The sequence below is a fragment of the Talpa europaea genome (assembly GCF_964194135.1).
Source record: "Talpa europaea genome assembly, chromosome: 7".
Classification (NCBI taxonomy): Eukaryota; Metazoa; Chordata; class Mammalia; order Eulipotyphla; family Talpidae; genus Talpa; species Talpa europaea.
Window position 1 is genome coordinate 134,326,788 of NC_140074.1, and position 68,629 is coordinate 134,395,416.

The following is a 68,629-nucleotide window of genomic DNA, read 5'->3' on the forward strand; positions in this document are numbered from 1 at the left end:
ATAAAATGCTTGTCCAGCCAGGGGCTCGCTTGTGTGTTCTGGAATAATTTCACAACATGGCTCCATAGAGGCCTGTGTGGGGAAGAGCGTGGACAGGCCTGCTGTCCCACCAAGCTGGCCCTCTGCTCTGCCTGATGTACGGGTGCAGCAGGGGTACTCGTCGGCCAACAAATGGCACCACCAGTCCAGAGGACAGGGAAAAGGGCAATGCCAGGTGAGCAGATCTTGCAAAAACAATCGGGTTTTCTGTGCCCAAGGCAGGCGTCCCGTCACACCACACCAGCAGGGATAGTAACCAGCGCCGTCCTGTGTGAGTTCTGTCCCTGGGGTCCCGCGTGCTCTCTTCTGTGCGCGGCGCCCTGTGTCCCATGCTGTCCGATGGCTTTGCCTTTGGTGCTGCCGGCCCCCCAACTTCAGACTTACCCTTGCTGGCCTCGCTCCTCTTCCCCTGGTTCTCCCTCTGCTTCTCTGTGTCCGGCTCCCCCCAGCCTGCTTCCTGCCCACATCCGCACTCTCAGTCCTCAGAGTTCTTCAGAGTTCTGCCCTTGGTCTTGTTTCAGCGTGTCTGAGTTCACCACGAGTCTCCGTTTCTCATTCCCAGCATGCCCGCCCTGCCTGGATCCTCTCCTTTCAACTTTTCAAATACACCTTTATGCTGCATTTTTTAAAAAAGATGTATTTATTTACATATACAAGAACTGGCGTACAGGCCAGAGGTATGGGGGGCGGGTGGCAGTGAGAGGATTCATCAGAGACAGAGCGGGGAGCAGAACAGGCAGACTGACTGAAATCCACTGCTGAGGGGAGCAGCGGGGAGACAGGAGAGGTCTGCTGCGCCATGTGGGTAGCTCCCTGGCCAGGGATCGAGCTTGTGCTGCAGTGGCTGTGGATAGCTTCATAGTGCTGAGACTTAACCCCTGCGCCACCCAAGAGGCCCCTTGTGCTGCATTTTAATAGCTTGTTTATATCCCTGACCAGAGGCTTAATGGCCACCAATATCATCCTCTCATTCTTTCTTGGTGATAGAGCCCTTGTGATTTGCGGTGGGGGTGCGGCCCCACGGAACACAGACCCTCCCAGGCTTCCCTGCCAGTAGGTGTGACTAAGGTCTGGGTGACGGTGTGTGTGCATGTGTGTGTGCACGAGTGTGAGTGCACAAGAAAGGAGGATTTGCTCTCGCTTTCCTACTTGCTGAGGGAGGGGGACAAGACAGCCCGGTGACAGCCTGGTGACGCTGAGCAGTAGGACAGGAGGGACCCGAGTTCCTGGTGGGAAGGAGACACCTGCATGCCCAGAGCTGAAACACCAGGACTGAGATGGAGGACCTCCTGTGTCAACATGGTGTTCTGTTTACCTAGGAAGTTGTCTTTCAGCAAGATAAAAATGTAAACCAATAAATAGCTTCTCTGTTTGCTTCAGGAAGTTCACGTAGAATAATTTCTCCTAACAAAAGGCAGCTCATGTGGGCACACAGCCCCCATCTCGGAGGCTGGGTTTTGTTCACCTGGGCAAACAGCTCAGTTATCAAACAACTGTTTACTCAACAGGACTCAGTCTCGAAACCTCTTGCGAGTTGTGTCTGCCAGGCTTCTACCGCTGCATCGTCAACTTGGCCCCGTCCTTCTGAGACCCCAGCCTCAAGCATTTGAGCCGAGACCCCCGAGCCCTGAGATACCCACCACACCTCTCTGACACAGCGTAGTGTCTCCAGGCTGACTGGATCCAGGTGCGTGCATGTGCTTGCGTGCACACACACACACACACGTTCCCTGCTGCAGGTGGGTCAGTCACCGTAGCTTTCGTCCATCACGGGCACTCCTGCTGGTCTAGTGGGAGTTGGCAACTGAAGTGACCCTGGCACTCCTATTGGCATCGTAGCTCATTCACATGAGAGGGACATAAACTCTGCTTGTCACCACATTTTACTTTGGGGTCTTACTCACTGCAGCCAAACCCAATCCCAACATCCTTCCCTGCTCCAGGCTCCACTACGCTCTGCCCCGTGGGTGTCTGACACTCACCAGGCTTCCTGCATGCGGCTGCGTGGAGTTTCTTGTGGATGTTGGACACCTGCCCAATAAAACTGATTTTAAAACACTATATCCTAGTGTAACACTCATATCTACACATCTAAGCAAGCGTATTTCTCTCAGATCCTCTGGAGCCTGTTCATGCGTCTTACTCATCCTGTTTTAGACATTTTTGCTGATCTCTCTTGTCATTATGTCTTTCTCTGCCATCCTCGGTGGTGACAAGCCATGTTTTTGTGAAAAACATTTTATTATGGAAATTTTAAGCATATACACAAGTGGACAGAAGACCGTGATGAACAATTATCAACTTAGGTCCCATCTTAATTTCAGTTAGGGTCTTACTCCCCTGTTTCTCCATCTGGATGATTTTTGTTTGTTTTAAAAGATTTATTTATGCATACAAGAGCTGGGGTGCAGGCCGGAGGTGTGGGGGGTGAGAGGATTCACCAGAGACAGAGTGGGGAGCAGAACAGGCAGATCGACCGAAGTACACTGCTGAGGGGAGCAGCAGGCGAGTCAGGAGAGGTCTGCCGCGCCATGTGGGTAGCTCCCTGGCTGGGGATGAACTCGTCGCGCCGCAGAGGCCGCAGAGAGCTTCATAGTGGGGTGCTTGACCCCCGGCGCCACCAGGGAGGCCCCATCTGGATGATTTTGAAACTCATCTCAGACATCACCTCGCCTCACCCCAGCTTTCCCACGCAGTCCTCAAATGTTTTCCACGATTCCGCCCTTCCACCTAAAACCTCAGCTGTTTCTGAATATCATCATTTGTTCAAGCAGTGTCGACACTTGCCTTTTTCCTGTGTTTATTAGTTAAAATCAAGATGGAAACGAAGTTCCTACATAGCAGTGATTGATGTGTCACGTCTGTGAAAAGATTCAACTGAAATAAAATATTTAGAGAAAAAAAGCACGCAGACCCCGAGTCCACGGCTCCGCGCACTGGCAAATCTTTTAAACTCTGTGGATGGAGTTTTTTCCCGCCTTTTTCCCTCAGGAATTTCCCTGACCCAGAATGTTCCCTGTGTAGCCCCGGGCCCGCCTCACGCGCCCTTGGCCCGGGGTGCTTCGTGCCCCCAGGCGGGAGAGGCCGAGTCCGGGCAGAGGTGGCGCCCCGGCAGCGCCTCGTCCCGGGCGTCTCTCGGGCATCGAGGGCGGATCCTGAGGGAATCTCCTCAGCGGGGAGGCGGCAGCCGCGCGGCCCGGGGGGCAGCGACGGTCTGGGCTGAGGAACTGGGGTGCGGGCGGTGAGGGGCCCTCGAGGGCGGCGGGGAGACTCGTGCGGGAACCCCCCAGCGTCGCCCACGCCAGACTCGCCAGGGCGCGGCCGGGCCGCGGGGGGCTGCGGGGGGCCGCGGGGGGCTGCGGGGGGCCCTCTGGTCGTTCACCCTCGGGGGGCCCCCAGCTGGCCCCCTGTGGGTCACGTGTTTCGAGGCTGGAGCCGGCTCGCTGCTCTCCGTGCGGCACTGGGGGCCCCTCCGTCCCCCGAGCAGCCCCCCCCGCAGTGGGGGTCACCCGCGGGGTGCGCCCAGCCCCGGGGCCTCGGCGGCGGCGCCCCAGGCCCGGGCAGGCAGCACAAGGCGGGAAGCGCGAGGAAGTGGGGCGCCGGCCCGCGGGGCAGGGCCCCGGGGCTCGAGGGCGGGTCCGCGCCGCCGCCAGCCCGGGCCGACCCCGACCTCCCGGAGACGCCCGGCCCCGCGCAGCGCCCGCCGGGGGACCCCGCGCCCCGCCCCCACGCGGGGCCCGCCCGGCGTCCTCCAGACCCGCCCCCCGCGGCCGCCGGCCCGAGCTGCGCCTGCGTGGCGGGCCCCGCCCGGCGGCCCCTCCCCCTCCCTAGCAACCGTCGCCGCGCCCGCCCCCGCCCCGCGGCCGCTCCGCGCACGCGCGCCCCTTCCGGCCGCTCGGCCCCGCCCCCGCCGTCACCCGTAACAACCGCGCGAGCCTCGCGGGCCCCGCCCGCCCCGCCCCCGCCCCGCCCCCGCCCCGGAACCGGCGCCCGAGCCGCGGCCGCCGCCAGTGGAACGGCGCGGCCCGCGGAGCCGCCGGCATGAGCGCCCCGCGCCGCCCCGCGCCCGCGCCCGGCCCCTCCGACTAAGGTAGGCGCCCCGCGCCCCGCCCCGCCCCCAGCCCCGCGCCCCAGCCCCCCCCACCCCCCGGCCCCGCGCCCCAGCCCCCCCGACCCGCCGCCCCCGGCGCCCCCCCGCGCCCCCCCGCGCCCGCCGGGCCGGCCGCGTGTGGCCCCGATTGTCGTGCAACAGAGGCCGCCGGCCCGGCCCGCGCGACCCGCCCGCGCCCGAGGGGGTCGGCGTTCAGAGTCCCCCGCAGCGCCCCCGAGGGGAGACGGGGGTCCCCGCGCGCCGGGAGGGGCCGCCCGGCCGGGCCGCCTTCGGCGAGGGGAGCGGCCCCGCGGGGGGGACCGGGGCGCCCCCGATGTCGCCGCCCGGCCCGGCCCGGCAGCAGCGAGCTGCGGGGCCCCCCGCGCCCCCACACCCCGGCCGGGCCGCCCCCCCCCCCCGCGGCTGTGGAGACGCGCCTGCCGAAGCCAAACGTGCCGCCCCGTCTCCCCCCCCAGCTGGACGCTCCACCCGGGGCTCCGGCCCGCGCGCCCTCCGGGCAGGGACAGACAGACTCCTGGATGGTTCTCCGGCCGGACAGGACAGCGGGCGCTGCGGGCTGCGTGTCTCCCCCGCACCTTCAAATAGGGCAGTCGAGTCACCCAGAGGACCCCGAATAAAAGTGAGTTTTCGGGAAGACCCACCAGGCCGGGCCGGCTGGTGACTCTGCCTGTGCAGACCCCCGAGGGGACCCTGGCAGGGGCCACAGCCCTGCAGACCCCCCGGGCGTCCCCGCAGGCCTCGGGGTCCCCCCAGGCCTCGGAAGCGGGCATCGCCTGCTGCTCAGGCCAGCGTGAGGCCCGTTCCCCCGCCTGGGCCCTGCCGTCCTTTTCCCGCTGCTGTTTGTGTCCCCAGACTCAGTGTCTCGCAGGACCACCACCTTCGTTTGGCTTTTGGTAGAAGTTGTTGAAGACAAAATGATTCAGAACTAACCTTATGGGTCATCGCAGCGTTTTGGTGCTGATGCCGGCTCGGAGCCCCGGGCCCAGCACGGCCATGGGGCAGGCAGGGAGTGAGCCCAGCCTCCAGCCGCTGCCGCTCTGCCTGCCCCTTGGGCTCCCCTGTGCCTGCCCCGTTGCTGCCCCGTCAGTGTGCATGGGATTGGGGCCCTTGCAGGTGCCTTTTCCCCTTGGGGGAGCGGGAGGTGCGCACCAGGCCTGCTCTGCTCCGCGGTTACCACGCGTGTCTGTCGGCAGGTGTGAGAGGATCGCCGGCCTCGCGCAGCCATGGTGCAGAAGTACCAGTCCCCCGTGCGGGTGTACAAGCACCCCTTCGAGCTGATCATGGCCGTGAGTACTGACTGCGCTTTATCCCGCGGCCGCTTGTTTTTTTAAGGGTTCGAATTTGGTGATCTGTGCGCAGACGCTGCTTTGCTGCTTGTCCCCGCCGCGCCGCGCTCGCTCTCTCCGTGCCGACGAGCCGTAGCGCGAGTTTGTAAAATGTCTTTAAAATTCTAAGACTCTGAAAGTAAAAATCTGCATGTTTGTTTTCTAAAAATGCTCCTCGGGGTAATATTTGAGTTAATTTTCCCTGCGAGAACACAGAAGTGGGAGTCTGACTAATAGTTCTTCTCTGGATTTTGCTCTTTGTTAAGCAGAAAAGGGATGTGGAGAGCAGGCCCTTCCCTCCGCTGCTCGTCTGGCGGGTGAATTCCCGTCACACAGAACCGGCAGTGAGGACGGGGTGTAATTTACTCTCATGGCTCTGCTTCAGAGTCCCCCACGTCCAATTCGTGAGTCATGTTAAAAATTCACAAGAGGCTAATGACTAGAGGCTTACATCTCTTGGTTATTTACCCACGAGTTTGACTGAGAATGAGCACTGCACTAGATGCAAAGCAAACAAAGGCACCTTTGCCGCTCACGGGATCACCCCGGGGCGCGCCTTCCCCTTCCTGCCCGCCAAGGTGCGTGCAGGAAATGACCGCGTCCCGAGCAGCCACCTGAGGAAAACGTCCAGCTGAAGCAAGGTCGGGACCAGAGCTTAGCCCGAGAAGTCCCACTGCCACTGCCCGCCCTTCCTCTCTGTCCCCAAGCCTCTGCCCTGACTTCTGAAAATAGCCAGAATCACACCTCCTCCCCCGCCCCCGCCGGGTCCCTGTTTCTGTTCTGTACGTAAATAGACTCAGGTGTTTCGCCTCTGCTGCTCAGCGGCACGTGTGCGCGAGATGAATCCAGATCAATAACAGACTCACGTCCTCTCAAGGAAACATTTACGTTTAGGGAGCTTTTTTTAAAAAATTGAGGTGCAGTTTACGACAACAGCCACACACGTTCCATGTGCATTTGTTCCGTTTTGATGAGTGTCCCAACTTCTGTCAAGAGGCTGAGCCTTTCCCTCCATTGCTCGTATCCCCTTTCTGTCAGGTGTGAGGGTTTTTTTGGTTTTTTTTTTTGGGAGGGGGGGTGAGTCTTAGCATTTTCTATTAATGGCTTATCAGACAGACTTGTTTCCTGTTTGTGTGTTCTCAGTGCTGGTTTGGCTTTGGCCGCCTGGCGGAGACCACGCTGCTAGCGTGACAGGGGACATTGTCGTGGGGGCTGTCAGCTGCGCAGGGCCCGGGGAACACAGCTGGGACGGGCTGGGCCCCGGGAGTGGCCGAGAGCTGGCTCCTGGCGGCTCCTGCCTCAGCAGCTGGCATCCCTGGAACTCACCCTGGGGACTCTGCCCGCTCCATATGCCGGGCCTGTCCCCGCCGCCACTGACCGCTCTGCTCACTTCTCGTTTTCCTTCCCCTGAGGCTTCAGCTCATGTGCTTTTTCCGCAGGTCAGACCCGCTCTGGCCCCAGTTCAGTTCTGTGGTGTCTTGTGGCTGAGTGTTGTGAAGTGACCAATTCTTGGCATGTTTCCTGGTGCAGGTTCTGGAGAGAGACCTGGCTGGACCAGCGTGCCGCTCGCTGGCCGGCCTGTGGGTCCGTGGCGCCGAGGCTGCTGCCCACGCCTGTTCAGTGGGCTGCTGGTGGGGTGGGGAGAGGCAGTGGGGGGTGGGAGATGGTGCGGAAAGGCTGCCATTGTAAGCAGGGAAAGGCCCCACTGGGGGCGGGGGCGGGGCGGCCAGGTCTGGGGGCCTGGTGCCTTCTTTCCAAGGCAGTAAAGAAAAGTTGAAAGCTCAGATGCCCTCTGTTCCGAGCAGAGGCTGGTCTCTGCAAACGCTGGATTCGATAAAAGAGATACTTGATTGTTTAATGTTCCCCTTCCTCATTTTCCTGATTTTATTATCTTCAAAATGGCAGCTCGCCCCGCCGTTGAATGCGTGGATCTGCACAAGTACTTGAAATTCCGATTCTGAGCCACCGCCTCCCCCAGTCTTTTAAAATGGACTCGTTTTTAACTTGCTTTTGTCTTGAGGCTGGCAGTTGTCACTTTCTTTGGAGTTGCTAGGAAGTATTTTTTAATCTGGAAAGATGTTACCTTTTCCCTCCCAGAATTATATAGAAAATAGGGTGTTTTTGCGTCTCAGCAGTTCTCGTGGGGTGCAGGTTGCCGCTCTTCTCACAGTGATTGTATGACGTAAAATCTTCAGTGTTGACTCTGCTTTTTATTTTCTCGCTGAGGAAAAACAGGGTCAGGATAGAGCTACTCTGAGAATACTCTTGTCAGTGCACTCAGAGTGAGGGAGGAGGCGCACAGTGACAGCGAGCGCGGCTGCAGCTGACGTGTTTCCGAGAGCCTCGGCGGCCGGCCGGGGCCAGCGGTGACTGTGTGGGTGCGGCAGCTTGGCCTGTGGAGCCGACCCCGGGCCCGGCCCTGACCTGTGGGTCCCATGAGCAGAACGGGACACATCGCCGCTGAGCCGACGTGGTGCCTGGTTTCGGCCGCGAGTCTCGTAACTCGGCACTGGCAGGAACTGGCCGAGGCAGGAGGCGCCGGGGGCAGATCGTGGGGTGAATGTCCGAAGGGTCTTCGCGCTTGGGCTCAGTGAGATTCCCCATTGGGCTGGGGCAGGGGGCTGGCGGCATGGATGTCCTGTGGACTCTCTAAAAAGAGTAAGCGCCTGGAAGCTTCGCAGAAGGCATTTGTGGCATTTTAGGGTGTTCTGTTCTTAGCTGTTGGTCCCAAACCAGAATTTTACACCTTCTGTGAGTTGAGAAATGGCTCAGCTCAGCCCCCCTTTGAGGGTGTGGAAGGAAGTTAAAGCTGAACAGGCAGCAGCCGGGGCCGAGTGTGCCCCACGATGCGGTCCAGGCCTTCGGTGAAGGCTCTTCTTGGTGGGGATGTCTTTAACGGTTCCCGTCTCCCCCGAGACACTTCCTGGGGCCACTCCCCCTGACGCTTGAGGACAGTCTCCACGGGGGAGGGCCTGCCCGTGGGTGGCGTCTGAGAGGCCCCTTGCTCTGGGCCCAGACACGTGACCCCGCGAGAGGGGCCTGAGCAGGGGGTGCTTAGGCTAGTGCTTCATTTTGAAATCCTTGAGGTGGGACCCAAATTCTAAGACGTAACGTTTTTCAGGCACAGCTTTCCCCTTGCTGATGTTCGTGACCCTTGGCTGAGTGACGCAGAGGGCCAGCAGCGGGGCCCCAGCGGTGCAGGTGGGGGCCGGCTGGGGAGGCGTGTGGCTGCTGTGAGCGCCCCTGGCCCCAGGCGGCGTGGGCATGCAGGCCTCTGCCCTGTGCCAAGGGCCGCTGTTTGGGCGAGTTGGAACACGTGAGGGCAGAGGTGTCTGGGCCCCCGAAACCTGAGCCTGATCTGCCCCCCCCCCCCCCCCACCGTGCTCTCTGTGCCGGGATGTTGCCGTTCTCTTCACCCGCCCGCTCCCGCCACTCTCCCTCTGCTCACAGCCCTTCCGATGCTCCGGGACCCCTGCCGCCGAGGCACCCCCACGGCTCCAGCCTGGGGCCCAGCTCTGGAGGGAGAGGCTGGTCCGTGGAGTCCCTGCCCGTGGCTCTGTCCCGCTGGGGGTCCTGGGCTCCTGCCCACGCTGAGGGGCGTGTCCAGCGCTGAAGGGGCCCCAGCACTTGAATGATGGCTGCGAAATGTTCTTCTCTTCGTGACCCTTCATGTCCTACCCCCGCCATTTGGCCAATGGCCGCCGTCTTAAAGCGCGCAGACTCCCCACCGCCCCTCCTGCGCCCCAGCCTGAGCGTTTCCCCTTCCCTCTGCCGGCTCTGAGTCTCCCCACTCGCCCGCGTCCTTGAAGCCTCTGAGGAGCCCCCCATTTCCTCTGTCGTCAGTGTTAGGTGCGTGTTTTCACTTGTAATTAAATTCTTTCATTCTCCAATCTTCTGGGTCGCTCTCCTGTTTTGTGGGGTCCTCGGGGCGCCGACTCTGTGGCTTCTCTTGCTCCCTCGGGGCAGCAGATAGTGGACGCTCAGGAGTCCTGGGGTCCTGGGGTCCTGGGCTCCGGGGCTGGGGCTTGGGAAGGGCGTTGGCAGAAGCACGGCTGTTTTCGGGCAGGGGTTTACGTTGTCTTCGGCTGCCCAGCCGCTGGCCTCTTGTTCCCCTGGCCTTGTTCCCTTTTTGTTAACAGGACCGCAGTGGCGCCGAGCTGCGCCCACAGTCCGGGCGGCCGGGGCAGAGGCCCTTGGCGTGGACGCCCCAGCCCAGCGGCACGGCTTGCTCGCTCGCCTTCCCGTTTCCACTGCTTCTCCTCTTCGGAGCCTCGGGCCCACCAAGGCTGGGGTGAAAGGGAGAGGGAGAGCCCTGTGAGACGGGGCCCCTCGGGCCAGTCCCGCTCTGTGACTAGTGACGAGGCCGGTGGTGTGGACGTGGAGCGCCCAGCACGCCCAGCGCTCGCCCCCGCCCGAGCCAGGTGACAGGTGTCACGCGTGTGCAAGCACAGGGCTCTGCCGGGAGCGTGTTTGTCTCCCATCAAAGGGGCATTTGTAGCTGTATTTTACTCCCGTTCATCCGTTCACAGGGTGCGTCTTGTGTCTTGTGTCGTGGCCTGTGTCACTTTCTGCAGTCGGAGGGGGCCTCACAGTGCGTGAAGTAGAGGCTGGTCATTCCGGCTGAGGGTGGGGTGCGCAGAGGTCGAGCGGCAGAGTGCTTCTCGAGGGCCCCCTGGACACGGGCACGGACCGTGCCGCTGCCGCCCGTCTGGGGCGGGGAGCCAGGCTCTGCCGCTGTTGTCCTTGCTGGCGCGTCTGAGTCGCCGTCCCCTGTCCTCTGACCTTGTTTCCTCCTCGGACCACGTCCTGTCCGTGGTGGGCGTCCTGCATCATTTGAGTTACGAAAAACTTTCATCTTCCTTGAAGAGCAGCCTCGCTGTCACGTCCCAGATGTCATCCCAGTCCTTTCTGACAATGGTTTTCAAGTCTGTGAGCGCTGGTGTGATGCTGGAACCAGTGTTTTCCTAAGCCAAGGTACAGCTCCAGGAGCCTCGTAAGGGGTAGAAGCAGTTTTTACTCGAAGGCGCGCGCACTCTGCACTTGAGGTCGCCGATTCTAAACCCAGTTTATTTAGCACTTTCGTGGTCCACTTTCTGGATGATAGGAGAGGGGCTGAGTCAGTTTTTAGGGGGGGGACTGTGCTCCTCTCACTGGCCACAGTCTGTCCTGTCCCGCTGCAGGACCTGGGCGTCGTGAGTGGCGTTCTCGTCGTTAGAAAGTGCACACCGTGGCTGCTCCTGTGGCGCGCCCGGCTGCCCGCCGCTCCCCTCTCCTCACCGGCCCCACGTGCTTTGCACTCTGAACCACCCCCGTGTGCGCGGGCGAAGCACTTGTGCTTCAGTAGGAAATTTTTCAAGGAGAGACAGCAGGATCCGTTTCAGCTCCTTGCCTCTTTGATTTCCCTGTTTTTGTTTCAAAAAATGCCCAAACCGTGTAGAATGGAAAATTTCAAGCTTACACAGGTAGAGAGGACGGTCCATGCAGTTAGGTGCCCAGCTTGCCCGGCCCCCCGAGCCAAGAGCATCAGCATTTTGCTAGTACCCTTTCGTCTCCCCGCTTTCTCCCCCGGTGTGTTTAAAGAGGATTTCAGACATTCGTTCATTCGTTGGTAAACACGTGCGTGTGCATCTCCAGCCAGTGAGGACCTCTTTTTCTTCTCAAACCATAACCACGGGTCATACCACACCTGCTGCTGTGGACAGGGCCCCGGCTCGGGCCCGCTGGGGTCTCGGCAGTGCTCCCCGGGCTGTGTGCGCCGCGGCTGGCAGCCCCCGCCGGTTCTTGCTTCTTATTCTTTATTCTCTCATTTTCTCCCTTCCCCTTGTTTCCTTTCGTTGCATTGATTTGTTAGAGAAACCAGGTCATTTGTCTCGTTCAGCTCCCTCAGCTCTCTGCTGACCTGGCCGCTCCCGCGGAGACCGGCGCTGGGAAGGAGCTGCCCTCGCTGATCAGGATGGCCGCGGCCAGCAGCTCTGCTCAGACGTGCTGCCGGGCCGGAGCTGTGCTCACGGCCGACTGCTGCCCACTTCCTTCCGGTGTCTCCCCTGCGTGACTGTCCTTTGGCATAGTTGACTTACAAATTAGATGCAAACTATTTTCTTTCCAATTTAAACTGGCCTTTTCTGTTGAGAAGGCCTTTTTAGCCCATCCCCTGGAGCTGGCATTTTGTGCAGAGAGCACTTGAAAGGAGCCCCTTCCTGGCAGGTCTGAGCAGCAGGTGCCAGGCGGCGGGGTCTGCAGTGTCCAGTCTGTCCCTGGCACATGCCTTTCACTGCAGCCCAGAGGAGGGGTGTGAGATGGGGGGGCGGTGGCCCGAGAAATTCACTAAATCCACAGGGAATTTCACCAGAGAGGATTTAGGTTAACTGGCCCTATAATTGATCCTTCTTTCTTGATTTTTAACTTGCGCAGGAATGAGACAAGCAGTTTTATGTACTTTCAGCAGAATAATCTTACATGTTGTAATAGCCTCTAGTGCATGGAATTCCCTCAGAAGGTACACTTTGGTGTTCATGCGCTGGCCTTTGACGTTGTCTAGACGTGTCTTTCTTGAGTGTAACCACCGTGTGCCTCTGCATGTGCTGCCGTCTGTGTGGCCGCATCGCCTGCCTCTGAGCCGGTGGGCCCGGGCACGGAAGGGAATCTTGCAACTCTGATGAGGTGGCTTCGAGCTTCCTCTTCCCTCAGGTCTCTGCCCACTGTGGCCCCGCCTTGGGTTCTTTCCCCATCTCCTCTCCTCCTTGGTGCAGATGGGCCCTTCATTTCATAATAACTTGTTTTGCTCTTTTGGGGCCACTCTCCCTGCCTCCCTCGCCGTGTATTTTTTCTTTGCTGAGTAATGGGTGTTCGCTTTGGTAGTTTATGCTGTTTTATGTTATCCAGTTCTCTCACCTGAGATTTTCTTGGGCAGTCTCATTTAAGCCTGTGACTTCAGCTGTCGCCGTTGTCTACCAGAGATCTCAAGGCTTTCTCTCTGGCCTGGACTGGACTCCCGAGCCTGCAGGCCCCTCGCCAGCTGCCTGCTGGGACCGCTGCCCTGACTGTCCCAAGGCAGACTCAGTGCATTTGAAATGGAATTCAACCCCCTCCCCCTCCCTGCTCAAAGAACACACCCCAACAGGAAAACAAACACAGTGCTGCCCCCCACCCCCAGCACAACACAAGGCAGTGTTTCTCAGATACTCTGTCTTTTGCCTCTCTGAGCTGCTGCCTCTGACCCGAGGCCCTGCTGTGTGTCCTAACCCCCGGGTCTTCCCGGCAGCCTTCCCTCGCCCACCTTGGTGGAGGCCAGACCCAGGCTGGCCTGGCGTCCAGTGCGATCTCCCTGCACCTGCCCTTTAAGTGGTGGCTCCATCTCATCACAGCTCATCGCTCTCGCTGGGGCCTGCTTGGCCTTGGGTGCCAAGCCCAACCCCATCTCACCCCTGCCCAGCCCGTCTTTCTCAGGGCTGCCAGCCTTGACCGTGCCACTTGCTGGTTTAAATCCCTAAGTGGCTGCCCCTCACCTTCGAGATGACGTTCTGACTTGCTCCAGCGCCATCTCCCCCTCCTTTCTCTGTAGCCTCCTCTGGGCTCTCCAGGCCCCGCAGACACCCCACGGTCTAGCTGGCCCAACAGCTCGCCTTTCTGCAGTGCCCAGAACCCACTCTTCCTCTCATGCCAACTCTAACTGGTCAGGTTCACCTGCTCCTTGTTGGAGCCCCTGCTCTGTGCTGTGACGGCCACTGGCCTCCACGGGTCTCAGCCTTGCTGGGTCGCTAGGCGTGTCAGCTTTCCACTCACGTGAGTGTCTTGGAGGTGGGAATGAAACCCAGCCCTCTGGCTTTTTATCCCGAGCCTGTAGGAAGGCCTCGGAGCAGATCTGCTGGAGGAGTAGGTGAGTGGGGGGGTGTTTGCCGTGCCCCTGCGTTACTCCTGCCCTGGGGTGGTGCGTTCAGGCAGGCGGTTGGGCCGGAGCACGCCCTCGTTGAGCTACCGCTGACCGTGAGGGGCGCTGTGGGGGATCTGACGCGGGTTTACGTTCCGCGAACAGCGCGTGCTCCTTGGTAGCTGACCGAAAGGCCGTCCTGGTCAGTGTCGCCTGTGGCGTGGGCTGCGCCTTCTCCCCGGCGGGGCTGTCCGCGCGTGTGTGAACGGCCTGTTTCTGTGGTTCTTTCATGGAATGTAAAACTCATTTTAAAAATCTTGATAGATGGTGTTTCATGTCTTGGGGGCGCCCTCTTACAAGGGTAGACCCGGGTTATTACACGATCTTCTTTTCCTCAGGGTGTAAGTTGCTCTTTAGCACCGGCGGGCCTCGTCACGAACCGCGTGGTTGTTCTCCCGGCCCTCGTTTAAGGCCTGTGTGGGCTTTCAAGACCGAGTCCAGGGCTGCAAGCTTAAGGCGCTTATTTGAAGGCGAGGGTTGACATGATCTCCGGCTGCACGGCAGGGCACGTGTTAGGATTTAGAGCATTCTCCCCGGCACTGTTGCCTTCACTCGGCTTCACAGAGCAGGGGGATGCAAACCTGACGCTCTCCATCCTGGGGCTCTCCTCAGTCAGCCTCTGGGGCGGGCCCTGCAGGTACAGGCCTTCCCCGTGACTCGGGTGCTGCTTGCGCTTGAGTCGTGCTACAGGGCTGCCTAATCAGAATTTCTTTCTTTTTTTTTTTTCTTGTTTTTTTTTTTAAAGATTTATTTATTTTTATACAAGAATTGGGGTAAAGGCCAGAGATGCAGGGGGTGAGAGGATTCACCAGAGACAGAGTGGGGAACAGAACAGGCAGACGGACCGAAGTACACTGCTGCGGGGAGCAGCGGGCGAGACAGGAGAGGTCTGCTGCGCCATGTGGGTTTCTCCCTGGCCGGCTGGGTATCGAACTCGTGCTGCAGTGGCTGTGGATTGCTTCATAGGTTGCGTCTTAACCCCTGTGCCACCAGGGAGGCCCCCTAATCGGAATTTCTAGCAAAGGGGACAGGAAAAAAGAAAGTTGGTTCAGTTAAAACTTTTTTTTTTAATTTAAAAGTTTTGAAAGGAATGGATTCTTTAACAGACTGTAAAAGAGACGCACTAAATTGTGCTTTCTTTGGAAGGGTTTAACCTGCACTGCAGGGAGACCGCCGTGGGCCGCTCCCAGCTGCTGTGCATGGCTTACTGGGTGCTACCAACCGCTCCCGCTGGCGGTCGGACTTGTCTCACTTATTTGTATGACTTCGTTCGCTACTTTAGGTGGATTTAGTCCTCTTTTGTTGTGGTAAAATATACATAACCGAAAATTTACCATTCTTGCTGTTCCTGAGTGATTCATGTGGTGGAGTCAGGTGACCCGCGCCGGGCAGCCTTCCCTCGCCCACCGCCTGCGGGCCTTGGCTCCTTCCCCCGCGGAAACCCTTGGGTCAGCCACCGGCTCTTGGGCCGCCTCCCCCAGCCCCTGGAAATCACACTCCCCCTTTCCCGCCGTGTGTCTCCACATGTGGCCAGACTGTCCTCTGGCGTCGGGCTTGTTCACTCAGTGTCCGTCTTCACGGCTCGTCCACGCAGCACGAGGCGGTTTCTTGCCTGTTGAAGGCTCCTTTGCAGGTTCCGCACACGCAGAACGTGATCCTGGTCCTCCGCCAGCGGCCTCTCGGTTGCGTCTGCCCTTTGGCTGTTTTCCTCACTGTACATTTTTAAAGTCCAGCTTTGGACTACAATGTCAACCAGAGGTCATCGGCTGTCTGCGCTCGGGTTTTGTCTCTTGTATTTGGTAGATTGCAGCTCCCAGGACGGCTTTCTTGAGGGCACCGCTCCTGCTCCGTCTGTTTACCAGCTGTCTTTAACCCGGGCCTCGCAGTTGCCATTGCGCTTGGTTTGTCGGCGCCTGCGGGCGGCTGTGGAATGGTGCGCGAGGGCGCGCTGACGCCCACGGGGGCCAGGCGGGAGCAGGCCACCCTGGCTGGCCAGGGCACACTCGCGCGGCAGGCTCCTGTGGAGCAGGGCTCGGTCGCTGCTTTCCTGGTGGATTAAACCAGCGCTGGCACTCAGCCCGCTGACGGCAGGGTTTATTCTGGTGCATGGAACTGGGTAATATTTCCATAGCTCATTGCATTCTTTTATGTGGGCAAACACATGGCATCTTTGAAAGCTGACAGCTGCACTTCCTTGGAACACCAAATGCTTTTCTAAAGTCCATGAGTTTATTTTTTACACTCTGGAGGGTAAAACAGTGCTCTGTCAAATCCAACTTGATTCCAGAGGAATATGCAGAACAACTATTTTGTTGTCACATATACCCAGTTTGTTCTTCATTAGACAAAAAATTGTATGGAGTAGGGATCGTTTTTCCCAATCACTGCATGTTTTGGATGCCTTTGGGTCTTGGATCAGTCACGTGACTGCTTTAAATATAAAATCAGGCACGTGACAAGTAAGAGAAGAGGAACCTTCCAGAGCCTGGCAGGCATTCTTTGCCTTGAAGTGAGCATTGCCTGTGAAACATGTGACCTCCGGGACTTGTCGACCATGGAGAAGACACTGAAGTGTAAAGACCCCCTTAGAGAGTATTTGCGTACCTCTGTTTTGTCTTTTTAACTGGTGTCCTTTTAACTCTCTAGCAGGGGTCAGTGAATGTGCTTTTATTTTGATGATTGAAAAATACACCTGGAATCTGTCATGTTTATAGCCAGGCGCTCTCAGACAGGACTTGGTTTTCTTTTATGTTGATTTTTTGGGTACCAAGTAATACTATTTTAATGGTTAAAAGCAAATACAAGAAGAACAGAGGTGGAATTAATATGTAAATGGTGTGTTTGAGCCAAATATAGGCTGTTACTTGGCAGGCAGGAGCTGTACAAATAAAGATCTAAATAGGGAAAAGCAGTGGGCGCGGCAAGTCATCGCAGCTCCGGCTCGGGCCTGTGTCCGGTCCATCCCGGGTGGAAGGGAAATTCGTCTTCCCCCAGTTGTCTTCCTCCCCAGCAGACGCATGCTGCTACTGGGGTCTTACACGCGTACGTGTTTCCACTCAGTTGGTTTGTACATATCTAAGTGACATCCCAGTGAAAACTGGTCAGCACTGAAGGTCCCAGGAAACTTCTTTTTCGCAAGGGGTTTTATGTCACTCAGACCCGAGGAGCAGCTCCTCTGAGGTAGAGATTTTGCTGTATTTTCATGAACCCAACTGGCAAAGAAGGGGGCCGTCCTGTGTCCTCCCTGTGTACCCCGAGTGGCGTGTCTGGAAGTGGCGGGGTGGGCAGGCACTTCGGCCTCCCTGGCCACAGCCTGCGGCAGTCAGCACAGCGCAGGTGTCCATTCTGCCTCGTCCCCGGGGCAGGTGGGAGACCGTCTGTCTTTGTCTGTGGTTCTCGTGAAGAGGTTTTAGAGTGCCTTGTAAGTGGTCCTCAAATACAGCTCAGCCGTGTTTTTAACTTGGAGAGCTCTTCAGTTTGACAGTGTTGGTTGTGGGCCCCCGGGGCGGCGGCGGGGTGGGGGGTGGGGGGTGGGTGGGGGAGGCCTGACTTGGGGCCTGGGAAGCCTTCCCCGAGTGTTCCACAGCAGGCCTGCCTTCAGGGCCTGCCTGTCGCGGGGCCTTGGGCTGTGCTAGGCCCCAAGCAGCCAGTGGCCCCCAAGCCTTCCCTATAACCTGCAGGCCTGGGTCCTGAGGGCAGGGGGACCCGACTCCTGTCCCCCTGGTAGCAGAACACTCGCCACAGGGAAGGCCTGAGGCTAATGGCGAGCATTTATGGGGTGCTTGTGTGCCTGTGTCTCGTTTGTTCCTCACACTTCTTTGTGGCATAGATTCTTCTCCTTCCACGCCCCAGCTTTACTGAGGTGTAGCTGCGTAGAACGTGTACTAGATGAAGGCGTGTAGCTTAATGTTGTGTGTATTGTGTGTATATATATATATATATATATAAAACCACTGAGGGGAGAGAAACTTCCTCCTGTGTTCTTGACTGAGTCACCCCTGTAATAAAGGACAGATTAGTAGGAGAAAAACATTTATTTGTACTTGTGGAGGAGCTCAGAGACGTGAGACCGCAGGGCGAGTCAGGCAAATGAAGGCTCACAGGCCACCCCAAGTTAAGGAGTCGGGGAGGGACGTGGGGCCTGGGCCGGGAGGAGCAAGCCTGTGTTAATAGTGTGCGCCCCTCGGAGAGGACTGGGAGCCACCGGCCCTGCTCCCCTCCCCCCTCTGGAGATGCTCTGCCTGGAGTTGGAGCTACAGTCTCCAGACCGTGACGGGGGCCGCTGACATTCTTGACTGTTGGGGCTTGATTGCCTTCAGCTCAGAACCCTCCGCATACCAGAGTGGCCGCTCAGGCAGGCTTGTTCTCCGCCCTCCACCCAGCAGGCGTCGCGCACGCCCTTCTGCGCGTCACATAGTTTTCCTTGCCATCACTTGGAAGATCTGCTCTTAGCAGCTGTCGAGGACAGGGGGCGTCATTACCACAGTCTCCAGGCTGTGCGGGCGCCCCCAGGGCTTGCTGTCCACAGCCGGCACCTTCGGGGTGGGCTCCTTTTTACTCCACTTTGGAGTGCGCACGCTTGCCTTTCCTGCTGAACTCAACCCTGCCCTGCCCACTGCAGGTGACCTGGCTCCTGCCAGTGGGCGGGCAGCTCGCAGGCCCTTGCCCTCCGAGCGCTGGTGGTGCCCGCTTACGATTTTTGCTTTAAAATTCCCCTGGTTCTCCTCCAGCCTGATTCTCGCTCTGCTCCCTGTCGGAGCCAGTTCTCTGCTGGGCAGTGAAACTTGCCCCTGGGCTCAGTCTCTCTCTTCCTTTAACCGAGGGCTGTGCCCGGCCGGCTGCTCCGACCCAGGCCCTCGGCTGCTGTCGCATGGCCCCGGCGTGTCTTAGTCCTCAGATGACAGTGAGAGGCCATCGCTGGGTAGCTGAGTGGGGTGCAGGCGGCGGGGGCAGAGTCATAAGAACGTACAATTTAAAATAGTTTGAGACCCTGCGTGCTGGTGCCGTGTCACATGGGGGGTGGGCAGCGGAGCAGGCCTGCCCGGGAGGGTTTTGTCCTTGGAGCAGGAGTGCAGACTCAGGTCAGTGTCTGCATGTGTCCAGGCCAGGCCAGGCACTGAGCAATTAGTTTCCTGCATGAGAATCCCTTCTCTTCCAAGAGTATTGTGTGTCTCTGTTCTCTGGGAAATGCTGACACCTTAGCGGTCAGGACTCCGGGCTACCTGTAACCCACACTTGCCAAGGTCGTCTGGTTAATTCTGTGCCCGCCCGTCCGTCCCGGCTTCAGTTGTGTCTGTCTTCAGGGCCACGTGTGGGCGTCCAGGGCTGGGTGGGCATCTTGCCTGCCTAGCAAGTTATGTAACTCGCCGGGTCCTTGCATTTCTTGTGTCTACTTCATATTATAAAGGAAATAGTTTTCTCTCAATGCCTGAATTGAAATAAGATCATTTTAATCTTCATCTTCTGTTGACTTTTTCTTTTTGAGACCAACTGATACTATTTACATCTAGTTTCTTTTTTTTTTTTTTTTCTTTTTAGCCGACTAATTACAAACTTAAAATAATTGGTTTCCAACAAAGCCACGTGAGATTTACATCCTGTGTCTTTAGAGCTATTGGGGGCATATAATCATTTTACTCTTCTGGACACATGCCTTTTTTGGGGTGCATCGTCAAAGTGTAGTGGAAAAGATAAACGTCAGATGAGAAATTTTAGTTTCCAGGGCAGCTTGCCTCAGAAACGCCCTTCCTTGACCCACAGCACACGGCACCTGGTGGGCGGCCAGTGCTCCTGAGCCGGCCCCACTTCCTCTTGGACGGGTTCTTGGTGTGACCTGGGACAGTGGCCACGCTCTGCGAGCTTTGTTCTGATTCTGTCAGGGCCAGCTCAACACGGCCCTGAGGAAACTAAGGCGACTTGAAGAAGATGAAGAAACTCAAGGAAGGGCCTCCCCTGGTGGTGCAGCGGTTGAGCGCTGGGCTGCGAGGCTGCCCGCAGCCTCTGCAGTGCTGGTTCATTCCCCAGCCGCCAGCGAGGATCCCACCAAAAAAAAAAAAAAAAAAGAAAAAGAAACTCAAGGAAAACTAAATCGGAGGCTTCCCAGCAAGGCTTGTGATGGTGCTGGGCCTCCCCGGCCCTGAGACAATGCCGCCAGGAGGGCCGGCCCTGGGGCCAGGCTGCGGCACCACTGCTTCGTTGGGGTAGATGTGTGTGGACGCATCTGGCCAGGTCCCTGTGTTCATCCCTGTGAAGGTGCTAATGGCACAGGGAGGCTCCGTGGGTGCTGACTCCTCTGCCCTGACCCCCCACCCAGGGGCCCGTCTCTGTCCCACCTCCTTGTGCCTTTGGCCAAGGTGTTTACTTCATTTTTTCCCCCATATTTGGTAGATTTTTTTTTTTTTGAGCATCTCGGGTTTACAGAAAGTTGAGCAGGTAATAGTTTCCTCATGTCCCTCCCACGCCCGCCTGTCTGGCACCTTGCCGGAGCTGTGGACTGGAGTCTGTGCCCACGAGGGCAGCCTCCTGGGGGTCCTGTCCTGCGGTTCTGTCCGGAGGCCTGACCTTTCCATGGAGTCTTGCCTTTCCCAGAACGTCCCCTGCTTGGAATCATGCAGTTGGAGCCTTTTCCTCAGGCTTCTCTCACTGAACAGCGTCCATCTAAGTCTCATCCTCATCTTTTTTTTTTTTTTTTAAAGATTTATTTATTTATTTATTTATGTATACAAGCACTGGGTACAATCAGAAGCGCGGGAGGGTGAGGGAATTCACCAGAGAGGAGAGCAGAACAGGCAGACTGACGAAGGACACCGCTGAGGGGAGCAGCGGGCGGCAGGAGAGGTCTGCGCGCCATGCGGGATCCTCCTCCGGTGGCCGGGGAGCAGCCGGGGATCGAACCGGCGCTGCAGAGGCTGCGGGCAGCTTCGCAACCCAGCGCTCAACCGCTGCGCCACCGGGGAGGCCCTCGTCCTCATCTTGACGGCTTGACAGCCACTGTCCAGGCCCCGTCTGCTCTTCTGTTTGTCTTTGGAGGACGTCCTGGCTGCTCCTGCGTCTTGGCAGTTGTGACGAAAGGTTCTGTGCACGTTCCTTTCAGGACTTGCGAATTTCCTACTCTGGAGCCATCATGAATCAAGTTTATCGGGAAATAATGCCCCCCTGAGGAGGCCTGCCGTGAGAACCGCCTGCATTTGTGTGTCTGCAGCGTTATTGAGGCGTAAACGACAAGGAGTCAGCCGTGCCTCAGGAAGGGGGGGGGGTGTGGGCTGGTGTGACTGGCGCCGGCTATGAACCGCCTTCCCCAAAGGTTCCTCATACCACTGTCATTTCCTCCTGCCTGCCCCCTGCACCTCCGCCCCAGGCAGCCACTCATTCACCTTGTGCTGCTGTAAGTTAGTTTGTGTTTCTTGGGGTTTTACGGAAACAGTCACGTGTGGTCTCTGTTTGTGCCCATTTGCCAGCATGGTGGCCGCACCCGCCGCTCTCATCACGTCGTCTTGCGTGAGGTTTTCTGTATTTATTGCAGCAGAAAACACGCATTAAAAGATGATGCTTTTTTGGCTCCAAGATTTTGGATTTCTTAGAACCAAGAGTCAACCTATAATTTATTTTAAAATCTGCATTAGCATTTGTAAACTAGAAAATGGACACTTCTCCGGCTACCAGCAAAAGGAAAAGAGAAATAGTCACTTATTCTTGGCAGGAAGTGGGGCATCTGGGATTAGACTCCGGGGAGGCAAGTCCTGTGCAGCGCTGGGGCCGGGCTGGCGGGAGGGGGCCTGTGGTAATAGTGGGAGGCGGGGGTGGGCGTGGGGGGGGTGAGGCCCCCTGACTCTCCCGCAGCCTCTAGAGTCAGAAGAGGCCTGTGTGGCTTGTCAGTCAGTTGGCCTTGAAAGAATTAACTGAGGTTTGTTTGCTCTTCAGCTGGCTGTCTGAATGGCGTGCGTTCACAGCAGCCTATTTTGTAACAAAAATTCCCTCCAAAACCTGAAATTTTTGAACAGAGGATATAGCTGTCTATGCTCCAGCTAGACAAAGGACTTTCAATTAAAAGCCTGGTGGGGGCCTCCCCGGTGGCGCAGCGGTTGAGCGCTGGGTTGCGAAGCTGCCCGCAGCCTCTGCAGTGCCGGTTCAATCCCCGGCTGCTCCCCGGCCACTGGAGGAGGGTCCCACATGGCGCGCAGACCTCTCCTGCCGCCCGCTGCTCCCCTCAGCAGTGTCCTTCGGTCCTTCTGCCTGCTCTGCTCCCCGCTCTGGCTCCGGTGAATTCTCTCACCCTCCCGCGCTTCTGACTGTACCCAGTGCTTGTATAAATAAATAAATAAATAAATAAATAAATCTTTAAAAAAATAAAAAAATAAAAAAAAATAAAAGCCTGGTGGATAAAACAGATTTGAAACACACGCTAGTGTGATTTGTTGGCAGGAAGTATGACTGTGTCTCGGGGCTTCAGGGAGAGAGGCCATCCCAAGACTTGCTGGTGAGCAGCGACCTCCCGGGGACCTCTGCGGACGGCGGCCAGGGCAGAGGGCAGCCTCAGCCGGGCAGTGTCTGTTTCGGGACGGAGTCACTCGCTCACGCCGGCCAGGAATAATGCCAGAGCAACGCCCTGAACTTGAAATGTGATTAGCGAGACTGAGGAGCTGAATTTTAATGTTACTTATTTGTAATTGAATTTAAATGTCCACTTGTGGCCAGTGCTGGAGCCTGTCCATTGAGTGAAATGTGGGTGTTCTTTTCATTACTCACATTCCCTCTCTCTCCTGCCTCCTCCCTGCTGCTGTTCCGGGTTCAGTGCATATTGTTAAGTGTGTGCGTGTGTAAATTAGGTGTGCAGCTGTTGGGACCCTGCTAAATAACGGAGAGCAGTTCGGGTAAATGCAGACATGTGAGGTGAGCATCCGCGCGCTCCTAACTCTTGCTCCTTAAGGGCCGACTGGCTGGTAATAACCTGATTCTTTCTGGAGAAAGGAGTGAAATGGAGCCTGTTACAGTTAAATGCGTAGGTCGAGAGTGGGCAGACTCTGGTGAGTGGGGACCCGCTTACTGCTCAGCCAAAGGTGGTTTTCACATGTGCGAATGGCTGGGGAAACCCAGAAGACGGTTTCCTGACATGGAAAGTACATGAAATTCCAGTTCCAGCGTCCGTGTGTTGGAACATGGCCGTGTCGTTTTCTCCATTATGTCTGACTGGTTTTGTCCTAAAAAGGCAAGAGTTGAGCATTTACAGCAGAATCCCCTAAACCTGGAAGTATTTACTGTCTGCCCCTTTACACAAGTTGGCTCACGCCTCTCTGAGATGCTTAAAGGTATTTGTGAAAAAATTGGAAACCTATTTGATTGAAATAAATTGTATCGGTAGGAAGTTTCTTGCAGAGCATCATCCTTGGATCGAAGCCCACGCGTGTAGATTTTGAGCAAGTCACCGATGAGCCGAGGGCTTTGAATGAATGAATAACATTGAATGCTCTCGGGGCCACGGTCTCCCGACCGTGTCCTGGGGGCCGCGGGGCTGGGCGGGGTTGCGGCTACTTGCAGTTTCTGGAGACACAGCTCTCGCTCAGGTGGCCGAGCCCCGCCTCTCGGCTGAGGTCGCCATGGACTCCCTCGATGCTGCTGCATCTTCGTGGAGCGGGTTTCCCGTGGCGGCTGTGCTGAAACAGGAGCCGCCCCCTAAGAATCAGCGGGTGAAAGGCAGGGGAAGGCCAGGAGGCTCACGTGGCTTCACCTAACTGGTCATTTAAGAATAAAGTAAAAAAAATAAAAATCACTCTTTTAGCTTAAGTTACTGTTTTTTTGAATTTTTTTTTTTTTAAGATTTATTTATGCATATAAGAACTGGGGTAGAGGCCAGAGGTGTGGGGGGTGAGAGACAGTGGGGAACAAAACAGGCAGATGCGCTGAAATCCACTGCTGAGGGGCGCATCCGGGAGACAGGAGGGGTCTGCTGCGCCGTGGGGGTCACTCCCTGGCTGGGGATTGAACTCAAGCCGCAGTGGCTGGCGACAGCTTGATAGCCTGAGACTTAACCCCTGTGCCACCAGGGGGGCCCTGGAATTGCAAACTTTTTGATAATGTGTGTGTGAGCAACTCACCATCTGCTCTGTCAGCTGTACCTGTGCCTCTGTGGTCGTGGTCGTGACCACACTGTAGTGTGATGGCCCCAGGAAAGGGAGCAGCTCTTTGGTGGGGTGCTGTGGTGCCCCCTCAGGCTCAGAGGCCCTCCTGACCTCGTAGCACCAGCGGTGAGAGCCCCCCTTTTCCAGACCGGACATCGCCGGGAAAAGTGTGTTGTGAGGACAGAGGAATTTGAGCTCTTCTCGGATGAAATTCATGATTTAAACTTCCAGCCTGTTTGATCTTAGAGGGCATTAGCTTGGGACATAGTATTTTTGCGTCATTCTTTTTCGCTTTACGTAATCCTGGGGCTTTCTTGTTGGGTCTTCCCGGTGGGCTTCCAGGCTATTCTTGTGACTTGCTCTGTGGGTCCCACTGGAGACCAGCCATGCGGGAGGGACGGTGGTTTCAGGATGGCACTCACCTGAAGCGGCTGTGCCTCCTGCCTAGGGTGTTTAGCTCGTTTAAAAAGAGCTAATCACATTGCCTTGCTAGTGGGTGTTTGCATGGACAAAGTGTACTGTAACTAGCAGAATTGTAAGTGTAAAAGGGCTCACGTTTTCACAGAGTTTAGTTTTCACGGTGCGTTATTAACTGTGACTGCTTTCGCAAGCAGCGTGTGGGGCTGGGCTTAAAGGCTGCGTCTTGGGCTGTTGCTTCCAACACTGTTCAGTGGGTTGTGTGGGCAGAGCAGCTGGGCGAGGGAGGCCGCACGCTCTGGACACTGGGCGTCACCCCCGTTTGCACGCCGGGACAGTCTGGGTCGGGACGCTTCCCAGGTGTCCTCCTGGGGGCCTTTTAATGCTGCTCCTGCTGCCGGCGCGCCCGTGCCCCGGTCCCCTGGCGGCCATCGCTCTGTTCTCAGGGGACGAGGCTGCCGGCGTGCGGGCCTTCCCTGTGGTCTGGAGCCTGGTCCACGGTGTGCGCGGCAGGTGGCTGCTGGGCACGCGGGGGCGTCTGGGAGGTCCCCCCCTTCTGGCCAATGCTGAGTGAGCAGCGGGGGGCGCCACGGCCAGGTTTGGCGGGAGCGGCACTTTGCCTCCCCTGGAGGGTCTCATGCGGCGGCTGCTGCCCAGTCCCCGCGTGGTCGCTGCGTTGCGGGTCGTCAAGAGCCGCCTCCTCTCCGAAGTGGCGACACCGGGACCCGCGCCCTCACCGGCATCTGGCCGGGCGCCGCCCCGCCCGGGGACCCCGCGCTCCTCTGCCGGCCTCCTCGAGAAAGTGCCTGTTGTGTCCTCTGACCATTTGCCTTATTTTTGACTTTGAATTTTTCCGGTAGAATCCTTTTTTTTTAATTCTGAAAACAGCACAGCTCACTCACAGTCTGAGCCATTTTCGGGTGTGAGCTGTGTGTTGTGAGGCTGTTGGAGCATGTGTGTGTGGGGGAACTCGCCCTCGGTCGGCCTGTGAGCTCTTCCTCTCGCCTGAGGCGTGTTTTCAGCCTCTTAACAGGGTCTCTAGTGGAGCAAAGTCTGGTTTGTTTTTCTGTTTATTTATTTTGCTCCTTACCTATGCCCAGCTCCCCAGTATTTCTCCCTGCTTTATCCCCTGTTGGTTTTATAGTTGACCCTTTGCAGTGAAGTCCAGGATGGAGTCTGAGTTAATTCTTTTTTTTTAAATGTTTTAATTTTATATATTTTTCACGACATTTTCATTTTTGCACAATGTATGCATTTTCATCTTGGTTATAGTCCCCATACAATTCCCACCCCTCTTATTTTGACCCTAACCCTCCCCCAATAGTGTGTCTCTGGTTTATAGTTGCTTGTTGATTTTGATTTTACTTTAGTATAATTCGTCTTTTTCGTGGTCTCTTATTTAGGTTTTCTAAATTCCTGCTATGAGGGAGACCATCCGGTATTTTTCTTTTTCTTTCTGGCTTATTTCACTGAGCATGATCCCTTCCAGCTCCATCCATGTTTGCAAATTGCATGAGTTTATCTTTTTTGATTGCTGAGTAATATTCCATCATGTATATGTACCACATCTTGATCCAGGCATCTATTTTGGGGCATTTGGGTTGTTTCCATAGCTTAGCTGTTGTAAATAGTGCTGCTATAAACATAGGGATGCAGGTGCCCTTTTGAATTAATGTTTCTTTTTTTTTTTTTTAAGATTTATTTATTTATGCATACAAGAGCTAGGGTATAGGCCCAAGGTGTGGGGGGTGAGAGGATTCACCAGAGACAGAGTGGGGAGCAGAACGGGTGGATCTACTGAAATATACAGCTGAGGGGAGCAGCGGGCGAGTCAGGAGAGGTCTGCTGTGCCATGTGGGTTGCTCCCTGGCCGGTCGGGGAATTGAACTTGTGCTGCAGAGGCTGCGAACAGCTTTATAGGTTGTGTCTTAACCCCTTGCGCCACCAGGGAGGCCCTTGAATTCATGTTTCTGTGTCCTTTGGGTAAAACACCTAGGAGTGGAATTGCTGGATCATGAGTTAATTCTTACATGTAGTGTGAGGTCTGGTCAAGGCCCCCAGCCTGGCCCGCACGTGCGGGGTCTCCAGGACACCTGTGGAGAGGCTCCCTCCCCTCGAGCTGCCTCTGCTTGTTTGTCACCTGCAGCTGGCACATTCGGACGCGGGACTCTGCTGGGGGCCTGTGTGCCTGACCCTCTCGGCCACTCAGGACTGACCTCTGCGGCTTCCTCTTGTGTCGGGCTTCTGTGCGCATCTGGGAGAACGGTGGCTTCTCCAGCTCGGGAGCAGGAATGAAAGAGGAAGGGGGTGTGGGGGCTCATGGAGAAGTGATCTTGTCTTGGGGAGGGGCACCCCATGGCAGGCAGTCTGGTTGCCTCTTCGCTCAGCTCCTCTTTTTAAACCCGTCCCAGGCTTATGAGCGGAGGTTTCCCACCTGCCCCCTGATCCCCATGTTTGTGGACAGCGACACCGTGAGCGAGTTCAAGAGCGAGGACGGGGCCATCCACGTGATAGAGCGGCGCTGCAAGCTGGACATCGATGCCCCGCGGCTGCTGAAGAAGGTGACCCCCCCCCATCCCCCGCCTGCCCCCGGCCCCCGCCCATGCAGTCGCTAACTGCCCCTTTTCTCTGTTTCTCTTTTAAAGATTGCTGGAGTTGATTATGTTTATTTTGTCCAAAAAAACTCCCTCAATGCTCGGGAGCGCACCCTGCACATTGAGGCCCACAACGAGACCTTCTCCAGCCGGGTCATCATCCACGAGCACTGCTGCTACTCCGTGAGTGCTGCGCCTCGGTCCCCTCAGATAGCACCCCCAGCCGCTTGGGGCAGCAGCGGGAGACCCTGCGGGTGGGTTGCGCTGTCTCCGCAGTGAGGTAGCTGAGCGAGGCCTTGGCTCGGGTCTGCACACTGCTCTATAATATTCCACTTCCCTCCCGGGCGCGCGGACACCTGGAACTGCACGGAGGGGCCAGGACCTTGTCTGCCTCTGATTTGAGCCCAGCATGCCTGTCTGCCTGCCGTCCTCTGGGTCAGCCTCCGCTTCTAGAACTCCTGGCCCCAGACTGTTAGGGCCTGATGAGTCTCCATCTGCTCTCCTGTTACCCTCAATGCTGACTGCAAAGGGTCCATTTACAGCACGTCAGACTCTGTCTGGCCCGAAGCCCTGCAGTGTCTGCATTCCACGCAGAGGAGGTCCCCCAAGCCTCACTCCCCCTGCCACACCCCGCCCCGGCCCTGCACAAGCTCCCGCCCCCGCTGACCACACAGCCACACTCCCCAAGCGCCTCTGCTCCGGGCCCCTCTGTTGACTCCTCCCTCCTTCCTCCTGCTGGGTGAAGCCAGACCTCCGGCCTTATTTAATTCTGCAGGCTGCCCCCCAGCCCTGCTCCACCTTTTCGCCACAACACTCACCTTCTGCCATGTAGTTTCTTGTCCTTTATGCTGGTGGCCAGCGTCTGCCCCTCGGGACTGAGCTTACCACAGGGGCTCTGTTCCTCATGGCGAACGTCGCTCGGCACATCTGGTGAATGAATGAGTGAGCTAAGTGAAAACGAGCCTCTCCTGTAGTCCTGCGCAGAGTAGTTTTGAACCTCATTTGGCCTTTTTGTGACTGGATCTCAGTGTTTCCCTACATCTCCTTGGTCACGGCGTCTGGAGTAACTTGGTGCTTTTCTCTGGTCACCGCTTGACTGACGAGCGGACAGGGGTCTGGGGAGAGCCTGCTTGCCAGCAGCGTCACCGGGAGCGCTCTCTCACCCGCAGGTTCACCCTGAAAATGAAGACTGGACCTGTTTTGAACAGTCTGCAAGCTTAGATATTAAGTCTTTTTTTGGATTTGAAAGTACAGTAGAAAAAATCGCGATGAAACAGTACACCAGCAACATCAAAAAGGCGAGTCTTGAGGCTCCAGGGTGTCACACCTCTGGGAGGTGGGTGGGCTGGCCAGGCTCCTGGCCGTTTCTGGAAGAGGAGAGGCGCTGACTGTGGCTCCCGAGCCTGACACCCAGCTGGGCTTGGAGCATGTTGCTGCCCGTACCCCAGCTTCCTCCCCAGGGACCCTCAGGGCACACAGCCCAGGATGGGGTCCCCCTCCCTCGGGTGGTGGCTTCTCACGTCCACCCTCACTGCTGTTGAGTCTGGTTGGAAATGCACCATGTGGTGGGTTTTTGTGCTGGGTTTTTGAATTTCAAACAGGGTTTTTTTAAATAGCCGTAAGCCCTGGCTTACACCGCCCTGCGTCTCCCTGTGCGGGCCACGCCTGCCGCAGCAGGCCCGCCACCCAAATGCCAGTAGCCTCCCAAGGCCCTGGGGCCCCCCACCGGCCCCCTGCCCCCTGGTGGTTCCAGGGGTGGTTCGGCCCGGTTCAGCAGCGCCCCCATGCGCCACTTTCCGCAGCATTGGAGGGTTTGGGTGGGACGGGACGCCCACACCGAGCGCGGGGGCGGATTTGCGCTTCCGCGCGTCACAGCAGAAGTTCCGTGTGATTTCCTAGGCCTTTGGGAGGAGAGAAAGTTAAAGTAATTACGAAAAATAAGACCACAAAGGCCTTCGGTTCTTCCTGTTCATTCTGTAGTGATTCACCTCTCGCTCGTGGGCTGGAGGCGGTAGGAGCGAGTGACTTGAGCGCTGTGTACGCACCTGAAAGCTGGCTCTGTCCCGCAGGGCAAGGAGATCATTGAATATTACCTGCGCCAGCTGGAGGAGGAGGGCGTGACCTTCGTGCCCCGTTGGACCCCGCCTGCCGCCGCGCCCTCTGCGGAGCCGGCCTCCTCCAGCAGCAAGCAGGCCGTGGCCTCGGCCGCCGTCACCCCGGACGCCGCCCAGAAGGAGGGGCTGAGCAGTGAGGCCCTCAGCAGCCCCACTGGGGTGGCCGAGTCCGTGGCGGGGACCCCTGACGGTGGGTCTGAACGATGCTTCGCGCTGTTCCCTGGGGCCTTCCTGCCTGGCCTGCTGCCTCGGGGCTTCCCGCGGTCTCGGGGTGGAGGGGACACTGGGTATCCTGCCCTTTCCTCTCGCCCCAGGGTGCGCTCGTTGCGCTTTTTTCTTGGAATGACGAAGACTTAGCATTTTGTGTTTTTCACAAGGGGCAACAAGGGTGAGAGTGAATTGTTCTTTTATCGAAACCAGGAAATGTGTCTTTCTTACTCTGGAGGATGGTGTCTGGAGGGGCTGTGAGGCCGCAGTGGTGTCAGCCTCAAGCACGCGGTGCTGGCTGCCTGCCGGGCCTGCCCCGAGCACTTCCCGGACGCTGGGCCCACTTCTCGCCTGGAGTGGGAGCTGCCTGGTCACAGGGGTGCGGGCCTGGGGCCAGGCCCCCGGGGCCTGCTTGCAGCTCTATGCTCTGAGCCCCTGCCCTGTGGGTCTCCCTCACGCGCCCACATAGGCAATTTTTTTCTCAGAGTGACGCCCATTATAAAAATTTGGGAAGCCATCCAGCGCTCCAGGCGTTTTGTGAGGGGTCCCCGTGCTGACGCACTGTTAGCTTCCGGCGGGGCGCACACCTAAACTGATTGGAAGATGTTTTATTATTTACTTTGTGGATTTTCCTTTGCAGATTTTTCTTTGTTTTCCACTTTGTTGCCTTATCAGGAAAAAGAAAGCTTGTACTCTTGACGTAGTAGTGCTATTTGAAGTAGGTTTAGATGCATTTGTTTGATTTCAGTTTTATTTCACATGGTGCATCTCTATATAACTGAATGAAAAGGCATTAAAGGTAGTCGTTGCCTCATTCTACCTGGAATAGGATTGAGGGTTTGCAAGTAGAGGTGACCCAGTAAATAGAGGTGACCCAGTGTAATCAGGGAGCGGGAGTCAAACAGCACGTTGGCCTCGGCTCTGTCGGTGATTCCACCCACAGGCTGCCCGCGGGCCCTCGGGAGGCTGCACCCCGGCTGCTCCCGGGCCGCGCTCTCCCCGCTGAATCAACACCACACGCCTTCCCTGAGCCCAGGGGCGTGGGGGCCTCGCTCCTGTCCTGTCCCAGTGACGTCGTGTGACCTGTGTTCCAGACAAACTGGATGCCGACTACATCAAGCGCTACCTGGGGGACTTGACGCCGCTGCAGGAGAGCTGCCTGATCCGCCTTCGCCAGTGGCTCCAGGAAACCCACAAGGGCAAGGTGAGCACTGGCACGCGTGTCCTGCTGTGTGTCCCGCTTCTGATCAGGCGTTCCTGCCACCGCCCAGGGGGCTGGTGGGGGTGCCCCGTGTGCTGCGCTGCATGTCTGGGTTGAGAGCGTGATGGCAGCCCAACGGTTTCTTCTGCTGGGGTTCAGGCCACACTTCGCTTCAAAAGGTTCGGAAGGAGTTGACAGGTTGTCCAGAGATTAGAAATGTCTGAACCTTCATATTCAGTTTCTGGGTGAAATTTTAGCCTCCTAAGCAATTTGATCTACAATGCATTGCTCGTGCACGGGGGCTGGCGGCAAGCAGAGGTGGGTCTGTGACGGGCACTGCTGTACCATGTCGGGCAGCGGGCACATCACGTGGCTGGTCCTGCTGCTTGCTGCGCGCTGGACGCTGCTGTAGGCGCTTCATTCAACCCTCTCGACAGCCCGAGAGGCTGGGGCTGTTTTTAATTGCCCTGTTACCACATGAGGAAACTGAGGCACAGAGAAGTTTGCCCAAGGCCCTGTACCCAGGAGCGATGAGGCAGGATTTAAAGCCATTTGCTTCCAGAACCCTGTTCTTACTCCACATAACGTGGTCCTCTGAGTGGCAGTGATGCGGGAGGGTGCTGCATCCCCACGAGGCTCGGACACGGGCGCCCGCCTGCCTGCTGATGTGGGAGGAGAGTCTAGGAGGTCCCTGGTGTCAGACCACCAGCACCCCAAAACCAACATCACTTTTTGTATTCTAACTTTTTAAGTATAATATATATACAGGAAAGTGTGTAGAGCACAGTCGTCCATAGTGAATTAAAATATTTGTGGGGTTTTTTTAAAGATGTAATTTGTTTATGCATAGAAGAACTGGGGTTTAGGCCAGAGGTGCGGGGGTGAGAGGATTCACCAGGGACAGAGTGGGGAGCAGAACAGGCGGATCTACTGACATACACTGTGAGGGGAGCAGCGGGGAGTCAGGAGAGGTCTGCTGCGCCCTGTGGGTCAGCTCCCTGGCCGGGGATCGAACTCATGCTGCAGTGGCTGCGATGGCTCTGAGGCTTTAAACTCTGTGCCCCCAGGGAGGCCCTAAAGCATTTGAGGTTTAAGAAATTATTTATGCCTTTGCTGCACTTTGCTGAAACTAAAATGGAATGCTGAGATGGTGATGCAGATGAATAATGCTGATTTTCCAGACATCGCGGGGGGTCTCTCTGTGGCAGCCAGTTTTAAGCAGTGGAGTGGTGCAGCTCGCTCGAGGAGGTGGGCTTGAGAGTGTTACTCCCTTTGTGCCTTTTGATGTCGCTCAGAAATTTCTCTTTCTCTCAAAAGATTCCGAAAGATGAGCATATTCTTCGCTTCCTACGTGCCCGGGACTTCAATATCGACAAGGCCAGAGAGACCATGTGCCAGTCCCTGACGTGGCGCAAGCAGCACCAGGTGGACTACATCCTCGACACCTGGAGCCCCCCTCAGGTGCTGCAGGACTACTACGCTGGAGGCTGGCACCACCATGACAAAGGTGAGTCCTGGGCCAAGATCTTATTCTCCAGAATCAGGACTGAGGGGCCCTTGGGTTCAGGCCCCGCCCCCTCGCCGCTGGAGCAAGCAGACTGTCTCCTGGGCCAGCACTTCGCCAGTTAAGGGGAATGTGACTGACTTACAAAACCCAGCAGCGGGCGGCGTTTTCAGTAGCGCAGCGCCTGTGAAGGCTGGCCAGCGCCTTGAGCCCCATGGTGTCTGCACTGTGGGGCCGGGTCTGGTCAGGTCGAGCCTGGGCTTCAGCCCCTACCCAAGGGGGTAGGGAGACAAGCCAGGGGCAGCGGTGGCCTGCACGAGGGCTGACCCCGTGAGTGCATTCATCTGGCTGCTCCCCACCCGGGCCTTGCAGGGAAGCCTGCTGTCAAGGCACACCCTCTGCTTCCTGACCTGGGGGGGAGGTGGAGCGGAACTGACCACGAGACCCCAGCTTGTGGCTCCGGCACCCCCAGGGCAGCTCTGGCCTGTCTGCTCTCCCTCTTTGGCTCTTCTCCAGATTTATTGCAGCTTTATCAGCCTTTACTGGAAGCACGTGATGTTTATTTCTGCTTTCTAGTCCCCTAAAGATGAAAAGTTTGGTAGTAAGACATTGTTGGGGAGGCTCTTATAAGCCTCCCAGCAGGTTGGAGAGCACAAAGCTCCTTTTGTTGTCAGTAGAACCTGTCAGATCTGGATTCTCCGGGAAGTGGCAGGCCTGGTGTGGGGGTCAAGGTGCTGGTTGTGGGGATGCTGGGATCCTGCCCTGCTCATGGCGGCGTCTGCTCAGGCCTCCCACCGGCCTGAAATGAAAAAAAAAAGTATGTCCACTGGGATATGACGTCTTAGAAGTGCTCCAAAGCCACAGAAACAGGGTCTTGGGTACTGACATCCCCTCACTGCCGAGATCAGCTCTGTGCAGCGGCTGGTGGGCTCAGTGCGGGGCCGGCCAGCCTGGCCAAGGACCAGTCCTGGGTCAGCCAGGCGGGGGCGGCTCACTCCCCTCGGCCCAGGCAGATCCGGCTCCAGAACCTGCTCAGCGGCTATCAACTGGTTTTGAGTTCCTTCTTTTATAATTTTGGGGAGAAAAATGTTGGGGGTGTGGCCACACCCCCATCAGCTGCTGCCTCTGGGAGTGGGACGGAGGCCGGAGCCTCGTGGCGGGCGAGCCGTCTCCTGGCGAGAGCGCTTAGAACTGTGCTGGTCACCCCTCCCCACAGATGGGCGGCCCCTCTACGTGCTGCGGCTGGGCCAGATGGACACCAAAGGCCTGGTGAGGGCCCTCGGGGAGGAGGCCCTGCTGAGATACGTAAGTGCCCCCTTCGTGTCGCACTCTCTGTCCCTGCCAGCAGGGCTGTCCCTGCCAGCAGGGCTGGGACGTCACAGCTGCCTGCAGCACGTGTTGCTGGAACTGGAGGGAAATCTGTTCATGTACTTCCAAAAATTCTTAAGAGGACAAAATATATTTCATATGGGAAGTGTCGACAGATAGAGGAGCCTTGAGGGAAGCTTGTCCCAAGTCACGTCCTCCTGCACCCTGCTCCGTAGGGCCCATGCCAGCCCTCCCCGGCTGTCCATCCCCCTCCCTGTTCTTTCCACAGGCCCTGCCTTAATGCAGGCTCTGTCTCCTTCCCGCTCGCCTGGCCTCCAGGCCCAGGCCTCCCCCTGCCTCGTGGGAGGTGATGGCCTCTCCCGCCCCAAGCATATATTGTCCTTGAACTCAAAGACAAACAAGAGCAAGAGTCCAGCACTGCGTCTGCGCTCTCAGCCCAGCGTGTCTGCTGACCACTGCCCATGCGTGTCCGCGGGCTCTGGTGGTGTCCTGGCGACTGCTTCCCCGAGGGTGGCCGGCTGGTGTGAGGCCCCTCTGTGGCCAGCACGCCCTCCTGCCCTGCTCTGCCTGTGCCGCCTCTACCCCCGGACCTGCCACCGTGCCGCAGCAGTGGTGCCGCTTCTGTTGCGTGCCACATGCCGTCCTGCGTGCGCGCGTGTCCCGGCACCTCCGGTAGCGCTCGGGCCACGCGATGCTGTGGGAGCGTCCCCCGGGCCGCGCGGTGACAGGTCTCTGTGCGCAGGTTCTCTCCATCAACGAGGAGGGGCTGCGGCGCTGCGAGGAGAACACCAAGGTCTTCGGCCGGCCTATCAGGTGGGTGGGCCGTGGCGCCCTCCCGCGCGGGGAGCGCGAGCTGAGCTCGTCGGGTTGATTCCGATGGAGTCTGGTGGTCCGCGGCCCTCCCCGGGTTCCTCAGGGCAGGAAGCGGCCGCCTTTTGGTCAGCTGTGCAGGAAGGGGTGGGCTGAGTGCGTCGGCCCCTGGGCCGCGCCCTCCTCAGGGCCTGGCGAGCCCTGGCTGCAGTTTTTTCCCTTTTTGGTTGGGAAAGGGGCAAAAAAAGGTACCCTGCGCCCCGAGCCACCCTTGGGCGTGAGCTCTGGACAGCGTGGGGCCGGCGCTGAGAAGGGCGGTCACGGGCACGTGGGCGCGAGGGCAGGAGCGTGAGGGGCTGTTCGCCGCTGTGTCCTCGGCTCTGAGGTGGCGCTTGTAACGTTTGCTGACAGGACCTGGTGCGGGGAGTCGCGCTGCTGGTTAAAACGCCAGCCCTGCGCCCTGTGGATGGTGGCAATGGGTGGGGTGGGTGGAGCAGCCCTGCCCCTGCTGGCCTGGTCAGCGGGCGGGGCCCTGGGGTCCTGGCCCTGGTGACCAGCGTGAGCTGCGCTGCAGTTTCAGGGCTTGATTCTGCCACTGACCCCGCAGCTCCCTGTGAGGAGATACGTGCCACTCGTGTTTACAGCCTGTGGCTTTTGGAAATGAACGTAAAAGCCGGTGTTATAACCTGGGAAAGAAAGCCTCAGGGAAGCAGCTGGCTAGGCCGGCCTGACCAGCCCCCTCCGCAGCTCCTGGACCTGCCTGGTGGACCTGGAGGGCCTGAACATGCGGCACCTGTGGCGGCCGGGCGTGAGGGCCCTGCTGCGCATCATCGAGGTGGTGGAGGCCAACTACCCCGAGACGCTGGGCCGCCTGCTGATCCTGCGCGCGCCCCGCGTGTTCCCCGTGCTCTGGACACTGGTGGGTCCCCTGCGCCCGCGCGGCCGGCCTCTTGGAGGCGGCCAGGCTTATCCCAGCCCGTTGGGAGGAAACTTAGAAAGAGCTGAAATTCCGTAGATTGTTTTGGGGAGGAAAGAAGTCCCTCGTTTCCCGGGGCCCTCAGGCAGATGGACTTGGCGGGAAGGGGGCGTCCACGTCAGGATCCCTCAGCCCCACCCGCCACTGGACGAGAATGACCTTCGGCCCTTGATCTCCGCAGGTCAGCCCGTTCATTGATGACAACACCAGGCGGAAGTTCCTCATCTATGCGGGCAACGACTACCAGGGCCCCGGCGGCCTGCTGGACTACATCGACAGGGAGGTCATCCCCGACTTCCTCAGCGGGGAGTGCATGGTGCGTGGGGGCCGGCGGCTGCTGGGGCTGCCTGGGTGGGGAGGGGCGCTGGTCTGCACAGACGCTCTGCAGAACTTTGGTGTGGATTATCTGTGTTTGTTTTGGGGTGGGGCTAGCAGGACACACTGCGCAGGCCCGCTTGGGCAGTGACTGTAGCAGGCACATTGCGCCGTCAGATGCTGCTGAGTATGCTTCAGAGTCCAGCATGATTACAGCTTGTTCTGGTCACTCGTCTTTGAGGCAGATTCTTGAGCTGTTTTAGAGGAGCTGTACATTCTCAAACACACTATTAGAAATTAACTTGATTCACAAAAGGATGTCCCCCTTGACTGTAAGTTGAGGGTTAAAATGAACAGTGCATTTTTAAAGCGGGTGTAACTTAAGACAACTAGTTCTCTTGATGCGGACTTGGGGGTTGTAACGCATCGAGCTGCTGCACAGCCAGGCGGCTGCACGCCCGAGCCTGCTCTGTGCTGGGGAGTTGAGCAGCTCAGCTCCTCGCTGCTGCGAGGCCGCCTGCCCGGCGTGCGAAGGGAGCCAAGCTGCGGGGGCGTGCCACTTGCTCTGTGGCTGCAGGGGACCCGGGGTTCTGCTCCGGGGCCTCTATAGAGAAAAACCCCGCCATCTGTGAAAACACGCGATTGCCCCATGGGATGTGCACAGTGGACTCGCGAACCTCGCTAATGAGCTGGTCTCAGGACAGTCTTTATGGGTGGCTCGGGAGATTTAAGCAGCATTTGAGTTCAGCGCAGGTCACAGTGCTGCTTAAGGGGTTGCACTGTGAGGTAAAGGAGCATGTGAGTTAGAGGACCCGTGAGACTGAACCAGGAGGCCAGACCTGTTAAACCCACAAAGACAGACGGGATTCCTGCTCGGCCTGGCCCGAACGCGCTGCCGTGGGGGCTGTTACGTCGGGCAACACCACACTGATAAAGACACGGGTGTCACGGAGCAGGCTGCACAAGGCAGGAAGCTGCTGAGGGCAAGATCCTGGCCGTTTTTATTGACAGAATAATCATAGGTGGAGAAAGGGATGGTGACACTCAGGAGTGTCACCTAGGGCTTGGGGGACACGAGTCTGCTGACCACGTTATCAACTTGATGACCAAGTGTTGTCATCGAAACCGGGCCCCAGACCCCGGCCACCGTCCTAATCTCACCAACAAGGCGTCCACTGATCAGCTTCTGGGGTCCCTTGTCATACATCGGTCCTCGGCCCCCGGGTGTTCCCGGTCATACCTCATGATGTATGAGTCGGGAGTGAGTTTATGCATCTGTCCTCAGCCCCCCGGGCGTCCCCGGTCACGCCTCATGATGCACGCCCTTCCCAGGGGGATCCAGCTTTCTGGCCTTGACTGGTTTGAAAGGCGCTTGTAAGGTTTGGCTCCTGTGACTGTTTGACGGGGCAGTTCTGACCTTTGTATGAGAACGCGGAGCTGCAGGTGACCATCATGGTGGCTGAACAGGCCACTTAAGTCTAGCAGATGCACAGGGGCTTGACTCGGACAGGGGACTGCTGTGTCCCACACGCCCTGTCCTGCTCATCTGCAGAGGGCCTCAGGCCTGTGCTGTCCCTGGTGCTCCTGGGCTCTGGGCTCTCTGGGTTCTCTGGGCTCTGTGAGGGGGCAGCCGGCTGGCCACTGTCCTACAGCCCGAGGGTTTTCACATCCTGGTGTCCCCCTCCCGCCGCGCATCTCCCCTGCTCTCACCCAGGGGCTGCTAACAGAGGGCGCATTGGATCTTACAAATTTTAGCGTTAAGTGATCATTTCAAGGTCAGGCAGGAAATGTACGCAGCGTCCAAATGTTCATGACCTTAGCGCATCCCAGGCTTGTCCAAAAGGAGTGCTTTGCTCCTTGGCTGGCGTTTCTGACCTGTCATTTGATCTGGCCGGGCCTGGCGCTTTCTCTGCGGTTCTGTAGCGTGACTGTGCGTGCGCGTGACGACAATAATGCCTGCAGCTGTTGGGAGTAGTGCCCTCCGCCTGACACAATGTTTTTCTTTACAGCGCAATATAAATACTTCTATTTTTTATGTAAACCAGCTTTAGTAATTGAGTCCAGTCCCTCACACGTATTAGTGTGAATTCTGTGGTAAAGCAGCTTTAGCTTGTCCTCTTTTGTTTAAAGCAGAACACGTGTATTTTTTTAATTACATTGCTAAGTGGCAGAATATTTTTTGGCATTGCCCGCGTTCTCCAGTCCTGCTCAGCTGGAGGGGGGGTGGAGGGGGTGGGGCCGGCGGCCGCGCGGGTGGGTCTGGAAGGCCCCTGTGCACGGCTCTCACGCTGCCTTTGCCTTTCCAGTGCGAAGTGCCGGAGGGCGGCCTGGTGCCCAAGTCCCTGTACAGGACGGCGGAGGAGCTGGAGAGTGAGGACCTGAAGCTGTGGACGGAGACCATCTACCAGTCGGCCAGCGTGTTCAAGGGGGCCCCGCACGAGGTGGGCCCCGCGCGGCTCGGGACTGGCCAGGGCAGTGCGCTCAGCCGCGCTCGGCGTGAAGGGCCCTGAGCAGTGGGCACCTCTGGTGCCAGGAGCTTGCTGTGCCCGACCCCAGGCCTTGCCAGGGGTGCCCCTCTCGGCCCATTTACCAGACCCCCAGCCCAGGGAGTGAGCAGGGAGGAGCTCAGTGTCCACAGAGGACCCGTTTCCTTTCCTGCTTTTCCTTGACTGTAACGTCTGGCGGGCCGGCCTGTGTCTGTCTCAGTGAGGAGAGACTCGCGCCGCTGCCTCTGTCACCCGGTGGCGGGGGCACAGGCGCCCTGTCTTCTCACAGTGGGTGGCAGCCTCCGAAGCATGAGTTGCTCGTAGCAGCCCCACTCCTGCACCAGGACCAGGCGTGTGGCTGCGCAGCGGGTGAGGCCAGAGAGTGGCCCAGGGGTGGCAGAGCCTCGTGCCTGCTGCAGCGTCTCCCTGGAGGCAGGTGGGGCTGTCAGTGCTCCGGCAGGCAGGAGGGCAGGGAGCGTGCTCACGGCCCCCGGGGAGGCCTCTGATCTCTGTGCCCGTGTGTCGGGAGCGTCTCACGTCGCTCCTCAAAGAGGCGGGCTCTGGTCCGGCTGTTCTCCCCTGTCTGCGTGGGACGTTGGCGGTGAGCACGCCTCTCGCGGGCCACTGGGTCTTGCCAGGCTTCCTGCATCAAAGCAGGGAAAGCTGAGGACGTCGGTTTTGCTTTGGGGATTAAGTAGCACATCTCCAGGACAGTGTCCCCCAAATAAAGACTGAACTCGGTGTCCCCGTGGGAATGCAAGAAAGGGAGGGACTGCAGGCTCGGGGGTGCCGCCATGCTCCCCGCGGGGCCGCCTGTGCTGGGCCCTGCTCTTCCAGAAAGCCCCGTGGTGGCATTTAGTGGTGACAGGTGGCGGTGGCGGTGCTGAAAGAGCCGGGGAGCTGCCGGCCCTGCAGAGGCCCCAGAGCCCACTCCGAGGAAGAGGGTGTGGGCCCTGGCGTCTGCCCACATTTTTGAGTGAATACATAGCATTTCACAGCTGGTTTTCATTCTCACAGTATCATCTGAAACTGTAACTCTGATCATTCCCTGCTGGGAAGCTTTATATGGGCACCGTGGAAAGTTCCGTTTTCAGACTGGTGCTCAACACCCGAGGCCCAGCCCGGCCCGCCCGTGCCACACGGCCTCCCCCGCCACAGCCGCAGCCCCAGCGTGGCCCTGTGCAGAGCCGTCGTGTCCCTCCCATGGGATCCTGATTTAGCTTCTGGCTCCCCACGGCCTCGCTGGGCCTCCCTGGGCTTTGCCATGTCCCTCGCGCAGCTCCCGCCCCAGAGCCCGGCGCACCACCCTGGAAGGGCAGCCTCTGTCGTCCCGGCACCATGTCTTCCCCGCCGGGCCCCGTGGTGCCCACACTCTGACGCGCTTGTGCTGGGATGTTGTGGTCTGTGGCGCGCTTCCGGCGAGGGCGGGACTGGGCACGGGGTGTGAAGCAGGCACCGCTGGCTGCAGAACAGAGGAGTGGGTTGGCTGGTGGCTGAAGGGGGCCGTAGGGGATCTGCTGGTCAGCCGTGTCACCCCGCCCCAGCCATGCCCCCTGCTCCCCGGGCCTGGTGGCGTGACGCAGCCTCTTCTTCCAGATCCTCATTCAGATTGTGGACGCCGCTTCTGTGATCACTTGGGATTTCGACGTGTGCAAAGGGGACATTGTGTTCAACATCTATCACTCCAAGCGGTCACCGCAGCTCCCCAAGAAGGACTCGCTGGGGGCTCACAGCATCACGTCCCCGGGAGGGAACAACGTGCAGCTGATAGACCGGGCCTGGCAGCTGGGGCGCGACTACAGCATGGTGGAATCGCCCCTCATCTGCAGGGAGGGGGAGAGCGTGCAGGTGAGGCTGCTGGTCCTGAGTCGCGCCCGCCCTCCCCGGCTTGTCTCTGGGCGAGCAGGCCGGCGTGTGGGGTTTAAGGGAAGGAGCGCAGTCCCAGGGTTGCGAGCAGGCTCCGCAGCAGTAAATGGTCGGCGGGGTGAAGGCGTCTGTGCCCGTGGTGGCCGGCCATGCCGCATCTCCTCCCAGAGGGAAGTGCCTGCAACAGGAAGGTGCTGTCTTCAGGGACCCCACTCGCTGACCATGCCCCGTGTCTGTGGGGCGCTGGCACTCGGGCTCCATAGCAGACACGGCCATGAAGCCCGCGGTTGTCGGTGCGTGGAGGGCTCGCACACGCGTGGCTGCTTGGCGTGGAGACAGCTGCTCCCTAGAGTGCCAGTCTCCTTCAGAGTGACATCCTTTCACCCCAGAGTCACTGGTTAGCTCACTGGGCGCAGGTCAGGGCTCCGCCTGGCCTGACACCCTTAAGGCCAAGCTGGGTGTCCCCAAGGGCACCCATCCCTCCAGGTGCCAGCCCCTGCCCCAGCCTCCCCCCAGGCTGTCCTGGACACACGGGGCGGGGCTGCCCCCTGCTGCAGCATCCCCGGCTGCGGCCTCCAGGTGCAGCTGTGTGAGGCCATGTGGGCAGGCCTGCCCCACGGTGGTCACCAGTGGCCACGGGTGCCCCTCGGCCTTGTCAGGCTCTGCAGCGGGCCTCGGGAGGATGGCCCCTCAGCCGGCACCCTGCTGTTCCAGGGCTCCCACGTGACCCGGTGGCCGGGCTTCTACATCCTGCAGTGGCGGTTCCACAGCATGCCCTCCTGCTCCGCCACCAACCTGCCGCGCGTGGACGACGTGCTGGCCTCGCTGCAGGTCTCGTCCCACAAGTGCAAAGTGATGTACTACACCGAGGTCATCGGCTCGGAGGACTTCAGGTGTGTGAGCCCTGGGCCAGCAGTGGGTGTCGTCCCCCTGCCCTCGGGGGCTGTCGGCGCTGTCGGTGGGCAAGGTCAGGGGTCGGGGAGCAGGGTCGGGGGCCGCCAGCAGCAGGCCCTCACCCCCTGCCTTGCAATTACAGAGGTTCGATGAGCAGCCTGGAGTCCAGCCACAGCGGGTTCTCCCAGCTGAGCGCCGCCACCACCTCCTCCAGCCAGTCCCACTCCAGCTCCATGGTGTCCAGGTAGCGCTGCGACGCGCCGCGGAGGCCCAGTCTCGCCAGCCCTGCCCGCCGGCTCCTCGCCCTCTAGGTAGCAGTAGCTCTGCAGATGGTAAAAGTAACCCCGGACCCGACGCGGCCTGGAAGGTCGCGCCCCGCAGCTCCATAGCCATAGACCCGACCCGCCCACGGCGCAGAAGCGGCCAGAGCGCCAGGCCTCTCCAGAGAAGAGTAATTTGTCTACCAATCCAGAGCTTGACTTTGTCTCAAATGTTGATGCAAAAAATATTTCCAACAACCTCCACACTGTCCGTTAGCGGATGAATTCAGAGGCGACCGACCTTCCTCGCGGAGCGGAAGCTGCCGGCCTCTCCTGCCGCCACGCGCAGCCCCCCCCCCCCGGCCCCCCCACCCCCTGCCGGTTGACCCGGCCGGTCAGGCCTCCAGCTTCCTTCCCTGAGCAGACGCCTCTTAGGTTGGGGAGGTCGGGGCCGCGGGAGCGCCACGCCCCCCCCACCAGGCCCACCACTGTGTAGAAGTGGGTGCTGGCGAGCCGGGCGCTGGGGCTGCGTGGCTGCCGGGAGAAGCACCACCGCCATTAAGCGTTCTTTCCTCTCCTCCCTTTCCAGTCTGGCCACTGTCAGGGCAGGATTTTCCTCTCTGTGCACTTGGGTGGAGATTCTTTGCCTCTTCCTTTGGGGGTGTCGCTCCTCCCACCTGCCAAATGTCCTGAGCTCAGTGTAGCTCAACCCCCCGCCCCCTCGTAGCTTAAAGCCTCAGAGCTCATATTCGCCTTCCGTCACAAAAGGATGTTTGAGAACAGACTGAGTCGCGTTGGCCGTTTTGCAAAGGCGCATGTTGCCCCTGGGAGCACAGCGCCTCCCGCGGGGTCTCGGGACAGTGGGCGGCTCACAGGGCCCTGCTTGTCTGTCAGGACAGCGAGGACACATGGGTGGGTGCGAACCTCGCAGGCCGGAGCCTAGGCAGGGCGCGGGTCAGGCAGTGGAGGCTCCCCCTGGGGCTGGGGTCGCCGCCTGCCCAGAGGGTGCTTGGGTTGGTCTAGGCTGAGGATGCAGGTGGCGCCCCGACTGTACAGCCGCTCCCTGTGTCGCTGGGTCCCAAGGACACGGGCTCTGGCCGCGTGACTGCAAGGCCGCCTGGATGTGGAGCGGGGTTTGGGCGTGAGGGTGGGGCACGGGAGAAGTGGGCGCCGGGCCGGCTCTGCCCACCGAGCCTTGGCTGGGCCTCTCCGCACTCGCGGCTCCAGGGGCACGGTACAGTGGTGCGTGGCCTGACGAGACCCGCTCCCCATGGCCCCAAGCCAGGTCTCCAGAGAGCAGGGCAGGCCAGGCCGGTGCTTCCCGTCTCCTGGTGACAGGGGCCTGAAGACGGTCCCTTCTCTCTGTCTCTCTCTGTCTCAGATGGCGACTTTGCTGACAGCTGCCAAGAAAACGCTCCCTCGACAGCCCACACCAGCCAGGGGTGTTTGTGGGGCCGTTTGAGCTGCACTCACCCTCCCCGGGTCTGGAGAGCTGCTCGTTCCCACTTGACTCAGAAGTGCCCGTTCCATGGGCTCTCAGAGCGGGCCGGGCTCCGGCTCCCAGGCCCAGTCCCTCAGGGCGTGTCCTTGCACTTCCAGGCCCGCACTCTTAAAAGTGCTGCTGGCGTCTCTCTCCACTCGACATTCTTTGGGTTTCCTCTATGACTAGTGTCTTAACTCACGCTCCTTCCTGGACTTCTTCTTTGCATATCGAATCTTGTAAATGTTTTGTAAACATGTTACCTCGCTCTTGGTAATACAATACTCACAGTCTCCAGAAGAGTTTTTTATTGTTACCAATAATAAACTTCGACTGTTTAAAGGAAAGTCCTTTTCTTGCTGGGAAGCAGCAGGCTCCCTTCCTGAGGGCTGGTGTCCTGATGTTGTAGGGAAATTCAGAGGTTGAGGGACACCAGGGGCGGAGTCCGGGGAGCCCAAGGTCACGCCGGCTGTGCGGCCCTTCAAGAGGCCAGCGTCCTGCACACGGGTCCCGGCGGGCGCAAGCTGGCCCCGAGCCCTGATGCTGCAGGCACCCGGGGCCTTCAGCTGGGGCAGAGCCCCGCAACCCCACACACCCTCTCCCCCCGCCTCGTTCTCCCTGCTGCTGGGCGTGAGCCCGCAGTGAGCCACACACCACACCCCCCGACACCCCCCACACCCCCCCACACCCCCCACACCCAGGTGTCTCCCTGGCGCCACCTGGTGGCCTGGCCAGGAACAGTCCCCCGCGGGGGGTAGTCCTGGCTTCTGAAAACTGCAGGCGCGTGATGTGTCATTTGTGTGTCAATTAGACTGGGCCGTGGGGTGCCCAGATATTTGGTCATGTTATTCTGGGTGTGTCTGGAGGAGTTTTTTTGGGTGAGATTAGCATTTAAAAGGGTAACTGAGTAAAGCAGTGATTCTCCCTTATGCGGGTGGGCCTTGTCCAATCAGGTGAAGGCCTGAATAGCCCCGAAAAGGCTGGTCTTCCTCCCCAAGTAAGAGTGGGGTCCTCCTGCCTAATGGCCTTCAAGCCGGGACACTGGCTATGGATTTGAACAGTGGCTCTTCCTGGGTGTCAAGGCTACTGAGCGGAGCTAAGCCACTGAGCTCCCGGGGGGTCAGCGCGTGGCCGCGGGGAGCAGCTCCCTAGAGTACATCTCTGCACAGACGCATCCCGTGGGTTCTGCTTCTCTGGAGAGCCCTGACCAGCGCAGGGATATTCGCTCCCAAGTCCTGGAGTCGCAAAAAATTCCTGGAGACTTTTACCAAAAAACACCAACATCCCCAAACTGGCTAGCCTGGGCTCACCCGTCTTTGGCGTGTGGGTTTGGGCGTGGGTCTCTCCCCGCGGACGCCTCCGTCCTGAGTGTTGAGTGACCTCGCAGACCCTGGAAGCTGGGGGCAAGCAGAGGATTTGGTTCCTGCTGAGAGGGTGGGGCCGTCGTCCACCCGGCTGAGGGCCGGCGGGGGCTGCTGCAGGTCCGGAGGCTCCAGGCCGCCCACCTCCTGCCCGTCTCTGCTCACTGGGGCCGGCGGCAGCGCACAAGGCCTCGTCCAGGCACAAGGCGCTGCGGGCTCTACCTCCTGTTCAGTGCGGATGGTGGGCGCCAGTTTCACCCCTGCCTGGGGTTTGGGGCCCAGGGCTGAGGAGAGGCAGGTGCTGGTGCCTGAGGGTCCCTCCGGGAAAAGAGCCGCTGAGCAGCTGGGGAGACCAGACACCCGCGGGACGGAGAGGAACGTGCGGCTGAAATAAGAGAACCTTACGACGCGTCCTCATCCTCCTTCCAGGGGTGAAATGAGAGTGGCCCTCGGGGTGGGGGGGAGCTGAAGGGAGGAAGGGCCGTGTGAGCAGATGACGAGGCCCCGCCTCCAGCACCTCCTCTCCCCCCACCCCGACCCCCCCACCCGGCCACTCTCAGCCAGGCCACAGCTTTGTGTGTGCCCCGTCCTGTCAGTGCCTTGGGTGGTGCTGGGGCAGGGCAGACACCCCAGAGTCCCTGCAAGCGAAAGGGGAGTGAGCCCTCAGTCTGGCCGCGCGGCCAAGGCCGCGTTCTGGCCCCAGGAGCCCGCCGGGCTGGCCCCCCGCGCCTGAGCGTCGGTGCCTGCGCTCCCGCCCCGAGCCACACGCGCTGAAAATGGGTGAGTGAGCTGAGTGGAAATGGGTGGCGGCAGCAGCAGTTGCCATCCTCACGTGGACAGGGTCTGAGCATTCCCGGGCCCCAGACGGCCCTGCCCGGGCGAGGGTGGGGCTGCGGAGACACCTGTGTGAAGGGGTTCCCGGCAGGAGCTGGGGTCCCGGCGCCTGCCTCGAGCACGGCTGCTGCAAAACCATCACTGAAGCTGTTGTCCCTTTTCCCACGGAAGCGCACCCTTCTCTCCGGCTCTCGGGGTCGGAGAACGCGGGGACTGCAGGCCTCCTGTGAGAGCCAAGGGGGACAGTAGTGCGAAAGGCAAGGAAACCGGCTCTCGTTCTTCTGGGGTTTTTTAAAGATTTACTTATTTATGCATACGGGAACTGGGGTACAGGCCAGAGGTGCGGGGGGTGGGAGGACTCACCAGAGACAGAGTGGGGAACAGGAGGATCGACTGAAACCCACTGCTGAGGGGAGCAGCGGGGAGACAGGAGAGGTCTGCTGCACCATGTGGGTCAGCTCCCTGGCCGGGGATTGAACTCGTGCTGCAGAGGGTGTGGACGGCTTCACAGGCTGCGGCTTAACCCCTTGCGCCGCCAGGGAGGCCCTCACTCTTCTAATTTTAAAATAAAATGGAGGGCCTCCCCGGTGGCGCAGCGGTTGAGCGCTGGGTTGCGAAGCTGCCCATGGCCTCCGCGGTGCCGGTTCGATCCCCGGCTGCTCCCCGGCCACCAGAGGAGGGTCCCGCATGGCGCGCAGACCTCTCCTGCCGCCCGCTGCTCCCCTCAGCAGTGTACTTCGGTCCTTCTGCCTGCTCTGCTCCCCGCTCTGGCTCTGGTGAATTCTCTCGCCCTCCCGCACTTCTGACTGTGCCCAGTGCGTGTATAAACAAAACAAACAAACAAACAAATAAAACATGCCTCTATTAAAAAATAATAATAATAAAATAAAATAAAATAAAATGGAAACAGCTTGTTGGACCGCCCAAAGGGGTGGCGGGCGCAGCCCCCAGGCCTCCCTGGGAAGGCTGAGGCTGAGTCCCCGGGCCACACCCCGCCTAACGCCCTCCCAGGGAGGTGTGGGCCCAGCCCTGTCTGAGGGCAGAGGAGCACCGACTGCTTCTAGAAGGACCCTGAGCCCTGTGGAAGAGGCCCCCGGAGACGGTTTGTTGGGTGCTGTGACAGCTTACGAGGCTGGCTGCGGAGGGGGGTCTTCACTGCCCTGCCCCGGAGTCCCACACTCCCTGCCCTGGGGACGGTCCAGTGCTGCCTATTCTGGGGTCGTCTTCTCCATGCCCCCTTCTGCCTGTGTGTCTCATTTTTCCTCTTCTAAGCAGAACTCACCGTGAGCTCAGAGCCTGGGCGACCTGGGGTGCAGCCCAAGGCGACCGGGGAGCAGTGAAGGGCTGGCCAGGAAGGCAGGCTGGCGGGGAGCATGTTCTTTAAGGGTGGGGGGCGCACCCCCAGCCTGGTGCTGGGGTGCGAAGTGCAGAGCCTTGGGCCTCGCCTGCTCTCTCCTCGTCCCGGCTGCTCACCGGGAGCTCACCCAGCGCCTCCGCTGCTGCTCCCTCTGTCGGGCGCCTCAGAGGTCGGGCAGGGCCCAGTGTTCTTGGAAGGAGCTGGTGGATAAATGAATTGATTCTTTGTGGACTCTGAAAGTCCGGCTGGGATCCCTGCTAATCCCTCTTCCTCGAGGAGCAAAGTTATTTGTGAAAGGATCTGGGAGGAAGAAACGGAGGCCCAGAGAGGTCAGCACGCCTGCACGGGGTGGGTTCTCGAAGGCTCAGTCCTCCTCAGGCGTCCCAGGGCCACGCGGGCCGGGCGGGGCGGGAACCCGGCCCCCACCCAGCAGGGAAGCCCTCTCCCGTCCGTCCTGCACAGGGAGGCGTCTTCAACGGGACCTGGCTCCTGAGGACCCCCGGGGGCCTGCCCCGCACAGCAGGGGCCTCGGCCTGCCCTGAGCCCCGGAGCCCCGGTCACGGTCACGGGGGCGCTGGAAAAGCTGTGAAGAGGAACCCCAGGAAGGATCCTTCGCCAACACCAGACTCCTCTCAGTGCGCCCTGATTTTTTGTTGCATGAAAGAAACTCATGGTGTGGACTTTCCTTAAAACACGTTTCTTGGAAGGTGGGGTGGAAAAGCGTGTGTGGTTTGGGGGGCAGGCACCCCAGGACTGACTGTGCTAGAACAGGGGCCCTGAGCCGGCTCCTGCATCTGGTTCTGTAACCCTGGAGTGAGCTGCGTGGCCGGGTTATGCAAATGACAGGGAAATGCATGCAAATTAGCCGGAAATCGCTTCTATTTTCAGCCCGTTCTCCTGCCCCCCATGGGCTGCCACCCCACAGGCCAGAGGGGGGCTCCTACCTCAGAGCCCTGGGGTCAGCGCTGGGCCCCACCTCCCTCGGGGGCCGCTGGGATGTGGCGATTTCTCTGCCGGAAGCAGCGAAGGCCTGGGCCGCCGGGACAGCGGCTCGACTCGGGGTGGGCGCTCAGAGCCCCTTAGGCCCCTAGAGGGTCTTCTGGGGTGAGGTCCTGGCCTGGTGCTTGAGGCGCCTGCATGCCCAGGTGAGGCTGTCGATGCTCTGCCGCGGGGAGGAAGGCGACGCAGCCTCAAGGCCGACAGGCCCTTCACACGGGCCGAGTTAGCTCCCCCAGCAGACTTCACAGCCGGCGGGGGTCGCAGCCCACCAGGGCCCAGGACTGTGCCCCAGCCCAGCGGGGTGCTGCTGTGGGCCACCTGTGGGTTCCTGCCCCCGGCCCCTTTGGACCTGCTTGGTCCTAAAGACGCGGGGACGGAGGAGCAGGGCGCTGGCCGGTGCTGGGTGAAAACGCGAGTCTGTTGTGCGTTCCCCGCAGATGGCGTCCGGGGCCTCTGCAGCTCAGTGTCTGGGCCTCAGGCCTGTGTGCAGCCACCGCTCAGGTGTGAATCCAGCCCGGGGAGGGGTGGACTGGGGTGAGTGGGGCCCCGTGACCCCAGCATCGCCTTGAAGCCTCGGCAGGTGAGCGTACCCGGGAAGGGAGTGGTCTTAGCGGGGTCCTCCCTGCACCTCCAGAACCCTCTGCCTGCTGGACCCCTGGACCCTCCTGGACCCCTCTCTGCCTCTCCAGATCACCCACTCCCCGGGAATCGGGAGCCACACAGGCCTGGAGAAAGTGTCCCCCTACCCAGGGGCCCCTGGGGCGCTGCCCAGGGCCCAGGCGCTCCTACAGCCCCCGCCCTTGCCGCAACCCAACGCTGCTCCTTGGCCCTGCAGCGGCCAGTTTACCCCACACGGCTCCTCTCAAGCCGGGTCCTCCGCGCGGCCGGCTCACGATCTTTATTAAAAGTCTAAAAAGCTCTTGATATGAAAAACTTCAAGCATTCGGACGAGGGGGGGCGGCGCTAGGGATGCAGCTGCAGGCCTTGTGCCGCCCGCAATTTGGTTTAGATGATTTTTAAAGTAAATTACTGTGCTCACGACTCCCCCCTCGGAATCTGAGCATGCGCATCCTTTAGGGGAGGACACGCGTCCTCCTGCTACCGTCACCGCGACTAACAAATGCTCCCCGATGTCATGTCATGCACATCCCCGCTCGCACGTGCGGTCGTTGCCCCGGTGTCTTCACAGCAGACTTGGCGAAACCAGAATCTGATCAGAGACGGTGCGGGCACTTGACTGGCTTCTCTTTATCTAGAACAAGACCCGCCTCCCCTTCTGTCTGGTGACCGCGACGGTGGAGGTGACACTGGCCAGGTGACCGGGTGTCCGGCCTGACCTGCTGCCGCTTGCTCTGTGGCTTCACTTGCCAGGAATGGAAGCTGGACCTGACCTAGGTGTGATTAGCCTCGGCTTAGACTTTTGGGGGGAGAGACCATCGTGACGGGTCCGCGCGTGCAGGTGTGTGGCTGTGTGCATGAGCACGTACATACCTGCGTGCACACGTGTGCATCCCGTGTGTGTAGTGTTTGTGTGTGTGTGTGTGTGTGTATGGCAGCAGGTGGCTCTGGGCCCCAGGTAAGCCAGGACAGCTGCTGTCCACCTGGTGCCCACAGTTCTTGCCGCTCCTCCCTGTGCTCTGCAGCGGGGCAGGGGCCCCAAATCTACCCTCGCCTGGATTTCCAGGCGTCCCCAAGCCAGCCCTTCGGGCCTCATCCGAGGGGCGGCAGCGCCACCTGCTGGAGCCCCTGGGAGGTGCTTCCTCGGCTCCAGGAGCCAGGCCTGGCCCGGGGAGCTGTCACCTGTCAAGACTCAGCTCAGCACCTCCTCTGAGAAGGCCTCCTTGGTTTCCCCAGCTGGATGGAGGCCCTCTGTGCTCTCCTGGCACCCCTGCTGCTCTCGGGGAGCCCAGATCACACGGCTTGAGACGCCTCCGTTTCTTTGCTTCTCCGTCTGATGGGGTTGTGGGCCTGCTGGGCACCGAGGCCCACTGCCGGCTCCAGAAGGGCCTGACTCGGGACTTCCTGCTGTTCGCACCAGCATTCGGGGCTGACTTTCGGCCTCGTAGTTGCTCGAGGTGGGGTGTGGGGTCCCCAGTGTTAGCCTGTGCCCTCGGGGGTTCAGGGCGAGCGCCCCCCACGTCCTCCGTCAGTGGTTTCCTTCACACTGAAGCCTCTTAGCTGATACCAGTATAACTTCTTACGCCTTTTGAAAAGACATTAATTTTGCAAGCTAGCTCGGGCTCTATTTCCCCTTCTTTCTCCCGCTCAACCCTCCCGTGGCACCGAGCTTGAAGCCTGTTTTGTGAACAGCAGAGGGTCGGATCGTGGTTTTTTTAATCCGTTGTGACAAAATCTGGGCCTCCGGTTGGTGTGGACACTGTTCCTACTTCGGGCCACTTGCTGGCTCGTTGCTTTCCTCTCTGTGCTCAGGGGATCTGTGTGGAAAGTGAGACAAAGCCCCCACGGCCCCCAAAAGCTCCCACGTCCGACCGCACATGGGGTGACAGTGTGTTTGCCCCCCAGTACCCCTCTGGGCTCCGGGGCCTCCGCTCCTTCAGCCCCTGTGGCCAGCGCTGCGCTCTGGCTGCCGCGGTGATGGGGAAGCAGGAGCGCCTGGTGGACGCACCTGCGCTTCTGTTTTTGACATTAGCCTTTATTCCTTCCTGTGCTCCCAGAATCCCTCCTTTTATTATTTCCTTTGTGTTTCAGGAGCTTCCGCTGACTGCTCTTTAAGGCGATGCGGCAGAAGGTGGAGTTTTCTGTCCTAGGAGGCGTCTCCACCCGGGCTCCTGCGGGGGCCGCAGCTGCTGACGCTCCAGCACCGGCTCCTTCCCTGGGTCAGGCCGTGGTGGACGGAGGCTCTCAGCTCACCAGGCCGGGGGCCCTTTCTGCGGGGCCTCCCTCTGCCCGCTCTGGACAGTCTCTGGGGAGGGAGGGCAGCGCTGACCCGGCTCTGTGGTCAGCGCTCAGGGGCGGGTGTGGCCCCCACAGGTTCTGCCCAGTGTGGGGCGTCTGGCGCCTCCTGGTCAGTCCAGGGAGGAGGGGCCTCCTGTTGCCAGATCTGTGGTCGGGGAGGCTGCCTGGGCCACCTCCTGTTGGGTGGGGCTGTCCTAAGATCGCCCACTGCTGGCCTCGTTCCTGCCTCAGTCAGGGTCCCGGCCACCTCCCTCCCACTCTTGGGGGTTCCCTGCAGGTGCCCCATGCACTCTCCTGGGTCATAGCTGGCCTCTGTCCTCTGTTTGAAGGGGCAGGGACACTGGCCTGCTGTGTCTTACCCAGATGGAAGGAACTGCCTGGAGTCTGATGGGCGCTGTCTGCAGGGCCGTGTCCAGGGAAGCCCTGTCTCCGGGAGGGTAGCTTGACCCCTGTCGCCAAGCCGTGAGGCCCTTGGGCCCACCGCAGCCCCCCCGCCGCCTCCCTTCAGGTGCTCAGGGAGGAGCCGACTCTTCCTGCGGGAGCCCCAAGTGTCTCGCTAGCCAGGGGGTGCGGAGAGGCAGGGGGACAGCAGGAGCCCCACAGAGTGGCTGCTGCCATTCCAGGGTCATGGTCACCTTGCAGTTGGGGTTTTATGACAAATGTGCCAGCAGGAAACACAAAGGGCAGGAGGACAGAGTATGGGAGCTAGCCCGTGGGCCCCACGGCCCCAGAACTCGAGTCCGCCCCTTTCTCCATGCTCCAGAAGCTGCTCCCGGAGCCTGGGGATGCCGCGGGGGGCGGGGGCGTGCAGGGGAGGGGGCCTCTCTTGGGCTGTCTCAGGGGCTCTGCCCCCAGCGGCCCTGACCTGAGGACCTCGTGGGGCTCCGAGCCCCATCCAGGCCCGTTCCCGGCCCTTGAACAGGTCCATCCACCCACACGTCCTGAGCCCCCACTCGGCCCTGGGCTGAGCTGGGCACACTCAGGATGCGGTAGAGAGAGCTCGGTGCTGCCCAGGGGTGACCGCTGCTCCCCCGTCACAGAGGCGGCCACCGAGGCTCCAAGGGACCTCATGGGGCTGAGGCCCAGGCCCTATCCTGAGGCCTGTGTGTATCCTCCACCCCCTCCGCCTGGGCACTGTGTCCCCCAACCTCTGTCTGGGGCTCTCTGTGCTCCTGCAAGGTGTGGCCGGGTCGCCCCAGGCAAGGCCCAGCCCCACCCGGCCCTGTCTCCCTATTTAGGCCCCGTGGGCACCTTCTTCAACAGGCGCCCACCGTCCAGGGAAGCCTGTAATTTCCCGGCTGAGTCACTGTCGCTGGCTGGGGCCCAGGCGCTGACCTGAACAGCCGGGCCTGTGTCCACCCGCCACAGCCAGGAGCCCAGACCTGCTCCCCGGAGGCCTCTCCACGAATGTCCACTAGTGCAGAGTCCAGGCAGAAGACAATCACACCTTTATTCCCTCCCGCACCCCGCCAGGGACCGCCATGCTCCCAAGAGGCTCCCCCGTGTCGGATGGACTTTGCGACGAGACCCAGAGTGGACGTGCCAGGGCAGGGGCAGAGCCGGGCAGGACTTGGCCCTGCCAAGGGACACATCATGGGGGTTAAACTGTGGGGTCCTGTGGGGTGCACTTGGGCCGAGCCCCTGTGTGGCCTGGAGCGGGTGACGCGGCTTCTCCGAGGAGTCGGGCTGTGGTGAGGCTTCTGTGGGTCTGAGTGTGAAGTGCACCCCTCAGCCTCGGCCACGGCACCAGAGGACACTAGAACCTGGCCGTGGTGGGGGGGAGCTGGGGGCAGGGCTTCAGAAATGGAGCTGGGAGTGTCCCCACCCAGCCCCCTCCCTGGGTAAGAGAGGGGGCGCCAAGCACACCCCAGGCCTCAGACAGAGCCTAAACTGGGTGCTTGCTGAGTTTGAGTCGTGCCTGGGGTGAGAAGTGGGGGTTCTTGGGAGGCTGGGCCCATGTCTTCTGGGGTGTGGGGCACCTGTAGGGTGCAAAGGGCGTCTCCGGGCACCCTTCCTGGCCTGCCCGCCCCAGCTCCTGGCCCTGCTGGGTCAGTGCGACTCAGGCAGCCCAGCCCGCCTGCAGGGGCCCCGGGAAGCTTCAGGCGCCTCCTCTGGGGCATGGGAGAGGCGAGCTCGGCTCTGGGCAGCCCACGGAGATTCCCCCTGAAAGGCGGAGGTGGGGGCCGGTTTCCTAGCGGGGGGATTGTCTTTCTCTCGGGCGGCCATTTTGCTCATTGACCTCAGCTGTGAGTTGTTGACGAGCTGCTTTATTGCATCGGACTGTGGCCATAGGTATCCAGCCACGAAGTCCACGCCGTGGCCTCACGAGCAGCCGTGACCCGGGGCAGGTGCTGTCTGCATTCCAGGGTGAGAGTGAGGGGGCCCCACTAGGGAGGCACTGCCAGCCCCTCCCGCCAGAGGAGAGCCCTGGGGGCTGGTGCCGGTGGGGGGCTGGGGCAGTGGGAAGGGCCAGGAGAAGCAGAGGGGCCCGGGCGGGTGGGTGAGGTGGGGTAGGGTGCCAGGACCACGGCCGGGGCCACACCACGGGCTCCGCCTTGGGGACCGGGCCTCTCGGCCGGATGGTCGGCCGGATGGTTTGCTACCGGAGCGCTTCAGAGGGTCAGAGGGAATGGCTACGTTTTTATTTTGTCCTGAAGATAGATTCTACCTGGTCCTCTAAAAATTACATTCTCAGAGACACATACTACTTGTCATTTCCATGGGTTTTGTGGGTGTTTTCCCCAAGAAGCTTAATGAACTCCAAAGCACTGTTATTTTTAAAAGGCATTTACACGTGTGGGAGGGAAAATGTCAAACTGAAGACGCAGTCCCTTGACCGTCTTCAGCTCTGCAAAAGGAAAGCGAGCAGCATCCACACAGGAAACGAGTGACAAGAAGGTCCCCTTGTCCCTGCTTTGCCTCCGGAGGCGAGGCACAGGCGGGCCCGTCCCGGGCCTGGGGTCTGGGGGTGCTGAGTGGGGAGCGGTGAGGATCCAGCTTGGGGGCCCAGGCCACAGGGTTTCAGATTTAGGAAGTAAAAATAGAGGATGCCGGTCAAAGTGCTATTTCAGGGAAGCACCTTTTTACCGAAAGTACGCCCGCAAGGTTGGGACACAACACACTCATAACACTTATTTGTTGCTACCTGAAGTTCAAGTCTAGTGGGGGTTCCTGCATCTCCCGGGACACTGTGAGGCCCAGGGGCCTGGGGCCTCGGGTGCCGTCTGTCCGGAGCTACCCCGCCACCCGCAGCTGCAGCCCCCAGGGCCGCCAGCCTTCTCGCACCCGCAGGGTCTGGCAGGCCCAGTATTTATTTTTCTTTCTAATGAAAGCAAATTAAGATTCACTTGCTCTTGAGAGCTGTGATGGCTCTTGTGATGAGTGGAGACACCTGGCTTCCTCTCGCTGGGAAAATCTTCATTCTGCACTTCTGCACCCAGTGCCCAGGGAGGCTGGAGGTCACAGCTAAAGGGGTGACCAACCACTGTCCTCACCACCCCCTGGGGGAGGCAGGAGCATCAACATGTGGTAGGGTTGGGCCCCAACCCCACCACAGCCCAGGGCGGGCTCGTCACGGCCTGGGGCGCAGGGACACTCAGGCTCTGGGGTGAAGCTGGGGGCTGGGGGCCAAGACCCACCAGCACTGGGATTCCAGCCCAGACCGCAGGCCCCTGCAGACTAGTGATCTTAGGCCCAGGCTTGTCAGGGCTCCTCCCCCGGGGGATTCTCATTTAAGGGGCCTGGATGGTTGGGTGCCTTTGGCTCCCTGGCAGAGGACAGTGGAGGCTCCAGCAGCAGAGGTGTGCGTGTGAGGTCCTGCCCACCCAGGAGCCGCCCTTGGTCCAGCGCAGAAAGGACGCACGGGGAGCCCCGGGCCAGGCACTGACCAGTGCTGCAGGCCGGGAGGCTTCACGAGGTGAAGCGGTCAGTGAAAGACGATGTGATTGGTGGGAGAAAGCGCACAGGCCTTTAAAGCTCTTGCTGTCCATCGCCCGGTGCCTTCAGGAGAGGTGGGTGCGGTGGACACCGTGTGGGACGAGGATGTCCGCGGAGCTGCACTCGCCGTGGTTCTGCACATGAGCACGGCCTTGTCTGCCACAGGTTCAAGCCTCAGGACGGCACCGGCCAGAGCACAGTGAGAGGCCATGTCAGGCGGTGGTTCCTCGGGTGTGGCCAGCCCTCAGGCCAGGGGACAGGGGGTTACCCCTGGGTGACCTGTCCGAGCCAAGAGTGACCATTCAGGTCTGAGAAGCTGGAGGCGGGCTAGCCGGGAACAGCTGGAGAAGGAGTAGCAGGAAGCGGACAGAGGAGAGTGAAGGGGCATCAAGCAGAGGCTCAGAAAGTGAGGCAGGAGTGAGGGCAGTGGTGGGAGCGGGAAGTCCTGGCCCAGCTGGGCTGGGAAGACTCACAGATGAGGACTGCCGGCCAGAGGGGCCTCCTGATGGTGGGGGGCTCCCAAGGTGGCCCTGTGACCTCGGGATCTGATTAGGAGATTATCAGTTCCACTTGCCAGTGACTGTTTACCTTGCTGGCTTAGATGGTGGCTCTGGCTGGACCCTCCTCGGCAAGGACTGCAGCAAAGCCCAGCTGGCTAAAAGCTGAGGCCTTCGGTCTCCGAGTCTCCGTGGAGCTGAATCCTGCCAACGTGACTCCCCAGACGTGGCTCCCGCCCCACTCGGGCCTGCAGATGAGACTCAGCTTTGGCCAGCACCCCCTCGTCACAGTGGGAGATACTCGGAGGCAGAGCCTCTGTGCCTGCCCAGTTTCTGCCACAGAAGCTGTGAGGTGGCACAGGCAGGTGGTTTTAAGCCACTAGCTTAGTGGCCATTTGTGTTTGTCACACAGCGACAGATAACACTTGGCTTCTCACACTGCAGAGGCCTCTTACTGAGTGGCTCAGTCTCCAAGTGCACTGACTACAGTCAAACAACACCCCTTTCCCCCAGACCCAAAGAGGGGGGCGGGGGAAGGAAAGCCGAGGTCACATGGAAGAGCACCATGGCAGAGGACCATGGCAGACATCCTTGTGGCCATTTTTGGAAAACAGGCTCTTCCCAGTCCACTCTGGGCCCAGAGAACTCTCATCCTACAAGCAAAGCCCCCCAAGACTCCTGTGCCTCTTCCCTCCTGTGTGGCTCAGACCCCAGGACCAGGGTCAGATCTTGGAATCAAGTCCTAGTGCAGAGGTGACTCCTCGGACAGGCTCAGCTCTGGGGTTTGCGTGAGGTGCCAGTTCTGCCCCAGAGTCATAGTTCCCTTTTCACAAGAAAACTGAGTTTGCAATTGAATAGCTTTCTCAGCGGGCTTCCTTCCTCTGAAGGCCAGGGGGTCAAAAGCTTCTTATATTTGGCTCCGTGATCACCCCATTTAGTCCAAGAAGCCACTTCCTTCTAAAGCTTGGGGGCTGCCTACGTGTTCATTTATTTTTATTTTTTATTTTTTAAAGATTTTTATTTATTTTTTAAAGATTTATTTATTTATACAAGCACCAGGCACAGTCAGAAGCTTGGGAGGGAGAGAGAATTCACCAGAGCCAGAGCGGGGAGCAGAGCAGGCAGAAGGACCGAAGGACACTGCTGAGGGGAGCAGCGGGCGGCAGGAGAGGTCTGCGCGCCATGTGGGACGCTCGCCAGCGGCCCAGCGCTCAACTGCTGCGCCACTAGGGGAGGCCCTACATGTTCATTTAAAATCCACTCGAGGGCCTCCCCGGGGGCGCAGCGTTTGAGTGCTGGGTTGCGAAGCGCCGGTTCGATCCCCGGCTGCTCCCCGGCCACCGGAGGAGGGTCCCACATGGCGCGCAGACCTCTCCTGCCACCCGCTGCTCCCCTCAGCAGTGTCCTTCGGTCCTTCTGCCTGCTCTGCTCCCCGCTCTGGCTCTGGTGGATTCTCTTACCCTCCCGCGCTTCTGACTGTACCCAGTGCTTGTAGAAATAAATAAATAAATCTTAAAAAAAAAAAAATGCACTCGAGGTAAACTTAACCACAAGTCTCTTTTATTTTTTTATTTTTTTTTTTTTAAAACACACATTTAAAGAGATTTTTTTTTTTTTTAATAGAGGCATGTTTTTCTTTCTTTATTTGTTTGCTTGTTTGTTTTGTTTATACATGCACTGGGTACAGTCAGAAGCGCGGGAGGGTGAGAGAATTCACCAGAGCCAGAGTGGGGAGCAGAACAGGCAGAAGGACCGAAGTACACTGCTGAGGGGAGCAGCGGGCGGCAGGAGAGGTCTGCGCGCCATGTGGGACCCTCCTCCGGTGGCCGGGGAGCAGCCGGGGATTGAACCGGCACCGCAGAGGCCGAGGGCAGCTTCGCAACCCAGCGCTCTACCGCTGCGCCACCGGGGAGGCCCCACAAGTCTCTTTTAAAAACGCATTCACTATTGTTTTTGAGTGGCTTCATGTCACAGACAGACGAGGCCTGGTGCGCTCCGGTCGTGGGGGTGGGTGCCTGTAGGGTCAGGAACGGACACAGTGGTTTTCTGATCCCATGCAGACCGGGTAAAGGAGGAGTCAGAGTCCTCAGTGGTTTTTTTGCAGGTGTTTTATTGGGGTTACCAGGTACACAGCAGGCAGGGCCGCTGAGGGGCCAGGAGGCTGGCAGGCCTCCCAGCCCCCAGCACGTCTTCACTCTATCTGGGCTCTCCAGCCTTCTCTGCTTCTCCCTCGGCTTCTGCTACTTCTTTCTCGGCTTCTCTTTCGGCTTCCGCTGGCGTCCCCGTGACGCCGCCCTTAAAAGCCCAGTCTCAGCCCAGGTGAATCCCATCTACCTAGGCCCACCCCCTGCTCCAGGTGCCGCCGTCAGGCATGCGTTCAGGACAAGGATCCATCATCTATCCTGATGGCGGGAGGGCAGAAAAGCCTGACAGTTTTCCTTACCCCACAGTGCCCATGTGAGACATTTTGGAGAGCTGTCCATAAAAAGTCCATCAGAAATTCTGGGCTTGCACAATTCGCCTTTGCCTGCCTGGAGGAGGCGCCTGCAGAGCCTGCCCCGCCTCCTCACCTCTCTCATCTCTCCGAACTTCCAGGAATGGCGTGTCCGGGACGTGGCGCAGGTGTTCTGGGCGTCCAGGTCCACGTGCCCTGTGACTCAGGGCAGAAGCCTGAGCCCAAGAGGGGCGGGCCAAGCACAGTGACCCCAGGGTCCTCCATGCCCCCAGCCCCCGGCTGCCCTGCGCAGGGCTGGGCACCAGGCCCCGCTGCCTTGGGCGGAGGGAATGAACAGAGCCCACGTCGGAGGCGGGAAACTGGGGTCAGTGTCTGGGTGTCCTGCTTCCTGGCCGGAATTAGGGCAGAGCTGAGCCTTCTTGCTGGACCAGCCAGAAATCTGCACATGCTGGGTGCAAGTGTGGGGGGTTACATGGGGGTACAGACACCCCAGAACCTGATGAAGCTGCTCACGATTCATCTTCACCCCCAAGACACCCCTGCCCCTCTGCCTCCAGTCCCCAGATCAGCAGGTAGAGGTTGGCCCAGGGGAGCCCCGTGTCCACTCTGGCCCAATCCCCTCCAGCGGGGGCTGGGGGAGGTCACTGGCCCCACAAGCCGGCGGGGCAGCTCGTGCCGTGCCTGCTCCTCAGGGACACAGATTCCCGCGGGGGGCAGGAGACGACAGCGCTCCCTGGGGAGGCCCCTGAGGGGAGGGGAGGGGGGCTCCTGGAGACCTGCCCCGCGCTGCCCAGCCTGCGGTTCGGGGGGCGGCAGGGCCAGGCCGGGCGGGCAGCGCCTGCTCCCCTGAGAGGCGCCCCATTCCCCTCCGGACCCCCGGGCCTGGCCGGCCTCCCGGGAAGGGGGGGTGGAGACTTTCGGGGCGGCCCCGCCCTGCACCCCGGCTCTGAGGCGCAGACACGCCCTCCTCGGCGGAATGGCAGCCTCGGGGGGCTCCCCGGCCAAGCCCCCCTCATTCTTCAGAACCTTCTCCTGGCGTCACCCCACTGCACTCTGCACCCCTAGCGAGGACACCGCTCCCGCCCCCACGTTCAACGGGCCGTTGCTGTGGCCGCTTTCTGCGAGGGGCGAACCAGCGCCCCCGCCTCCCCCCGCCCGACGGGCCCCCGCCGGCTGCAGCGCCCCTGCCGCGGGCCCCCCGCGCTCCCCGGTGCCGCGGGCTTGCGCTCTGGGGGGCGGGGGGCGCACGGGGCTCCCAGGGTCGGCCCCGGAGGCCCCGGCCGGACCCACCTGTAGCCCGAGCCCGGGCACCGAGACGGGGCTCCGCGCGCCCGCGCGTCCCGCCGCCCCTGACCCCCGCGAGCGGCCGCGGAGCCCGGGGCGCGGGGGGGGGCGTGCAGGGGGGGCGGGGGGCGGGGCGCGCGGGGCGGGGCGCGGGGGGGTTGGGCGGGGGCGCGCGGGGCGGGGCGCGGGGGGCCGGCCCGGGCTCCGCCAGGTGCAGCGGCGCGGGGCGGGGCGGGGCGGGCCGGGCGGGCCGCGCACCTCCGGGGGCGGGCCCGGGGCGGGGAGCCCTCGGGGCCGCCCCCCTCCCCGCCCCCCGCCCCCCGGCTCGGGGCCGGCGACCTGGCGCGCGGGGCGCGGCACTCCCGGCGGCACCATGAGGAAGGCGTGCTCAGGTGGGCGCGCGCGCGGGCGGGCCCGGGGGTCGCCGGGCGGGGCTCGGGGGTCGCGGGGGCCCCCCGGGCGGCGCCGGCGGGGCGTTCGCGCCTGGCCCGGGGACGCAGCCCCGACCCCGATCGGGATCGCGGGGCCCTCGCCGCTCGGAACCCCCGGCCGACTTGGCGCCCCCCTTGCCCCGTCTCTGCTCCGCCCCGCGGGCCCGGCGCCCCGGGGTGGGAGGCCGGCTCGGGGGCCCGCTGGCCGCTGCGGGGACCGAGCCCGAGGGGCCCCCGCCGTCAGGCGCTCCCCCCGCGCCAGGAGGGGCCGCTGGACGGGCCGCGCGCCCCTCGCCCCTCGCACCCCTCCCGGAGCCTCAGACCCCCGAGGTGCCGCCGCGGGCGTGTTTGGGGGCCAGGCGTGTTTGGGGTGCAGGCTGCGTCTGCGTTTGTGTGGGGCTGGGCGCAGGATTTCCTGGGGTGCGGCCGCGGCTGGCGGTCCAGGTGGGAGCACCCCGCTCGGCGCGCTCAGCCCCCCACCTGCCCGAGCTGCCAGGGGGGCGGTGACTCGGCTCCCACCGGGGTCTCCGGCTGGGCAGCCGCTGGGCCCCACGCAGGTGGGGAGGCCGGGGCGCCCTCAGCAGCCGATCCCCCCTCGGACAAGTGGGTCCCATTTCACAGCCTGGCGCTCCGAGGCCTCCGGCAGGGTGGGTTGGGGGAACCGGCTCTCCCTCCTGCCTCTTCGTCCTGGGGTTTTCCTCCGGAGGGTCCGGCGGGGTCGCCGTCCTGCCCAGTCCTTAGTTATAACGGCCGCGTCCCCGCCCTGCCCTGCAGCCCCCGGGGATGTGGGTCCTGCCCCTCCGGGCTTCTCCGGACTCTGTGGATCGCGTTCTCAGGGCGGGTGGGCACCTGTGTGTGATGGAGGCCGAGTCACAGGGCCGGGCCGGGCTGGGGAGGCCGCTGGGGCCAGCCCTGCCGTGGGCCGCGCTGCCCGCGCACTCAGGGCGGGAGCAGAGAGTGGCCGTCCGGAGGGGGGACACTCCAGCCTCCCCGAAGCAGCCTTCTGGGTCAGCGGCTTAGAATTTCAACTTTCACCCTCTTGTGGCCGACAGCCCGGCCCTGGGAGCCGAGCGGCCTGTCTGGGGCTGTGGCCGCGCGGCTGTCCTGGGGGAGGGTCTGCAGGTGGCATAGCTGGGGGTTGGCGCTCAGCCTCGTCCTCCCCAGCATGCTCGGGATGCTTGAGATGGTTGTGGCATCACTGTGTGCGGCCCTCCTGGGCGCTGCGTCCAGGGCCCCGGGGGCGGCCTGTGTCCTCGCCCTTGTCCTCTCGCGTGGGGTCCCGCCGGTGGGTCTGCACGCGCGGCCATCAGGGCCCTCCCAAGGTCATAGGTCCTTGGTCTCTTCCTGGGGAGCTTTGAGACACACTCCCACCCCCAGATGCCAGGGGGCTTCTGAGCATCTTCCTCTCCTCCATAGTCTCCCCTCCCCCGGGTAAATTGCAAAAAAAAAAAAAAAAAAGAAAAAGAGGCTGCAGCCTCTGCAGTCGGTAGGGGTAGGTCTCCGGGGTGGGTGCACCAGCCCCCAGAAAGGCAGTCTCCCTTGGGGCTCCCATGTTTATCTGAGTGGGCGGGGATGGAGGGTGGAGGGAGGCTGGCCCCGGTCCAGTTTACTCCCTCCTGGCAGAGCTCCAAGGCGGGCTGGGTCAGCCGGTGAAGCTGTGTGGGGTCAGCCAGGTGGGGGCCGGCCTGTGGGGGCTGCGGTCCTGTGGCCCCATTCTGAGTGTGCTTGAGATTCTTGGTGCCCCCTCCCTGTTCCAAGCACTGCCGAAGCGCCGGTGTGGGGGTGGAGGAGGGAGAGCAGCGAGGAGGTCCCCTGTCCTCCAAACCCAAGGGCGCAGCAGACTCGCTTTCCACTGGGCTGGAGAGGGTGGTTGCTTGAGTGATTATGCTAGTCCCGGAGATGCCTGAGCAGTGCTAGGTCTCTGATTGGGGACCACTGTAAACACTTTCCTGAATGCCCCGGGCCGAGAACACCCGTGTGTCCGTTCCGCCAGCACCTGGGGGCACTGGCCGCGCTGGGCAGGTGGGACTCGTGGGACCCTGGGTCTCTCCCCAGCTCTGCCCGGCTGGAAGCCCAGAAGCCCAGGAGGAGATGGGTGGGCTGCAGGGGGCCCTGGGGGAGGGAGACTATCTGGGGGGAAAGTTTGGATGAGGTGGAGAATTCAAAGGGTCGTCATGGGGTCTTCCTAGGTGGGAAAGTCAGCAAAGGCCCAACCTCGGGGCCCAGCCTGGGGCAGCTGCAGGAGGTGCGAGGTGGAGCCTGGGGGACTGGAGGGGAGTGTGGGGGCAGCGCCCTCAGCAGCAATCCCTGCTGGATGCACCTCACCTGAGGGCACCTTGGGGCACTGGGATTAATTTCTCAGCTGCCACCTCCCGAGGTTTTGAGCTCTGGTTTCGTTTGCCTCATTTGTTAAACAGGGATGATGCTAATTGGTTGTGCAGATTAAAAGAGCTCAATCAGCGGAGGCTTGGAAACGCCTGCTCCTCCTGTAGCCGCTGTCCCATTATCCTCAACGGCAGGAAGGACGAGGCCGGGAGAAGCCGACACCCCTGCCTCTGCTCTTGGGAGGCCCAGGGTGCCTGGCCTGCAGTCTGAACCCCACTCTGTGCTCTCTGGTGGTCTGAGTTTGGGGTTTCTCAGTGGCGCTGGGGCACGTGGGGCCTGCCTTGCAGTGTCCCTGGCCCCCTGAATCTGGAGGCCCAAGAGTCAAGGAAATGGGAGGCAGGCCTGTTCCTGTGTGCACTTGGGGGTTACCCTGAGAGTCTCTGTGACTTTCAGAAGGTCCCCAAAGGGGTACGTGGCCTATCAAAGGTCCAAAGCTCTCCTCTTAGGGTCTTCTCACAGGCCCGGGTGTTGTCTCCCCCCACCCCCCTGCCCAGATGCAGCCTTAGCGGAGATTGGGAGAGAACGTTCCTGGACCCCTGCACTCCAGGAACCGACTATGTGGGGGAGAGCAGGTGCCCTCTGAGAGCACGTCCCCAGGGAGCCAGCCCGGCGGCCGGTGGGCGGGAGAATGGGCCGCTCCTTCCTCTTCTCGCTGCCCCAGCCCTCGTCTCGCTGCCTCTTGTCTCTTCTCGTCCAAGCCTGTTTCCTCCTGGGCTGGGGAGGAAGAGCTGCCTCCTTTGCTTGGTCTGTGGCTCTGCCCGACTCCGCTCCAGTCAGTTGTGGGGGAGCTGGCAGCCCTGGGGCAGCCTTTGCCCGCACCAGTTGCAGAGATGTGGAGGGTGGAGGCGCTGGGCCCTGAGTAAGCTGCCCCAGGCCTTTCCGGCTGAAGCCAGGCCACAGCCACCTGCCCACAGGGGCGGGGATAAGCCTGGAAATGCACCTGAGTTTGGACAGCTCAGCCTCCTTGCAAAGCACCCCTACTGCCCCCAGCTCTTGGTGCCCTGGAGCTCGGCTGGATCTGGGTCCCGGTGGAAGTGGGGCCCACTGTGGGCACGGAGGCCGTCTCACCTGAGGACCCAGGGACCCGAGGAGCAGGACGACAACCCCTAGCCCCCCCTCATCTCGCCTCTCAGGCCCATCCCGGAAGGCCCTGGGGCGGGCGGCAGCTGGTTCCCAGGACTGTTGGTCCAGGGCCGGTGTGCGGGCGCTGGAGTTTGCCTAAGATGTCGTTGATAAGGAGGCTCAGCACACACCAGTGGGGGGCGGGGTGCTGGAGAGCGCCCTGGCCTGAGGGGCTTCTATGCTGTTTGTTAAAGCTGTTACCTTGGAACCACCCAGCTGTGGGCGGCTACCAGGGGTTTATGGGGGGATCAGTGGGTGTGGTGGGGTGGTGAGGGGGCTGGTGAAACCCCCTGGGGACCTGCGGGAGCCACACAGGTCCCTGAGCGGAGGGAAGGGGCTTGGTCTCCTGGAGGGACCTTGGTGGGGAGCCCCCACACCCCTCGGAAGGACCGGCTCGAGGGAGTCTGACCGGGCGGGTGCTGGTCCCGAGGGGGTGCTCAGGCAGCGCCCGTCAGGTCAGCTCCCCGTCCCGGGAGGCCTGGTCTGGGTTCTCTGCTGCCACAGCCCTGCCGAGCTGGGGGCACTCCTCCCCGAGGTTCACTCTCCCTGTACCTTCAGTTTTTCTTTCCAGAAGCACCTGCCGCAGCCCCGAGTGTCAGCTCTGTCGCCCTTCCCAGTACTGGTGGCCCGGCCTGGGGCCTCCGGGCCTGTGTGGCTCTGCCTGCAGCCCAGTTTCTGGGGCCTTATCTCTCTGCCTGCCCTGGGCCCAGGTCCCTCTGCAGCCCATGAAGGGGAACATTGAGCCACTGCTGTCGGGAGGGGGCAGGGCGGCTCCCTGTGTCCTGCTGTGCGGCCTCTAGCAAGTTCTGCAACAACTGAGCTTTGTCCGGGTCTAATCTGACCTGGTTCTCCAAGCGTGACTGCAGCCTGGGGACCGGGAAGGGGCAGTGGCAGGGAGAGGACTGACCCGACTCTGGGTCACGGGGCGGCCCTGGCCGGGCTGCCTGCCTCTGGCAGGGACACGCGTCGCTGGTCACCCTGCCAGTGCCTCCTGCTGTCCTTCCCAGGTGTGCCTGTGTGAGGGGGACCCTGCATGGCCACTCTGGCCTGAGGGGGGTGGTCCATCTCCCAAGGGCCCTTGGACTTGCTGGCTGACCCCCTGGGTGTAGCCTCCCTGCCCCCTGGCCTGGGGCTTCAGAGGCCGGGACAGAGTAGCCGCCCCCTTCCCCAAAATGGTTGGGGGATCCACTGGCCTCTTTCTGGCTCCTCAGGGGGTCTTGTTCCTCCCCGGTGACTTCATTCAAGGGAATGGGCGATGCCTGGGCCATGGCGGGGCTCACTGGGCCCTTGGCTGCATGTGGGGGGGGCCTGCCAGGACTGCTGTGAAGCCCTGGAGAGTCGCGTCTTGCCCAGCCTGGCAGGCGAGTTGGGGCGGGGCTGCCTGCCCAGGTGGCGCGCGGGAACCAGGCAGGGCGGGAACCTGGCAGGGCGGGCGGGCGGGCGCCTGGGGCTGGCGCTGCCTGTCCATCTGATCCGCGTCCTGGGCTCTCACAGGCTTCCCGCTTCCGGCGCCTCCCGTTTCCACCCGGGATACCACGCTGGCGGGAGAAAGAAGCTGCTGTAACCCAAGCTGCTGAAAGTGGGTTAAACCCAGCCCCGCCGTCTTCCGGCCTGTGGGGTGGAGGGATTGGGGGGGCTGCTCGCGGAAATCACTGAAGACCTGGCGTGGGCCCCGTGGCCACGGGGTCAAAGCTGTGTGTCGCTTGGAGGGGAGCCAGTGTGGCCGCTGCAGGAGCCCCTGAGCTGGAGCCACCCTGTACCTGCTGCAGGGCAGCGGGCGGCCCCCGGGGGTGGCTTCTGGCAGCGCCGCACTAGCGGGGCCGGAGCTGCGTCAAGCCCTGGCTGTGGGTGAGTCAGTCTCCGGCACCGTCCTGGGGCCCGGGCTGCTGCCAGGCTCCCCCGCCCCCCGCCCCAAAGGAAAGTCTTCTAATGGGCACCTTCCTAAGACATGGAGAAGATGCTTCGTGGCGTACTGCCAGGAGCAGGAAATTAAAAGGAAAAGTCCCCAGAACATGGGCGACGGCGTCTCCTCTTGCGTATTCCTTCGGTGCCTGTTTGCACATGCACAGGAGCCCCTTTCATTTCATGGGCAAAGGCGTGTCGTCGCTGTAGAAATCTTTTCTCTGGTTCACAACCCTGCGCGGGCTTCAGGGCCCAGCTTCTCACCTGCCCTCAACAGCCTTTTAAATTTTGCTTTCGGTCTAGGTCAGGCTGCACCGAGGGGTCCTTACCAGGCCGCCACCGAGGGGACGGCTGCCTGGCTCCCCGGGCTGTCCCGTACGGCCGTGTCCTAGGCCTCTCCCCTGACCGAGTAGGCCCAGGACCTGCGTCAGGCCCACCAGCTAACAGACAGCTCGCTGGTATACTTGGGACGCGGGCTGGACGCTGGAACCTCTCCGGGAAATTAGCGTAAGAGATTGCCCATGGTGACCCCCCTCTTCTGGCTGTCCTGGGATTGCCCCAAACCACAGCATTTCACAGAGAGGTCTAATGAGCAGAAAGTGTCCGTTGTCCTGCTGCTGAGCCGCCGAGGGCCCCTGAGCTGTCCCAGGCTCTCTCCTGGCCAGGGGCTCAATTTCTGGCCCACTAGGGGCCACACCAGGGGTTCCAGCCCCCCGGCCTTCGCTCCCCTTCTCCTCTGGCCCTTGAAGGATGCATCTGACCCCAGGTGTCTCTGCTTCCTTGGGCCCACCTGATGCCCTGTCTTGAAGCCAGGCCACTTGCCCCACTGACTGACCGCCTGTCCTGCTGACCAGTCATTCTGCTGCCTGGCTACTTCTGCAGCCATTTCTCCTGGGGATTCGTCTTCAGCTCTGTAGGTCAGGTGTCACTGCGGCCATGGCCTATAGGGTGCCACCCTAGCAGGACCCTCAGGCGTCTCTACCCATCCTGCCCGGCCCCCTGGCCCCAGGGTATCCTAGGGCATGGCTGTGGAAACAAGGCCGCCTCTGTGCTGATCCGGTGCCTGTTAAGCAGAAGGGCTCAGAGGCTGGCTCAGGCACCTCCTATGTTCTGGGCACCCCCCTGGGCCTCCTCCACTGACTATGATGGTGGTTGCCTGCAATCCTGACTCCCCGCTAGGCCCCCCGCTCATCTGTCTCCAGAGGGTGACTTGTTCGCGGCCTGTGCTCCAGGGTCTGACCAGCCAAGAAACTACGTTAGGACGTAGAGAGAAGGACCTGTGTGGACAGCGAAACGCGGGGGAGGCCGTTGGGGGCAGACGCAGGCCGTGGGGGGTTACCCGTCCCCTTAAACGCCTGAGCACACTTATTTGTTGAGAATGAGAAAAAAAACAAACCACAAATTATAAATTTGAAATAGCAGGCAGATATCATAAGCATCTAAAAATCCAGAAAAATAACAATGTTTTTTGAATCAGCCAACTAGCTGTCCTATCTCCACAGTCATTTTTTCCAGCCCCTTTTTGGCTGCAAACCTGATGACTTTTCCAAACCAAGACTTTGTAAGTTTCTTTGAGAGAACAGAAAGTTAATTCATCTTCCGGATGGATCCGATTTTTATTTTTGACTTTGGTAGTTGGGACACACAAAAATGTGTCACTCCGCCCGCGTCTGCCTCCTGCTAAGTGCCCGGACTCCGCTGCCTTCTCCTGTACGGGATTCCCATCGAGAAGGGAACAGAAAAGGCTGAGGCGTGTCACCACATTTCTCTTTCCGGCCAGAGACACTTTCTGTTTTGAGTAGATTGAAATTCTCTGCTCACAACCTTCTATCTGGTGATCGGAATACTTCTCCAAGATTGAAAATAATTTCCTGTTAGCTTTAGCTTCTGGCTGCACACTGAAAATCTCACTTGTCCGCCATGGCCCATGTGTTTCTGGCCCCAGGGCCTGCGGGTCTGTGGTCTTTCCCTTCCCGTCCTGCACCGCGGGCACCGTGGGCACGGTGGGCCGGAGCTGGAGGACCCTGGCCCTCATGCCCACGAGGGCGGCTGCCCGCCCCCCGACCGTGCGGGGAGACAGCTGTGAACGGTGTAACTAGAACCAACTCAATTGCAATAGCTCCGACACTCAGGAGCACCAGAGACCTGCAGTCCCCCCGGGGCACCTTATCTGGAGAAAACAGGGTGGGCAGGATCTCAGAGTGGAATTGGACAGTGATCTGAACTGATTGGAGCTTTATTTATATTTATTTGTATTTTGCAAATTTGCAAAAATGTGTGGTCACGTGGACGTGTTGCTAAGGCCCTTTCTTGTGTGGCCTGAGAGGGCACAGGCAGGGGGCGGGCCCTGCAGACCCTGAGACTCCAGCAGGAAGCCTCTGCCACCCAGATCAGAGGGGCGGGGCGGGGGGAGGTCCTGTCACAGAGACCAGGCCATCTGCCGAGAGCCAGGACAACAGGGGCCTGTCCAGCAGGAACTGTGGCCACAGAGGAGACCAAACCAGCGCAGAGAAACTTCCCAGGTAGAGAGGGGGTGATCTCCCTGTTCTGCTCCCACCTTCCCATCTACCCCAGACCTCCCAGGGGTTGCTCCCAGCCCAAGTGGGCAGGCAGGTGAGGGCCGGAGGGGTAGACCCACACTTAACAAGCATTCATCGTTTATCTGAATCGCAGGCTTAACCTGGTGCCTGATATTTATAAAGCAGTGTGCTTCACGTGGGGGCACCCTGAGTCCAGACGCCCAACCACTGAAGCTTTGCGGGCAGGACTCCTCGGGCCTCGGTCAGCACTGCTGCCTCGTGATGGCCTTGCCTTCTGCGCTGGCAGAGCCGCCCTGTAGGCGTCGGGAGTGCCTCCCCCTCCCTGAGATCACCCAGACAGTGGCCAGGCCACTGTCCAGTGGAGGTGCTCAGTAAGTGTGTTTAGAGAGGCCAGAGGCCCAGAGAAACCGGAGGTCCAGAGAGGCCAGAGGCCCAGAGGCCGGAGGCCCAGAGAGACTGGAGGTCCAGAGAGGCTGGAGGCCCAGAGGCCAGAGGCTGGCCCAAAGATGCAGCGGGAGCTGGGCCTGGCGTGGGCTCACTCACTGCACACACAGCTCTCACCCCTGCACCCAAACCCTCCCTTTGGGTTCGTGCTGTGTAGCAGGGAGGGCTAAGGCCTGGGAGCACCCCCTTCCACTTGACAGAGGAGTCAGAGAGGTCCCAGAACCCCTGGCTTCAAGTCCAAGGCTTGGCTGAAGCGAAATGGTATTTATTTAGTTCCTCACAGGCGCCTGTTCCTGAGAGCAGGGCTGCTCCCCTTTGGGGCTGTTGGTCAAGGCTCGTCATAAACCATAGCTCAGGGTGTGGGCTGTGAGGGTGGGGAGAGGCCGCCCTGCCCTGAGGCTGCTGGGGCATCTCCAGGGGTGAGTCCCCCTGCCTCCCACCTCTTTAGCCACAAGGGCAGAGGGTGGAAGGCCAGGGAGAGGGTCACTCGGCACCTTGGGTCCCCTGTCCCTCCGCTGGGCATCTAAGTCTTCACTCTCACCTGACACCCTGGCCTCAGGTCAGCCCTTCACAGCTTCTGGGAGAAACTCTTAGATGGGCCTTGGAAGAGGGGTCCCCTGGGGGCAGCGGAGCAGCAGAGGTGTTGCTTCCTCTCCCTGGGGAGCCCCCCAGCACCGTGCAGGCTGAGGCAGCGCCTCGCCCACGCCCCTCGTGCCTGGAGCAGGGGCCTCACTGGACACGGAGCAGGAGGCCGGCTGCGGGCCTCTCCCTGGGCACACCAGCCCCTGCCCTGCCCCTCCCGGGGTTAAGCTGCCCGGGCCTCTCAGGACCCCAGGGGAGTTGGGGCAGGCGCTGGCCGGGGTGTGGGTAGGGACGGTGGGGCCTGGCGCTGCCATGTCTGGCCCACAGCCGCACAGAGCCTGTTTACCATCTCCACCTCGCCGGGACCCAGTTCCTCAAAAACTTGTTTGAGAGGAAAAAAACAAAAGGCCTTCACACCGGCTGTGTCCTCGGCGCTGCTGACCAGGCTCCCAAATTACAGGCACCCGGGACACCCGGGGAGGCTGGCACCTGAGGGCCCGCCCCGGGCCCCGGAGGCCGCTCACGTCCTGCTAGGATGCATCAGGCCGGGCAGCCAAAGCTTTGTTAATTGCAAAGTAGAGCTCCCCAGGCCCAGGCTGGGCATGATAATATTACAGTTACTATGATAATTAGCATAATGGCGAGGTCGCTGGTAGCCCCGCGTCTGGCGGCCTGCTGGCCCCTCGCTCTCACCTACCCCGTCGGCGGCCAGCCAGGAAGTGAGCCAGGAACGGGGGGGGCATTTCCCGGACCCCCGCCCCAGGGCTCCTGCCTGCTGAGGTCTGGATTCGAACCCTCGTCCTCCGCCTCCCTTGCGTCTGAGGACACGTGTGGTTCGGTCCGGGATGAGCCCAGACAGCTGCATGGCACGTGGCTTCCTCTCTCTCCGAATATGTTTTATTTTAAAGTTACATAAAAATAACTCCTGTCCGCTGGAGCCGCCGAGCCGGTCAGTGTCCTGAGGCTCTGCCGGCCTCCGCTCGCCTGGGCTCGGACATGGCCTGAGAGGCCCGAGGGCTGAATTCAGCCACTGTCAGTCTCCTGGGGTCCCCCGGGTAGGGGGTGTCCGGAGGGCCTCACTCGCCCCTCCCTCTTTAGGGTCTGAGCAGCTGCATCTCCTCTGCTGGGGCTGCTGGCACCGGTCTCCCGTTTTGGGGAGTCGGAGAAATAAACTGTCGATGAAACAAAATCTTGGCCCCAGACTCCGCGGTCAGCGCTGCTTCCATCCCAGCTCCTGGGGCCGGGGGCCTGGACGCCTCTTGGGAACCCGGTGCCGGTTGTTTGACCTGAGTGGACGCTCTTCATTTCTACCTCTGCTGGGAGGCCGGTGGGGGGCCGGGGGCGGGGGGGGGGGGCCGGGGGCGGGGGTCCAGCTGGCCCGGGGAGTCTGGGCCGGAAGTGACTCAGTCCGCGGGAATGTTGGCCGGCTCCTCCTCTGCGGGCCTGGCCACGCCTCACCCCACTGCTTCCATCCTGGGGACGCATCGGATGTGCGGGCACAGCTGTTGCTCACAGCCGGACCAGGAGCTCGCTGTGGGGGGTGCGGGCGTGTCCCTGGGAATGGGGGTGGTCAGGCCTCCTGGAGCACGGTGAGCAGGGCCCGTGCGTGCCCCG

At 60.6% G+C, this 68,629-nt stretch overlaps 1 protein-coding gene across 1 annotated transcript; it reads left to right on the plus strand.

Annotated features, from left to right (window-relative positions):
- Positions 1-5,373: 5,373 nt before the first annotated feature.
- On the plus strand, positions 5,374-40,478 carry SEC14L1 (SEC14 like lipid binding 1; the record flags this gene model as incomplete). Its single annotated transcript, XM_084236724.1, has 15 exons — positions 5,374-5,436; positions 26,346-26,495; positions 26,580-26,711; positions 27,698-27,826; positions 28,598-28,832; positions 29,944-30,053; positions 31,368-31,557; positions 32,771-32,859; positions 33,626-33,696; positions 34,441-34,612; positions 34,851-34,985; positions 37,291-37,425; positions 39,067-39,318; positions 40,051-40,229; positions 40,373-40,478. 15 exons carry the CDS (start codon positions 5,374-5,376, stop codon positions 40,476-40,478), a joined length of 2,148 nt encoding a protein of 715 aa, XP_084092850.1.
- Positions 40,479-68,629: the final 28,151 nt, after the last annotated feature.